The sequence below is a fragment of the Dermacentor variabilis genome, chromosome 1 (assembly GCF_050947875.1).
Source record: "Dermacentor variabilis isolate Ectoservices chromosome 1, ASM5094787v1, whole genome shotgun sequence".
NCBI lineage: Eukaryota > Metazoa > Arthropoda > Arachnida > Ixodida > Ixodidae > Dermacentor > Dermacentor variabilis.
Genome location: NC_134568.1, coordinates 3618565 through 3690653, shown reverse-complemented (window position 1 = coordinate 3690653; position 72089 = coordinate 3618565). Strand labels below are relative to the sequence as shown.

Below are 72089 nucleotides of genomic sequence, written 5' to 3'. Positions count from 1 at the left end.
TAAATCGCTCTAAGATGTTTCGATTGAGAGAAACGAAGACATTCAACGTGCGTCATTACTTTCCTTAACAATCTCATCCCACCATTTCTGGCAATTCTTTACGCGAAGTGACATCTCCTATCTATGTCGCCCTCGCAAAAAAAAAAGGAAGAAAGCTCTCTCAACAATATCGCTAGTCACATGAGAGGAAAGCTACTGGTCTTCCATCTTGCTGTCCTGTTTTGAACAAAGGTTTTCAACTCCTAACATTTTCTCAAAATATTGCTTGCCTCAGCCTTCGCGCGTTCTTGAAGGACGTTCTGCTTGGATTAATTTGAGCGGGAACACCTGTTCTTCGCATAAGTGAAACCAAGTGCCGCTGCAACGTCCCCTTCGGTAGTGCATCTGTATGTGATTCGCGGCGTTGCGCAACGGTCGGCAATTACGTTTCAAGAGTTGCCGCGAAGGCACTCCTACTACTAATGATAGTAACAACACCTAAATATTACTAATCATAGTGATTAAGGGGATAGGAAAAAGTCGCCACTAGCGCACGCAGGAACTATGCCTGTTTCTGTCGAGGGGAAAGGAAACTTGCCTCGCACCGTGGTGCAGCAGGCGTTTCAAGCGCTGACAGTGTAACGTGCAGCATGCGTCCGGCCGATGTACGGGCGGTGAGGGTGCAACTTTAACGTAGCGATGGAAGCGTACCTTATTGTTTTTTATCGCCTATGTATTGCTTTATCCCACAAGATGGTTTATTTCATGTGAATGATCAATTGTGAATGCAAATAGCTTTTAAAATGAATACCTCTGTTAGCCTCTCACCCGCACTTTCCTGGTTGTTGGTAGTGTATCTCACGCTTATGGCTTTATATATAATTTGGTGAAGAAATGGTGGAAGCTTAGGAGCCGATCTGACATGGCATGAGTTGCGATTATCGTTTACAAAAGAAAACTTCTTTGCGTAATTCTGTGCCGAAAATTTAGAAAAAATTTCAGCGCTTTCGCTGTCGGCTTGTATATATATAAAGGCTACGCTGTTGCTTCTGTGAAGATTAACGGAACTCAATGGGGGCTTCCGTTGCAATGCGATAGTTATTGGATATGACGTAGTTTAGCGCCGAAGACTTAAAGAGACGTTGATTTTGAAGCGACAGCTGCGCACTATGACGTAGCCAAGCTCGGCGGTGTAAGAGCTGGGGTAGGCATGAAATAAGTGGTAGCTCGCCCATGCCGTCGTCTGACTCACCCACGCTTGGAACGTGGTTGTAGGAAGGAACTTGTTCTCATCGAGAACGAGAACTACGGAATTTATTTACAATATTTACATTAAGGCAGGAGATACATTTCAATAGTCTAGCATGACTGCAAAATGGAGCACGAAGCACGAAGCACGAAACACCCCCCGCCCAGCACACCATGAGGAGCCGAAAACTACTGCCTAAAAACCCTCTGTCCTCCCTAGATCCCTAGGTGAGGGAAAACTGCCATCCAATCGGAGCGTCCACAGTCATCTGAGGCGTAGTCGACCCGCCTTTAAGGGGGAGGGTTCACAAACTCACATCCGCACTTAGGATTGGCAGAACACACCAAGCGGAGAGGGTCCTCGTAGAGATGGGTTGTTACGCTTGACCCCAGCTGGCGCCTCATGATTCCAGAGCTGACTCCTCAGGAAGCCGCCGCGACTGTCAGTTGACTGAGACGAATTCTGGGGCCCGTGAAAACGTACCGCAAAACAGCCGTTCGGAGGAATTCTCTTGCTCCAATTAGACCGCGAAGGCGACAGCGAACCAACTAACAATACTCGGTCCGCCAAACGGGGCTAACCTTACTGACGCCGTCGGTTCTCCGAAGGAGTCGCATGGTTGGTTAACCTTGCTGGCGTCGGTGGTTCTCCGAAGAAGGCGCATTGTTGCCTCTCTAAAGCGACTCGTCGCAGCGGGCCGGGAAGGGTACGAAGGTCGCTACCCCCGCAGGATGATCGAAGCAGCTGCAGCGGGCTGGGAAAGGTTCGCAGGTCAATACCCCTGCAGGACGATCGCAACAGCTGGTTCTAACATTGCATTACGAACGGGATTTCGGCGAAGGTTTACTCCAAAGATTGATGTGGTGGGTAGAGGCGCAATGTAGTGTTCCTCTATATGCTCCCGCAAAGAGCAGAGTTGCGCATACCTTTACCTACCGGCGCCGCTCGCACCGCTATTTGCCGAGCGCTATGATAAGGTGCAAAATGACGTCAAATGTTCAACTGCACCGCTGCGAAGCCAACTTTATGGGCGCTGCGCCGACTCGTTTCCGTCAGTGCCATCTAAATTGCAATCAACAGACCGTCGAGCGCGCGTTGCACCTATCGACTCTGGGTTGCAAGTACTGTATTCGGCGATATTAAGTTAATGACTTTGGTGACGTGATACGAAACACATCATTTTGACACTTCGGTTCCAGTATGATGGGGTGCAGTGCACCAAACTACACAAACCACACGGAAGGTGGTATAGCTTTTTACGCGGTGCCGTGCGCACAGACGAGACTGCCCGGCTCCTAAAGGTACCAGGATATGCGAGGTTCATTCGCCTTGTTTACAGAGGTGAGGTCGGCTTGTGTACACTAAAGCAGCCTTTACTCGAGTAACACTCCTGTACACGCTGAAATGCGTACGCCTGGCATGAGAGGTTGTTCACTTGTGCAATTTTGGCGTATATGTGCAGAGCGACACAGACGCGGGACAAAGAATGAATGACACGTCTGTGGGGCGCTGCACATGTACGCCAAGAATGTTAACTTACCAACTCGCCCAATTGGCTGTGTTGCATGTACGACTGGCCTGACTATGCGGCTCTAGAACAGTGTGTTCAAAACAGAGTAAATACTAGCAGATACAATTTTCCCCCTACTCCCTGTTTTTTCTCTAATGCTCTTTTTTATTTTTTTTCTCGGCGTTCTGATTTTTCCTGTAAGGTTGATTGATTTGCTGCTTTTGATTGTTTTGTAGTAAGCGAAAAGACCGTGTGCTCCCACTGATGAGACAGCTGTGGTAGCTTTAGCATTTCCCGCCTGCATATTAATATGTTGCTTGTTCGAACAGCCTTAGTCGACGTGAGGAATGTGAAATTCCTATTTGTATCTTTAATAAGCGCTGTGTTATAGTAAAATAATCTCAGTAGTATGAACAGGCAAAGAAAATGTGTTCTTATATTACAGTCTGCAATGTGTGAATAACTGATTTGCAAGTTTGCCATCTTATGCGAATAGTGCAATAAAAATAACAACAAAGTAACCGCATTCTCTTGATAACTTGTTGCCTTCCCACTGGCTTTGAATTCTGCCCGCCAAGGCTCCAAGAACCAGCACTCATCCCCTGCGGCCACCAGCCATTGCTCATCCATTTCCTTGTACGAAATAAATTTGATCTACAAGCTCGTGCATATTGAATTTTTTTCCACTGGCAGATTTGCTGCTACGAAGCGACTGTTAAGTTTGCGGTATGAATCGCAAAAGGAAGGCTTGCATAAAATGTGCGCATGTGAACATTTGAAATGCGTTTAAGTCTACATGTCTACACCGCATATATGGAAAACGTGCAGCTGCTGCGAACGACGGATAGCGATGAAGAGCGGTCACGGTTAACGGTCACTGACATAACTGCACGCACGATAGTTCTCGTGGCGACGATCAATATTCATCTGGTTTCGGCAGCCAAAATGCGCTCACATAATTGTCCACCACACGTGTATGAATGTTTGTCTAAACCCTCTTTAAAACATTTCTTGTCTTCCGGCCTCCAAAAGAAAACTTCGTAGGCATGATGAAAAACCTTGCGCCACTTCTTGTTACAAGGTAATTCGCGTTTGCACGCCAACTTTTGAGCAGTTCGAATAAGGATTTTATATCGAGAAATGGAGGGGGGTCCTACTTCTTATATGTACGTTCGTGTGTGTGTTTGTATATGTGCGTGTATATATGTACATACAAAGTACAAATTTCGAGAGGTTGGCACCCCTACGGCTACGCCAATCGTTCGAGGGTAGCCTAAATTTAACGGTGTCATCTTGCTCAGCGCTTGCGAACAATCGCCGTATGCAGCTCGTGACCAAGCAGACAGAAAACCGCAGGGAACAACGCGTGGCATTTGCCTCCTGCGCGCGCGAGGAATGGCTTCGCTGCAGAGCAGGAACATAAAGCGGACCTATGCGCAACTCTGCGCCCTGCAGAAGCACATACAAGGACACTAGCGCGATGTGTCTTAAAGCGACAGACAGACGCACCCTGGCATACGCAATCACTGCTGTAGACGACGGTCTATGCGCACGGCGCGGTGTAAACAGCTCTCCCGCTTTCATTGCGATTCACGCTGAACCGGTGCGCGGCACCCCGTCAGGCTCAGAGATGCTGCAGATGAGTTATTGCGCCGCGATGGGGGTGCACGTATATACTACGCCAGTGCGCAAGATTGAAGAGAGGCCGCTGCTCCGCGGAAGTGGTCAAAAGTGCTTAGTAAGCATGCTCTACTACTTTCGTGGTGGGACCGCGCATTTGCTGATACCGGTATAACGAGAACTGAAGCAACGGGCGTGCCTGCGTTGTTTCTGCCAGGCTGGTTTCTCTGTATCGACATGTATCGATTAGAACGATTGATATCGTTGTGCTAAGCTGCTTTGACTGCTTAGTGTTTCTTACGTTAACAGAGGTGTCTCTTCCACTCCTGGAAACAGGGCTACGTATAGAGCAATGAACGGCGTGTCTTGGCTAATTGAATAGCCATTTATTTGGATTTCACGTTGCCTAGACACTAAGGACATAAGCGTAGGCTAATTGAGTGAAACCACTTCAACGGTTCATTCTGTAATTCCCATTGTACACAGCTCGTGCTGTAGTAGTTTAGTATGCGTGTTATTAGAAAAAAAATTAAAACATGACAACTTTAAGTTCAAGCTGGTTGAACGATTTAGACCCGGTGCGACATCAGCCACACCGGTATTGAGTACCTGATCATGCTGAGCATTTCCCAGAATGTGAGTACGCTAAAGAAAAAGAACGGACATCACGAGAAACAATTCCTTGACTAGTATTGGTCTGCGTAAAATATCGGTAGTTTTCGTTGACTGATCTGAACAGCGGTGCAACATGTGGGATGCCCTAGGCCAGGGTATACAAATAATTTTCATCTAGGGTTTCTAAACGTTTATTAGAACGTAAAAATACAAGAGGCTGTAGTTTATAGTTGAAAAAAAAAACGATCGTAACAACCGGGTTTCAACCCACATCCTTAGGCAAATAAGCAGAACACTACTGCCACTCACCAAACGTGGTGTGTTTCGCCAGTTTTACATTGGTTGGGCACATTGGTCTATATTCGGTTTTATTACGGTTTCACTAATCCTTAGTTCCAAGGCAAGGGCGCGGCATAACGTGTGGTGTGAATAATGAAATAAATGATTTCGGAGAGCTAGTTTAATGCGAGCTTGCGAAAAGAACGGAACTATTCTAGGTTGTTCAACTTAACACGCCTTACTTGAAGCCCTTAGTGAAGCAGGTCTTTGAGCATTCACCAGTCGCATATGCTTTTCTTCATATGCTCTCGTCATTACCAAGCCCTCAGAAGAGGTACTGATCTTGTACACGTCTCCTATGCAAAAAAAGAAAAAAAGAAATCGAAGTGTGGGGCAGTGAACATAACGCGACCAGGCACCACCACGTAAATACGTAAATAGACTCGTAAACTGAGGCCAACCGAGATTACGGAGGTCAATACTGCGCCCGCATATCCAGAAACATACGCCCGTCATCATAATTTCGAATGTTTGCGTTATTCTTTGAAAATTAGTTATTGAGAATACGAGAACTGCAACGACAAAAGGGCGTTTTTGCTTTTATAAGACGCCCGGTGAAGCCGCACGACAGTCCGATCGGACAAAATAGTGGCTGGCAGTTTAGGTCAGGCGAAGCGGGAGCTGTTGTGCGCTAGCACCGCTAACCCCAGTTAACGTTAACTTTAGCGTCGTCGCAGTTCCGGAGTTCCGTTAACGCAAGTGTTTCTCGTGGCCTCGGCATCCGTGTCGACACGACTGTCTGAGCGCAGCTGCGCCGTCAGCATCAGGTATGCATAGACGAGGCCCTGCAACCACCATCACTTTCCTCCGAAGATAACCGCAAAAACACTGCCTTTTCCAACGAATATACCCCGGCTCACTTGCTGTCACTAAAGATTTTCGCTTCCTGTTGGTGCATGGAATTTATTTTTATATAAACGCGCGAAACTCCCAGGCACGCGGACGTGGCCCTGTATGAGGAGACTCCATGCAGACTTTCCTACAACTGCGAGAGGGAACTCTGGCGCTGCGGTTATTCAGCCACTATGGGAATGATGGGTAGCACATAGATTTCTCTGATCTTCGTGCTTGGGGCTTTAGCCGTTCATGTGGCTTCGTTTATTACGCTTTACCTGAGCCTAAATCAGACTAAATTTCTAATCGGGGCGGGGGCAGGCCGCTTTTTCGAGATCACGCAGCGGCTTCCTGGAAGCGCACCTGAGCCTATGAGCGCCTATCAATGGCAGCGAAACTGCTGATTAGCTGTGGCAGCAGCCGCAGCATTGGAGACACACGGCTTGCGCTTGAGTGTCGTATTTTGGTCCTCACAGATGCCTACACTCGGGCTGACAACAATTCTGCGCTGACCAAAGCCGCGCGACTGCGCAAATCTTCCCATCGGACATTGTGATCTACGATCGACAGCAGCTGTGACGCCCACTACGAGCAGCTCCGGATAAAAGGGGATGCTGGCAACTTGAAGCTTCACTGGCAGCGGCGGCAGCATTGGAGACACACGGCTTACGCTTGCGTGTCGTATTTTTGGTCCTTACAGGTTAGAAATCGCATCAGCACCTACTTTTTATGACTTGTGTAAATATTGCTGTTGCCGCTGCCATATCTTGACTTGTTGTTCTTGTTTTTTTCACCCTATTGTCTTATTCCAAGCATGACACCTGATCCTGAAATGTTAAAAATGTTGAAAGAAATGAAGCAGGAAATTCGTGACATGCGCGCTTCTCTGGAACGAGAATTTAGAAAGGAAAACAGAGACGTAAAAGCTAGCATGGAACTGATTAACCAATGTTTCGAAGAAATGAAAGTTAGCATGATAGCCATCCAAGAGGGAAACGCAGATATTAATGTTCAGAATGCTTCTCTTCTGTCTGAGTGCGCACTCCTTAAAGAGCAGGTGAAAGCGAATGAACTAAGAATTGTACAACTAGAACAATACTCAAGAAACGAAAACCTGGAAATCAAAGGTATTCCAGTTTCGCAAGATGAAAATCTCCCGAAAATTTTGCAAAACATTGGCCATGCTGTCGGTGAATCTTCACCGACAGCATGACCAACACAGGACGATGTTGAAGTATGCCACAGGATTCCAACAAAAGGCTCATCGCAGCCAAACATTCTTGTACAGTTTTACAGCAGATCGAAACGCGATGCAGTTGTAGAAAAGGCTAGAAAGAAAAGATATTGGTTTCGCACAGTCTGCGCTAGTATATATAAACGAGCATTTATGTTTCGAATTAGAGAAGCTGCTGGGCATGACAATCGCAAAAAAGAAAGAAAAAAATTGGCGTTTTGCATGGACAAGAGACGGCAAAGTTTTCGCAAGAAAAACTGAGTCTTCCCGAGCAACGCGTATAGCTTGCATCTCGGATCTTGATAAGATCGACTAGTAAAAGGATGTTTTCTTTCGGCGACGTCATACCTACGAACACCTCTTCTTCTACTTTTCTCTCGCCTTGCGAAGTACGTAACTTATATGCAAAAAACAAGAATTCATTATCTTTCATTCACATTATCGCACAATCAGCCAGAAATAAGGAAGACCAAATTGTTGCTCTTACTGCCTCGTTTGGTTTCACCCCAGATGTGCTCATGATCAGTGAAACCTGGTATAAAAATGAAATAGATGTGCTTAGGTTGCCCGGTTATAAATCATTCTTTGTAAATCGACCCTCTCGAAGAGGAGGAGGTGTTATGTTGATGGTACAAAACACGCTGCAGTGCGAACTGATTGAGTCGTTTTCCGTTGTTACTATTGATTATGAAGAGCTTTCAATTAAATGCAATGATAATGTATATTGTGTTGTATACAGACCTCCAGGTACAAACATATCAAGCTTTCTGTTCTTTATAGATGAGTACCTAAGCTGGATTAACGATAAAGGTTTCAAGCTCATCATGGCTGGTGATATAAACATTGACTTGTTGAAGACTTCTAAACCGCGTGATGAATTTTGTAGGACACTTGAATCTAGTGGTTTTGCAAATGTAGTAAACTCTCCCACTCATATTTCAGCTGACTCAAGTACGCTAAGAGACGTCTTCATAACGAACATTGAAGATACAAATCTCTCATCCGGTGTTGTAGGCACTCACATCAGCGATCACCTCCAAATTTTTTTGTTTTTTTAAACATAACACATCTATTGGAACCACGAACGACATTCCTTTGACTGTACGGGACATTATTGCACCTAGTTTACACAATTTTCGCAATGAAATATTGCTCATTGACTGGTCACCTCTACTGCTTATTACAGACCCCGAGACAGCTTACGAGTATTTTTATGAAAAGTTTAAATCTGCTTACGAGAAATGTTTCAGGTACAAGGTATTGAAACCTGCGCGTAAATGTAGAAAGCGATAGGTTACGAAACAGTGCTTAAAAGAAATACGCACAAAAAATATCTTATTTCATAACTTTATTTCAACGCGGTCTGAAGAAACCTTGAGTCAATTTAGGGTTCAAAAGAATAAAGCAAACACTCTTCTGCGCAGCGAGAAAAGGATGTACTTACAAAATTTATTTAATGTTGACATTATGAAAAAGACAGATATTGTTTGGAAGCGTATTAGCTCAGTGCTTGGACGAAGCAGTTGTAGTGAGACTATTGGAGAAATTACAGTTAATGGCAATGCAATATCAGAAAAGGAACTAGCCGGATCTTTCAACAAGTATTTTACCAATTTAGTGAAGAGTTCTCACGATCCAAATTGTTCGCAATATCTAACTACAAGGACCAGCCAATCTGCATTTTTGACTCCTACGACAGATAGGGAAATAATCGACACTTTCTTATCTATCAGAAATAGTAAATGTTGCGATGTCGATGGTTTTGAAATTGGGCCTGCTAAGTTCGTACTAGATGCAATCACTCCGGCGTTGACACGCATTTATAACCTTGTTTTATCTGATGGTACTTTTCCAAGACGCCTCCAAGTTGCTAAAGTTATAGTGTTACACAAGGGCGGCGATAAAAATGATTTAACTAACTATAGACCAATATCCGTCTTGCCAATTTTTTCAAAACCTCTGGAAAAATAAATTTACAGTCGCATTACATCCTTTACGACTAAGCATAAATTAATAACAAACATGCAATTTGGATTTACGAGAGGTCAATCTACTGAAACTGCCCTTCTAACACAAAAGGAAATTATACTAGATTCTTTCGAACGTCAGTTATGTACATTGCGTATTTTTGTCGACTACTCAAAGGCGTTCGACTGCATTAATCATGCTACCCTACTAAAAAAATTAATTATTATGATTTCCGAGGCGTTTTTTTTTTGAAGTTAATAAAATCATACCTCCAACACAGCATGCAACACGTAGTTATAAACAGTTACGCGTCCGATTTGAAACCACTTATCGCAGGAGTACCACAGGACAGCATTTTGGGCCCCTTGTTTTTTTTGCATATATATTAATGATCTAGTGACTATTGACAAAGACGTAAAATTTATTGCATATGAAGACGACATTACAATTCTTGTAACCGAAAAAAATGCTGAAGACCTCATAATTAAAGCCAACGAGGTGCTGTCAAAATTAACATCCTGGAGTATCGCGAACTCGCTAACAATAAATGTTAATAAAACAAAGGCTGTGCTTTTTAGGCCGAGAAATCGAAATATTGACACTAGTACCGTTTTACAGCTTAAGAACTCCATTTTGCCTATTGTTCCTTCTATTAAGTGCCTTGGAGTTATACTTGAGCAACATTTGTCGTGGAATGCCCACGTGGAAATGGTAATTGGTAAGCTCTCTCGAGTGACTGGAATACTATGCCAGTTGCGTTTTTTTCTTCCAGAAAGTATTAAACTTATTTTGTACAAATCACTGTTATTACCACATATAAACTATTGCCATCTTGTCTGGGGCACTACAACGCTGTCTAATATCCATCTACTTCATAGAATACAGAAAGAGGCTGTACGTTGTATACTGAGTAAAGGGAAAATGAGACATCCACCCGTTGTATACTCTATGTCCCTTACTTAACACATACTAGTCTTCTATTTGAAAAGCTCAATTTGCTGTCAATGCCTAACATTTATGAAAATATGTTACTACGAAATTATATGACCAGTATTAAAAGAAACAACGACACCCTAAAACGTATTTCCAACTTAATAGCAAGACATAAGGCGGTCAGTACAAGGAGTTCTGAAATATGGGATCTACCAAGGCCTAGAACAAATTATACTTATCAAATGTTACGTTTTCGACTACCCTACCATTTAAACAAGGCAAACATAAAGTAATCCTTATTTCTGTGCTACGATAAACATATATCTAGATGCGAATATGTACATGGACGTATGAATGTTCTTTGAACAGGCTAAATTCTTGTATAATCGTTTTTTTGGTATTGTGCGTATCGAATCCTTCTGTATATGTTACTGTATTAAATAATTTTATATATTGTGTCGTAATAACGATGGACATAGTGCTGCATTTGTTTTATTATCTCTTGTGTGTTTGTGATGTATTTCATGAGTAGCTGTTTTTTGTACTTTTTTGTGTTTTGTTATACTTGCTCATAGTTATCATGATTAATGTTTCGCCGTTATTAGTGTGGAAATCCTATTTTTCCAATTACTATTGTATTTAACCATGCTAATCCTTTGTTGAATTTGTTGCTGCCTGTAAAACGGGGCCATGGACCACGTCAAGCCTTGCTGGCTTTTTGTCCATGGTCCTCAGCATCAGTTGTATGTTGAAATAAACTTGATTTGATTTGATTTGGACTAGCCAGCTGCTGGTCTTATACGCGCGGCCGTCATCAGATAAGCCATTCTCGATTCGGGCGCGGGGCTGAAAGCTGTCGGCGCTGCCCTGTTATTATATTTTTTTTTTTGCGATAGCAATTATATGGGCACTCCAAGTGCATTTCTGCCGTCGCCGTCGCGCTGAGGTTCCGTACAATGCGCAAGGGCGTTAACACTGTCGCCGCTCGCTCTGCGGTGTAAGTGCGAGTGAAAGCGTGCGAGATGGGCAGAACATAACGCTTCAATCTCGCCCGCGAGAAAGGCACGAGAGCGGGGAGGAAGCGCGCCGTCTTCGGCCGAGCGTGAGGCACCGGGAGGAAGGGAGGGAGGCGGCGGCGTTCTACTCCTACTGCAATTAAATATGTGGCGGCTGCGCGCGGTCGCGCGGCCGTATCTTGAAAGCGATCTGCGTTAGGCCAGAGTCTAGGTGCATCTTTGGCTTCTAGCTTTGAGCCTGCTGTGTGTTCTCGGCGCTTAGTTTGTGTTGAAGCGATAGACCGCAAGATGGTCCCTTCGCATGCACCGCGCTTGCTCATGCCAGCGCTTCGACCGCGAGTATACGCGTTCGTCGAGTGTGATGCATTCATGCTTGATGTGCGCGCTAACACCATGCTTGTCGGTTTAGTTAGAAAGCGAATCTGCAAGTTTACACGGCCGATAAAAGTGCTATCCTTACTTCTTATGACTGTCTGCTAATTTGCTATCGCAATCCATGTTTCGCATTTGTGGCGAAACTGGAACTTTCTTTTATTATTTGCATTCTGTTTTCGTCCAGTAAACTGCGCGTGCCATTACGCGAATTTTGAATCTTGTAGGTCCGTACGCCACTTCCTGTGAGAGCTGTGAACTAAGGGAGATGTCCGGACACTCTCCGAACTGGACCTGGGAAGCCAACTGGCGACCCTCGACAAGGCCCGGCGAGCCGCGATCGCCAGTGGAGCCCTGTCAGACGAGACCACCCCGGAATAAATCGCGCAGCGATTTCTGCGATAAAGGTCTATCGTCCTCCCGACTTGCTGGGCTTGAGCTTATGGAATGTGTGGAAAACGTTGTAGCCTTGGGGCTGTAACCGTGAACTTCAGTTGTGTAGTAACCATTACTTTCATAGACATGTCATTATTGCGACAATCACCGTGTACTCCATTAGACTGGTTTAGCGGCAATCAGAAGTTAAGAAGCATACTTCACGATCGCAACAGCATGGTCGTCTTTCTGCTTCAGAATAATTTGTACCGTTTACTTTGAAGATCGATAAAACTTCTTCCCAGACACACTGTGCCACTGCTTCGTTGCTTAGGCGCGGCATTCGTCAACAAATAAAATAATTCTGGTTAGCAATAACGGCTTACCACAGAAACCGCAGGCCCATGAAAACAGTTGTTTCACCGTCTTGGTTAAGCCGCTCCCAACTACAAACACTCCCCCACCCCCCACCCCCCCCCCGTTTTCCGCAGATTGATTGTTCAGAAATGGCCATGGCATTCTTTTTATGCGGTTTCTGTGTGACATTACTGTTTTGCAGTACAAGAACTTAGTACTGAGGCGCACAGCTAGGATATTGGTTTGCAAGCCAAAGTAATCCCTTGTGTTCTGCCTCGTCATGGACTCGTACAGGAGGCTGAACGTAGACATCTCTTCGCAGATTTGAAATGCGTGAGAAGGACACCGATGACAGGACACAAATAATCCAACCATTGGTGCTTAGATGTTTCAGGATTGCATTTGGTGGGCCATACATGAACACATTTGTGTTTCACTTCCAGTGCCACGGAATCAGGCAGTGCCAACGTTTTCAATTCCACCTGGTAATTCCAGACGCCTGTTGTCTCAGTTGAATGGAAACCATTGCAGCTAAAATATTTCACGACAGAACACCACGGTCTGGTAATGTGCGTTGTATGTTTGCGCAGTCAAGATTTTCGCATTTCTATATCTCCTGATGCACTCCAAAACTACACACTGCTTCTCTGACTACCATGTGTAAGGTGACGCCGCGCAGTGATTTCGCAGAAATAGACGAAGCATCTAAAAATTGCTTTAAACCACGCGATGACGAGATATTTGAGCAGCACCACGCAGTTTCGCAAAAGTAAGAATGAAAAAATGCTCGCGGTGCGCTCGTTGCAAGCACTTTCCCTCTCGCCCGTTGAGACGGTGTATAAGAAACACAAGGTCAAGTTGATGGAATGAGCGGAAAAAATTGTCTACCAAACACGACTCTCATGCGGTCAACGTTATGTATAGCAGACTGGTCAGTGTGCCAACGAAAGGCTTAGGGAACATATGTGCAATGCAATACGAATCCTAAAAATATGGCTTTGAAGGCACCGCAATACATTCGGTTCTTCACAACTATTTTATCGACGAAAATCGAATATGTGATGGCGGAGTGGTTAGATATGTTAGACGCCCCATCCATTGCGAGGTACAATGAGCAAAGCATATGCGGCGTCATTTAAGCCCCATACGTAAAGATTAATTCTTATAGTTGTTCAAGCAGCTACAATAATGTATTCGCTCGAACATTTACCATGTGACGGTTTCTCCTTGACCTTTATAAGAGCCATCGTTAACTCTTGTTTATTGAACAGTAAAATATATGCATGCGCTTTCACTGACGTCACAATATGTGCCCGCCGCAGTAGTGTAGTAAGATTGGCATTGTGTTCCTAAGCCCGATGAAATTCCAGCTTCGGTGGCCACATTTCGATGGGGGCGAAATGAAAAAACTCGCGCGTACCATGCATTGTAAACCCCAGCGTTAACCAACCCCAGCTGGTCAAAATTAATCCGGAGTCCCACACTACAGCGTGCGTCATAACGATATCGTGGGTTTGGCGTGTGCAACTGTAGTATTTAATTTCATTTTCACAATAAATACTATAACACATGGTTTTGATCACAGTCAGGGCGATATAAATGCGCATATAGAGGAGCTGCGCAGAACACTTTTCGCCAAACACATATGCATATATCATGCATATAGCCTTGGGGTGGTAGGAACAAAAATGCTGAATTCTGCAACCGCATACCATGAATTCCGTCGAACTTTCATACTGACAATCAGGAAGGGGTATTGACGTATGCGGTCCCCGTCACGGGTGATGTATTCAGCCTCAACTAGCGCGTGCATTACACGATGGCGAGACCTGTGGAAAATAAGACGTCCATCAAACAGTGGTGAACAATCGCGTGTTTCCTAGTGCATTGAAACTCACTCTTCGACGATGCGTGCTGTATTGTCAATGTTCCTTCCCTCATCGGCTTATCTGTCATCTAGATGCTTGCCACTTGAGTTTCCTGACAATGGCGAAAAAACATATTTGTATGAGAAGTTATTCAGGCGTGGCGATAGACCGTGCTCGGTGTACCTGTATTACCACGTAGCAATAAGCCGCTTGGGTCATTCGACTCTGTGGTCCAAGCTTGTCAAGCATAGCATTTGTAAGTTGTGTTTTAACAAATCACTCAAAAACCCTGCTGGTAGAAAGTGACGAAAATTATCTAGCAGCAATCGTGGCACATCAAGGAAGCAGGCTACACGATCCATGCGTAAGTGCGGGTATCTGAAAAACTTATTGAAGTGTTTCTGCGAAGGAACATAGCAAGGCTTACACGAGCCACCTCACGAACATCGAAGGCACGCCGCCATCACCTACATGCACAACATTTCTCGTTACATGAAGAAGGTTGTGCAAAGTGGAAGGCCAAAGCTTGTTCTTTCACCATCGAGGCTGTGCGTGATGATTCAGCCAGAGTCTGCAACGAAGCACGACAGCTATAGACAGTTATTTTTCAAAAGAGCCGCATAGGATGGATGCTATCAAGCTATCATGGATAGATGCTGTGAGCGTCCCCTTTGAAAAGAAGTGGTGGGTTGCACCATGAAGGTCTTATTATTTTGACTAACGTCCAATCTAGCTTCAGAAATTAAAAAAAAAACACAAAAAATTCCCAGCATCAAACTTTCTGAACTGATGAGAACTTTGGTTTTTGAATGCCTTCGTTGTTTGTGGTCTCCACACTTTTCTGCGTCCACACTTTCCATAGACTCCTAAGCTCTACTACGGGCAAGTTTTCTTTCCCCCAGCTATCGTTGAACCCAAGGGCTTCAGGAAGGCCAAAGGAGCCTAAGACATAACGAGCCGGCAGTGGCGCCATCTGCGAGTAGGCTTGTTTCGTCGCCATTCTGGCTTGGGCGAACGCGTTGTGTTGAATGCCAGGTGTGCTCTCGGCGGTAGTTGCTGGTGGCTTTTTATGTGCTGTTGCGTTGGCTTAGTTCGGCGAGATGCCTTTCACGTTGGAAACGGTTCTTTGAGACGTTCTGTAGATATTCAACTCGATGTTGCCGCTGTTTCCGCCTCCGGTGCAAGAGGTGGATGGAGCACACAGCGCGATGCCTGCTTGTTTCTTTGAACCTACAATCAGCCCTGGACTTCAGTTGGGTAGTAAACGTTCGTTTATAAGATGTTTCCTTATTGCAACGATCGCCATTTGCTTCACTTAGGCTGCGGTTCTGAGGCGATGATCGCAACAGCGTGGGTGCCGTTCTGCTACGCACTAAATTCTGCAGTTTACTTAGATTGATCCAACGTATTCTTAGACGCACTGCGCGACTACATCGTTACTTAGACGGGGCATTAGCCAAATAATAAAATTCTGTTTTGGAATGACGTGTTAATTGACAACAGGTGTACGGTATCGCGATTAAAAGACAGGACAAACAGACAGACAGGAAAGAAGACAAACAGGGACACACACAAAGCGGTGTGTGTGTCCCTGTATGTCTTCTTTTGTTCTGTCTTTTATTCGCGCTAACGGACACCTATTCAAAATTTGTTACCAAGAAGCCCACATTGCAAATCTCGTGAATTCTATGTATAAAGCGCAATCCGGCGAAAAAAAGCTTTCTTTGTCTTGTGCGCACCGTCTCCACGACAAACTCCCCACCGTTTTCCGGAGATTGCGTCATACATGGTCATCGCATTATTTTCGTGCGATTTCTTTTGGGTATTACGGCTTTGAAGGACAAAGACTCACTACTGACGCACAAAGCTAATGTATCATGTTGGTTTACCAGCCGCACTGATCTCTGTTTAGCCTCGTCATCGGCCTCATACTGGAGGCTCAACGTAGACACCGCTGCGCGAACTTGAAATGACTGAAAACGATACTTGTGACAGACTCAAATACTCCACTGATTGGTGTATAAACCTTCGGGGTAGCATTCGTTGGGCCATACACGAAAATGTTTGTGATGCAGTTCCCGCGCCAAGCAATCAAGTAGAGCGAAAGTTTAGTCAATTCTCTCTGGTAATTCACAGACCCCGGTTGTCTTAGTTGAGTGGAAACCATGGCAGCTAAGAGCAGGTTTCTGCTCTGTAGGTGACTACTGATAAGACACAGCTGTTATACACTTTTCTTTTGAGGGATAATGGCAACCTGCTGTTCATGATGGTCACCCCAGCCTATTCTTCTTCTTCTGATTATTTTAGCCTCATGATCCGGATGCGCGGTCATTACCTGCCCTAAGTAGAGGTATTTCCTTCCCACTTCGAGTGCCTCGCTAGCTATCGTAAACTGGTGTTTTCTCCCGAGACTGCTAAACATTACTTTAGTTTGTGCAGATTAATTTTTAGACCCACCTTTCTGCTTTGCCTGTTCAGGTCAGTCAGCCTGCATTGCAATTGGTCCCCTGAGTTACTAAGCAAGGCAATATCATCAGCGAATCGCAATTATGAAGGTATTCTTCTTTAATTCTTATCCCCAATTCTTCCCAATCCAGGTCTCGGAATACCTCCTGTAAGCATGCTTTGAATAGGATTGAAGAGATCGTATCTCCCTGCCTGACGCCCTTCTTTATTGTGATTTTGTTGCTTTCCTTATGGAGGACTACGGTGGCTGTGCAGCCGCTATATATATCTTTCAGTATTTTTACATACGGCTCGTCTGCACCCTGATTCCGTAATGCCTGAGTGACTGCTGAGATTTCGACTGAATCAAATATTTTATCGTAATCAATCAAAGCTATGTAGAAGGGTTCGTTATATTCCGCATATCTATCTATCACCTGATTGATAGTGTGAATGTGGTCTATTGTTGATTAGAGTTTGCGAAATCCTGCCTGCTCCTTTTGTTGACAGAAGTCTAAGGTGTTCCTGATTCTATTTGCGATTACCTTAGTAAATACTTTGTAGACAACGTACAGTGAGCTAATCGGTCTATAATTTTTCAAGTCTTTGGCGTCGCCTTGTTTATGGATTAAGATTATGTTGCCGTTCTTCCAAGATTCCGGTACGCTCGAGGTCATGAGGCATTGCGTATACAGGGTGGCTAGTTTTTCTAGAACTATCTTCCCATCATCCTTCAACAAATCTGCTGTAACCAGATCCTCCCCTACTGCCTTGCCCCGTTGCATAGCTTCCTAGGCTTTCTTTACTTCTTCCGGCGTTACTTGTGGGATGTCAAATTCCTCTAGGCTATTAACCCTTCCAGTACCTTCGTGGGTGCCACTGGCACTTTACAAATCTCTATAGAACTCCTCAGCCACTCGAACTATCTTATCCATATTAGTAATAATAATGCCGGCTTTGTGTCTTAATACCTGCCGTGGTTGCTCAGTGGCTATGGTGTTGGGCTGCTGAGCACGAGGTCGCGGGATCGAATCCCGGCCACGGCGGCCGCATCTCGATGGGGGCGAAATGCGAAGACACCCGTGTACTTAGATTTGGGTGCACGTTAAAGAACCCCAGGTGGTCGAAATTTCCAGAGTCCTCCACTACGACACGCCTCATAATCAGAAAGCGGTTTTGGCACGTGAAAACCCATAATTTTTTTGTGTGTCTTAACGCATACATCTGATTATTTTCTATTGCTAGTTTCTTCTTCACTGCTTTTAGGCTTCCTCCGCTCCTGAGCGCATGCTCCATTCAATCCATATTATACTTCCTTTTGTGAGCTATTTTACGCTTGTTGATTAACTTGGAAGGTCTACCTGTTCTATTCTAGCTGTACGGTTAGAGGCTTTCATACATTGGCGTTTCTTAATCAGATCTTTCATCTGCGATAGCTTACCACTATCCTGTCTCACGAAGTTACCACCGACTTCTATTGCACACTGCTTACGCCCTTACACAACCATAAGATTGTCGTTCATTGCTTCAACACTAAGGTCCTCTTCCCGAGTTAAAGCCGAATACCTGTTCTGTACGTTGACCTGGAATTCCTCTATTTTCTCTCTTACCGCTAACTCTCATGTATCAGTTTCTTCCGTTCCCTCCTCAAGTCTAAAATAATTCCAGATCTAACCATCCTATGGTCACTGCAGCGCACCTTGCCGAGCACGTCTACATCTTGTATGATGCTAGGGTTAGCGCAGAGTATGAAGTCTATTTCATTTCTAGTCTCGCCATTTGGGCTTCTCCACGTCCATTTTTGGTTATCCCGTTTGCGGAAGAAGGTATTCATTATCCGCAAATTATTCCGTTCTGCAAACGCTATTAGTGACTCTCCCCTGCTATTCCTAGAACTTATGCCATATTCCCCCACTGACTTGTCTCCAGCCTGCTTCTTGCCTACCCTGGCATTGAAGTCGCCCATCAGTATAGTGTATTTTGTTTTGGACTTTACCCATCGCCGATTCCACGTCTTCATAGAAGCTTTCGTCTTCCTGGTCATCATGACTGGATGTAGGGGCGTCGACCTGTACGACTTTTTCCCAACAAGACCTGCCACCCTCTCGTTAATGCTATAGAGTTCCTGCATGTTACCACCTATATCCTTATTAATGAGGAATCGGACTCCTAGTTGTCTTTCCGCTAAGCCCCGGTAGCACAGGAGGTGCACAGGACTGCCCTCTAATTCCTCCAATAGCACTGCTAGACTCGCCTCACTAGATAACGTTCTAGCGTTAAACGTTGTCAGGTTCAGATTCCAATGGCGGCCTGTCCGAACCCAGAGATTCTTAGCACCCTCTGCTGCGTCACAGGTCTGACCACCGCCGTTGTCAGTTGGTTCGCAGATGCTGGGGACTGAAAGCCGGAGTTATATTGTTGTATTCATATAGGAGGTTGTGGCCAAGTACTGACCAGGGTGGTCAATCCTGCTCTGGTGAGGGTGTGCGTTACCGGTTCTGTTCACCGGGATCAGGCCGCACTCCAGGCCTCTTTATGCAATTTTACCAACACGCGGATTTTTTTTAATCCGGTGGAAAATTGCGCAGCACCGGGATTCGAACCAAAGTCGTCTTGCACGCGAGGCGGATGATCTACCGCTTCGCCACCAGTGCCAACGTTTTGATTGCTCACCACTATTTTGTTAAGGAAAATCGAATAATTGCTGGTGGAGTGGTTATATATGTTAGAAGCTACAGCAAAGTAAGTGAAGGAAAGCATATGCAGCATCATTTACGGCCCCAACAGTAAAGATTAATTCTTAGAATTCCTGTAACAGCTAAATTATTGTATTCACTTTATCAATTACCGGGTGACAATTTCAGCTAAACTTTCTATGAGGCACCGGATATTGGCACTACATTTATTTATTTATTTACTTACTTATTTATTGATTTATTTATTTACTTATTGAGGTACTCGCAAGGCCGTAAGGTGTTACAGAAAGAAGTTGTATATAATGTTGAAAAAATCGAAAAAAAATTCAAGAGCAGATACACTTGAATACAAATTACCTTCAGCTGCAGATCTGAAGGATGCGTGTACTGCGAGGGAAACGACGGAGGTAGGCAGGTGATTTCAGTCGATGCTGGTTTTTGGTACGACGGATCCGTAGTAACGTATAATACGGCAATTTGGCTCCCCGACTTTGAGATGATGCTCAACACGTGATGATACATAATGTGGGGCGGCGAACAGGAGCTATTTTCGGTTTTCATTGAAATAATAAATTTTGTGAGATAGGCATAGTCGGGCTTACATACTGTAGCCATCGTCACCGTACAGCCGGTCTTGCGCGGAACTACGCTTTTCTTCTCACGCTTTCGTCCCAACAACACCGAGAGCGGTCCTTTGTCGCGGGGAAATCGTGCCATCAGTGTCAGCGGCGACAACCCTAAAGGGAACGTCACGACTGCCTGTAAGTCACTGCGAGACGTAACCGTCTTATCAACTGTAGATGGCAAGTGAAATGGCGTAAGCTGTCGTTTTCGACAAACACAGGCGCGGTGGGAAGGACAACAGCTAGAGGAAGAGTGCCCCCTGTTGCCGGTTCCCCTTTGTTTTCTACGGCGCCATCCGCATATCGCGCTCAGTTTCGAGGCTATTTTCCACGCGTTCGCGTGTTCCCACTCATCTTGCTCGCGACAGTACACAGAGATTGCCACAACACCGTCTTCCAGCCAGACCATGTTAGACGCTCGCAGAATACCTTCTACTCCCAATCAGAAGAAACGCATGGGTGACAAGGGTGTTTTCAGTTGTTCAGAAGACTGAATTTGCGAGTTACAAGTCCTGGGTATTCGGGGATCTCCACGGCGTTATCTCTTGCCCGTTCTGCCGGCGCAGGCAACACACTGCCATATGTTGGCCTAACTCTTGCCCATCGCTCGTCACGTTTTCGACAAGCGTGAGTACCGAAAGAAGGTGGCGTGAGGCCGGCACCAACATGATTGTGCCACTCACGCATTTTCTTCTGCTAACGCAGGTTATCTGCTGCACCGACGCACAGCCACCTCATCGCAATAGCAGCGCAGACGCAGAGGGTTGTGCATCCACGACTACGGCATTCAGGATGGAGCACGCAAGCTACGGCGGCAGCGACTTCGATGTGTGCCCAGCTACCTTGTTTGGACAGTGCCGACTATTGGCCAACGAACCTTGGGCGGATGAAGGCCGTGTCTACCGTGTACAAAAGGTGGATTGGATCAGTGCAGCATCGGGGCGTGAGGCCGGCACCAACATGATTGTGCCACTCACGCATTTTCTTCTGCTAACGCAGGTTGGTGATTATTCGAATGAGAGTTTCACCTTTCGCGTATTCATGGTGCCGGTTACGCCCCGTGGTTTAAGTGTGGATTCAGAGTACCGTACTGGGCGTTGTCATGCCAAACGTCGTTTCTTTTTACTGCAAAGTTATGCATTCTATTTTTTGCTTTTATTCCTGTGCGGTGACGTAGAGCTAAATCCTAGCCCAACTACTGCTGAAACACTGAATCTAATTTTGGATGGCCAAAGGGAAATGAAGGCCAAATTACAGGCCATCGAAACATCGCAGAATCAAGGCCAAATAGCTATAGAAGAGCTTAAGTTACGCTTAGATTCTGTGGAAAGTGCAATAACACAGTTCGCAAACCTAAGAGGAGCTGTTACTGAATGTAGGAAGAAAACTGAAGATACTCGCAGCACGGTGAAGGCCTTATCCCGTAAAATATACGACTTGGAAAACCGCAGCAGGCGATGTAACCTGATATTTTATGGTGTCCCTGACAGTGAAAGTCGTGAACTGCCCGCTGTCTCCGAGAAAAAAGTACAAGAGATTGTATCACGTTTAGGACTAACGCCAGTGCAGATTGAAAGGGCTCACAGACTCGGCCGGTCCCAGGCCAATAAACCTCGGCCGCTCATTGCAATGTTTTCAATGTTTAAAGATAAACAGGCGATTCTAGCCAACGCCAAGAAACTAAAAGGATCCAATATTAGTATATCAGAAGATTTTTCAGAGGCAGTGCGCAGAAAACGAAACTTTCTTTGGGAATTCGGCGAAAGGAATGTCCTTGACGGTGCTTGCGCAAACCTAAAATATGATAAGCTGTTTATTAACGGGCAATCATATGTATATGATGAAGGTTGTGGCCAGGTTGTGCAAACGACATGACGCATGCGCAGCTCCGTAGCAGATGTAACTTTCCTTGCTGTCAACTGCCGTAGTATCAAGAACAAAATAGATGATTTCCACAACTTTCTGTGCATGACCAAACCAACTGTAGTGCTTGGAACGAATCATGGCTAGATAAAGAAATAACGAGCAATGAAGTCTTTCCAAGCGGCTACGCATGCTTTAGGAACGATAGAAACCGTCATGGTGGTAGGGTCTTTACACTTGTTCGCACATTGCTTTCTTGTTACGCTCTCGATATCGGCAGCCCAAATTGCGAGGATATATGGTGTAAGATTCGGTTACCAAGCGGGAAAACATTATCAGTATGTTCATTTTATAGGGCTCCTTCAAGCCCTCTTGCTGTCTTGTCTGATTTTTCAAAGACGATAGAGACAGTCAATACAGATTACCTTGTCATTGGCGGGGACTTTAACAACCCAGAGCTTTCTTGGAATAAGCACCCTTCTAGTACTAGAGCTACATCTGCAGTGGCAAAGGAATTGTTGATGATACTAAGCAGTTTTTCCTTAACCCAGGTGGTAACAGAAGGTACGAGACAAAATAACGTCTTAAACTTAATTTTAACTAATCAGTCAAATTGGATTAGGAAAGTTTTGGTGGTTCCAGGTATTAGCGACCATAAAGCTGTGGTTTGTGAAATGAAGTTGACGCACAAAAAGACGCAAAGCTCGGGAGCCCACAGGATGTATAATTGCGGCCAAGCCAACATAAATGAAATAGGACTTGCATTACAGGAATTCCTCCCAGAATTCGAAATAGTTTCTGAGACAATCGGCGTTGATGAGTTATGGGTACTTTTTAAAGCAACAATGCTTGAGATGCAAGAAAACTATGTGCCGTCATGGGTGCAGACCAAACAGCGTGCCAAATCTAAGCCATGGTTTAATGGTGAGCTGCGACGCCTCACTAGTAAAAGAAATAGGATATACAGGAAATATAAAAGAACCTCCATTTTGGAAACTTGCGATCAACTTGCGACCATAACCAGAATGCTGCAAACAAAAATCCACCAGGCAAAACAAGAATTCTTTGGTGCTTTGCCTTCTCGATTTCAAACTACAAAAAAGCTATTCTGGAATCTTGTTAGAAAAGACAAAGTATGTATTCCATCACTTCAGCAAGACAGAGTGGAAATAGAAAATAGCTTGGAAAAAGCCAACTGCTTCAACAAGTTTTTTGCTTCCATTTTCTCACCCAGTGCATCGAGCGCAATTCCGCATCCGTCTACTAATGAGGTCATCGAAAGCATGGATGATATAGTTATTGATGAAACTGGAATACGGTCTCTTCTTGAACGTGTAGACTCCCGTAAAGCAGGGGGACCTGATGGATTGACGGGCGCTTTTCTCAAATTGTGTGCGTCGTTCATCCCTACCTTTCTTAAGATACTGTACTCGAAGTCATTGAACACCGGGGTCCCACCTCATGAATGGAAGATGGCGTGCGTTGTGCCAGTGTATAAATCGGGGCCTCGCGAACTGGTCGGCAATTACAGACCGATATCTCTAACAAGTATTGTCTGCAAAGTATTAGAGCACCTCTTGTGCAGCAACATAATGACACACATTACCAATCATAACCTCCTGAATCAGAAACAGCATGGTTTTAGGCAAGGGCTTTCCTGTACAACTCAATTAACAGAATTCGTTCATGAAGTTTGTGGTGCACTGGATGCTCGTTCTTGTGTTGACTCGGTGTTTGTAGACTTTAGAAAAGCTTTTGACCTGGTGGATCACAAATTGCTTGTATGTAAACTACGCTGGTTTAATATCAATGAACAAGTAATTGCATGGATTCAGGAATACCTTTCTTTGCGGTTTCAGCATGTAGTGGTAAATGGCGCAGAATCTAGTGCGTCCCGCGTAACGTCTGGCGTCCCCCAGGGCTCGGTATTGGGCCCATTACTTTTCTTAATATTCATAAATGACCTTCCCAACACTACTGTTTCTTCCGTAAGATTGTTTGCTGATGGTCTGATAATATATAGGGAAATTACAAGCATTGCCGATACTGTTATTTTGCAAAATGATTTAGTTAAACTACAAAACTGGTGTAGAGAGTCACATATGCAAATAAACACACAGAAAACTGTCCACATGCGCTTTACTAAAAAGTGTATGCCAGAAGCCGTATATTATCTATCCGGTTCCCCATTGCAGATTGTTTCCGAGTACATGTACTTGGGTGTATTCCTCGCACCGTTCATACGTTGGCACAGGCATGTTGATTTCATTACAGCAAAGGCATGCAAAGAGTTAGGATTTCTACGGCGCAATACAAAACTCTTTCCCCAGCAGGCTCGTGATCTTCTGTACAAAAGCTATGTTAGACCCATTTTAGAATATGGAGGTACCGTATGGGACCCTCCTACGTGTACCGTCCGAGATAAACTTGAGAGAGTTCAGAATATAGCAGCACGGTACGTAATCGGCAACTATGACAGAAACCTTATTACTAGAGCAAAACAATCTATAAAATGGGACACCTTAGAAAAGAGAAGGCAGGCATTACGCTTGAAGCTTTTTCACAATATATTTTATGGCCAAATTGGAATAGACCATAATAAGTATATTCTTCAGCCACATTATATATCCAGACGAACAGATCACGAGCTCAAGGTTAGGGAATACACTTGTAGAACTAAACTTTTCAAAAGCACCTTTTTCCCGAAAACCATTTTAGAATGGAATCGACTGCCTGCTGCCGTAGTTAGTATACTTAATAATGAACATTTTGCAAATGCTCTTTGAAATTTTCTTCTTTATTTTACAATATACAGTAATTGCAGAGTTTGCTATCATTATATAGTGCTTTATTACTTAATTGTATGATGCCGTTTCCTGCGTGCTGTACATTGATATCCCGATGTACCATTTTTTGTCATGTCATTGTTGCGTTTTTTTTTCTCTTTTACTCTTTCATAGTATTGTATAGTTTAATGCTGTTTATTCGATGCCATAAGCTGTTTACATTGATGTATGTAACCCCACCACTGTAATGCCTAAATGGCGCTGTGGGTATGAGAGTAAATAAAAGGTACATGTTGTCGGGGGGGCGGGGCTTAAAAATCGTGACACTCTTGCCCCCGTAATATTAATTCAACAAGTCACTAACAAACATTACACTAATTGCGCCACAGCGGGCGACCTCTCTATCGCTAAATGCGTCACACCGCCCTGTGCGGCCAGGGTGCCCGAAAACAACCCAAGTAATTTGCAATAATATTTAAGCACATAGAAGTCATAAGCATGCGCTAGTAAGGTTCAGTACACCCCAGACTAATTGCGCCACAACGACCTAGCCGTTTTTCGCTAACTGCGTCACAACGCCCTGTGCAGCCAGCGTGCCTGAAAGGCACCCCGAAAAGTACCTAAATAAGTTACAATAATGTTAGGCCCATAGAAAGCGTCACAAACATGTCCAAGTAATATTCAGTGAACGCCAATCTAACTGCGCCAAAACGGCCGATTGGATTGGACTGGAGCAAACTTTATTTGTGCCTGCATTTGTGCGCTCGCGCGCCCCCACAAGGACGTACTTCATATACGAGGTTGCCGTTACTCGGCGCGGGTCTCCGCTTGCCGTTGCCGGCTCGCTTGGCCCCTGCCTTTCGAACGCCCCGAGGACCTGCTGGACGGCCCAGAGCTGTTTGGTCTTGGTCGTAGCTCTTCGCGCCTGCCTCGAGCCGCGGCGGGATCGTTCTTGATCTTGCTTCCTCTGGATTTTTGATGCAGTCCCACAAGATGTGCGCGTAATCTGCCGTCTCCCTCCGGCAGACCGTGCACTTATCGGTCGGGTATGTCTCGGAGTACATGCGATGCATCAGTCCCGGGCTCGGTAGCAATCCTGTCTGGAGCTGTCTCCGTAGTACCGCCTCCGCTTGACTCAGCCTCGGGTGTGGGGGTGGGAGAATCCTGCGAGCCAGGCAGTAGGCCTTGGTGATATTGTTGTAGTCCATCATGCGGTCCTTGGCTCCGAACCGCGTCGAACGCTCTGTCGCCGGGGCGTGGTTGGTTAGCGCTCGGGCCGCTGCGTGTGCCGTCTCATTGTGGTTCTGACTGCGTACCGACGCGTCGCCCGCGCGCGCCGGGAATCACTTGATTCTTACTGTTCGGTCTTGCAGTTTGGCCGCTCGCAGTACGCGCACGGCCTGTCTGCAGATTTGGCCTTTGGCGAAGTTTTGCATTGCCTGTCTCGAATCACTCAGCACCGTGTGGGAGTTTGCGTCGGTGATGGCCAGGAAAATGGCTACTTCCTCCGATTGTTTCGCTCCGGCGCTCCTCACGCTCGCTGCCGTCCTCGTGGCGCCGGTTGACGCCTCTATGACAACCGCTGCGAAGGCCTTCTGCTGGTATTCGGGCGCGTCCACGTACCGCGCGTGCTCGTAGTTGGCGTGCAGGTCGATGAGAGCCTTGGCCCTCGCCGCTCTTCCCTTGTTCAACTCGGGATTCATGTTCTTGGGTATGACGTTGACTCTGGTCTGGCGTCCGACCTCTTCGGGGATGGGGAGCGAGACCTCCGCCTCGTTCGAGCGTCCTATTCCCAGATCGTCCAGTATCTTCCTCCCGGCTTTGGTCGTGGACAGCCGCTCCACTTGAGAGGTCCGTTGCACTTCAGCTATTTCTTCGATCGTGTTGTGTATATCGAGTTGTAAGAATGGGGTCGTGCTCGTGGACACGAACAGGCCGAGCGCCATCTTGTACGCTCTTCTGATGATTACGTTGATTTTGTTACGTTCGTGTTGCAGCCATCTGTGGTAGGCTGCAACGTACGCGACGCGTGCTGATGATGAAGGATTGGACAAGCCCAATTAGGCTCTCCTCTCTCATGCCAGCCTTCCGGGAAGTGACTCGTTTGGGGAGTCGAATCGCGTTGGACACTTTTGACGTGAGACGGGCGATGGTTTCGCCGTTTCTTCCGTGCTTTTCGATGTACATGCCTAGGATCCTGATTTCGCCGACCTCGGGGATCACGTGGCCGGATTTGGTTACGATTCTCATTTTTTCGTATTCGCGTTGTCTGGTCTTGCCTCTGCCGTTGTTGGTAGGTGGGTGTATGAGAAGCTCCGATTTGCTCGGCGAACAGTTCGATGCCTTCCAGCTGGTCTTCTATCGCGTCGACGGCGGCTTGCAGCGCGCCCTCGACGTCGGCGTCGCTGCCGCTGGTCACCCACAGCGTGATATCTTCCGCGTAGATGGTGTGCCCCGCGAGCTTCTCGGCCACCCCGATAATTAGCAGGTTGAACAGCATCGGCGAAATAACCGATCCCTGCGGTGTGCCGGTGCTCCCCAGCTTCTTCTCTTGCGTCTGTAGCTCGCCAGCTCGTAACTCTGCGGTCCTGTCCGTGCAGAAGTCCTTGATGTAGTTGTAGGATCTTTCGCCCATGTTGAGCTTGGCGACTTGGGACAGAATCGCCAGAATCGCCGAGGACAGAATCGCTTGGGACAGAATCGCCGAAGGCGCTCTGCAGGAAGAGTCAAAGGATTGCCTTGTTGTTGCGGGCGCTGCCGTCATCATCGATTACTTGGTATTTGAGCTGCATCATCGCGTCCTGCGTGCTTAGGTGCTGTCTGAGCCGATCACCGTGGCAGGGTACAGCCCTCCCCGTTCCAGGGAGTCTTGCAACCTGTTGAGCAGGACGTGCCCTAGCACCTTGACCACGCAGGACGTGAGTGAGATGGGCCGGAGGTTGTCCGTGTCCGGCGGCTTTCCAGGCTTTGGGATCAGGATGGTCTTGTGTGTCTTCCACTGCTTTGGCCGCGCGCCTGCTCTCCAGCACTTGTTGAAGTATTTTGCGAGGTTCTCAATCGAGCCGTCGTCGAGGTTCTTGAGCGCATTGTTCGTGACGATGTCCGGGCCGGCGGTCGACCGGCTATTGAAGTCGCGCAGGTTCGCGCGGACCTCCTCGATGTCGATGTCATGATCGACCTTCGCGTAGGGTAGGCCGCCGTACGGTGCGTGTTTTTCGGTGGTAGTTCGGCGTGTTATTCGGTGGTAAGTCGGTGCTAATTCAGAGCTTGTTTACACTCTAAAAACTCGGAAGGGTATCGCAGGAGTGAAGCGGCCGGTTCACTCTTCAAAGCGTCGTTTTACTCTCGCAAAATGTCGAGGAGAGTGAAATGCATTGTTCACTCTGTCACCAAGGAGAGAGTGAAATGTGCTTTTCACTCTCCCCTTCAGAGAGAGAGTAGAATGCCCGTTCTACTCTTGCGGCAATAGAGAACAAAACGTAGCGTAATCTTCTGCTTCAACTGTAGGTGGCTGGCCCCGAACATGGCAATGTATCATTCATGCACGCTCAGCGAAGAACACGTCGTTTTGCTTCTAAGAGAACAGGCCGCCGCAGTTCAAAGGAACGCGTAGCGAGCGCTCTACTTTTTCACTCGGAGTTGCTCCACCGCGCGCGCGCGCGCTCAAGATCGTGGAACAACACAGCACCGGAGAAAGGTGATCCGTCCAGCGAGCAGCCGGAGCAGCTGCAAAGGCCAGCCAAGGGAGATCGTGTGTCAGCCATCTCGCGTCGCCACGAAAACACGACAGTCGTTCGTCATGCCTTGGATATAACAACAAATCCTCCACGGTAAGTGAACTCTAACTTAGGTGCACATTCTCCGTTTATGTCTTGCTATCGCCAGGAAGTCGTCGCTGCGCTTAGCCGACGCGATTGACAAAGGACTAGGCATACGCGCTGTCTCTCGATGTCAATCGAAAAAGCCAGTCGTCGCGATAACTGCATGTGATTTTATCACTTTGCCGTTGTCTGTAAGAGCTTTAAAAATCGCAAACGCTGCCAGAACTATGGTATGTTCAATAAGACGCCCGGCGAGAGGACGCTTAAAATGGTCCGCTCACCAGCCCGTGATTCCGAGCCTACGCGGAGCGTGATTAGCGTGCGTTTTGTGTGTTTGAATTTATTCAGTTTGGCAGTCTACTGTGTACGGAATGCTGTTGAACTAAGGAATTACATAACAGAAGGCGTCATTTTGCTGGCAGCATGCTTTTTTTATAAATAAACCGCGCGCTTGACGGTGCCTCGCGCAGGGGGAATCTGCGACCACTGAAGTTACGTGCAGCACCAGTGCTAGTTAGAAACTTTGCCGCAGGCATTCAGCTGCATGCTGCAAGGGGTCAGTTGGGCGCGTTATCTTGAACTTACTGAAAACGCATGAGGAATCCATGTTTTATGCTGAAAAAATTATAAACTCCATATAAGCGATCTTGCGCGCGGCAGCTACAAGCGACGCGATGGAGATGGCTGTCGCGTTCGCTCGTCGCCTACAAGTCTTACTCCATGCGAGCGACGATTTTGAGCGACGCCTCCCCGGTGTTGCCGGCATGAGGGCTGCAATCACGCGTGACGCGTACTTTAGTAATTTACGTTGATGTATTTTACTGTAAAAAGTAGCATAAAATATTTCCGGAGGCCTTGCAGTAGATTCTTATCCTTGCACGTACAAAAATTGAATCATTTGCTCGTTCCGCGAGACAATCGGTAGTATTTGAGCGATGCACATCCAGTTCAGGCTTCGCGCTATTGGCTAGTCGCTCATAGCACTTCCGGGCGACGAGCGACGATTTCTAGATTTCCAGAACCGAGCCATCTGTTCAAGCGACGGCCCGTTTTGTCGCTCGAAGCCGTCGCTCGTCGCCGTCGCGCACTAAATTGCTCTCACAGTGTTTATCCCTAAGACTGAACTGTTTTTGCTCATGTATTGAAATGGTGTGATTATAGGTCTGGTTTTGTCTCCTGTTGCGGTTTTCGTGCACGGTGCGAAACTCAAAGGATGGATGCTTATGTCTACGAACTCGGTAAATTGTCGAGCAGCTAGTTATGCATCGGCATCGAATATAACGGCTGCTGTGTGGAATTACAATTGCAGGGGCGCTTTGCATACGCTCATTGTTTTGGACATGCCTGTGCATTTGCTAATATAAGTTGGCGTGTCAGAGTTATGTCATATGAACAGCTAAATCAGCCTTCCTCTGGCGGTTACAAGCGTAATGTGTGCATTTTGCTATTGCATGGCAGATCAAAATGTCTTTATCGCTTGAATATTTTTAGTAGAGAAATAAAATATCAAAATAAAATGTTGCTTTAATTCCGTGTTACCAGTCTGTCGTACACAGAACAATAGGTTGGTGTAATAAACCATTAACTGCGGTTTAACTGCAACTTTTACATGGCTTCAAGAATCTAAAATGCTAGATTTCAAACTGCAGCAGTAGTCGGGTCTGTCAAAAATGAACTCCATTGCGCACCTCATGCATGAAAATAAGTTCATGCCTTTTAGTAAGCTTAGATGCAGGCCGCAGTGAACTTTCTTGTTAGTATTGAAATGTGGGTAAGCTTGCCATAACAAGCCTTGTTGCCCTTTTTTATAGGTACATCCATATATCCATTGAACTGAAGGACAATACTTCCATCCCTACTGAGCATCATGTTTGCAGCTATAATCCTCAAATTACGGCTTCAGCAGTGGCACAACCAGGGATGGTGCGGGGGGCACACTGGGCACGTGCTTAGGATGTGTCACAAGTGGTGTTTGCGATACACCAGACTCATAACAGACCTATGACGTCCGAAAATGGCCAATATTCTATTCATTAGCAGGAGTATTCTAACATTCGTGACAAACAAGGATGAACTCATTTGTTTTGCAACTTATGAAATGCCAGTGTATATATATTTTCAACATTTGACATAACCCTGTATGTTTTGTAGGGACAACCCAGGACGTGCATTTCCCACCAGTCAACTGCCAGAAGTGACTCAAACACAGGCCACCAGTAAGTGGACATCAGTTGCAATTTCACATTATGCAGTTGGCTGCTGCCTTGTACTGAGGCTTTCTTTTAATGAGATGGTGGTGTCGTTCTAATGTACATTTTGACCACAAAGGTGCGATCATGTCTGACAGAGGCATATATTGTTGCTATTCTCTGCGAGGGACGTGTTCTCGTGTTCGTGAAGCATTTGTGTTTGGCAGTATTGTCGCCCAATGATTCAGATATAAACACTGTAACTCGCCATTGCTGGCAAGTAGTTGCGAGAAACACAATATATTATGACGCTGTAAAGTTATTTCATTATTTCGAAGGAAACTTTTGCAGCAGGAAAAAAGGTTGCTATTCCAGGTAAACATGTCTTTTTCTCACAAGTTATTTAACCAAACTGTGAATGCGTGAAATTCGTGACTTATGAATAGATTTTAATTCATTCTTTAGTAATGCTTCTAAAAGAGACTAGAAATAGCATGTGACTACCTCTCCAATCAGCAGATCATACACTTACAGTCATAAGTGGTAGTTCCATGCAGTCTCGCACTCTATATAACCTGTCCTTTCAGCAGCATTGGAACTGGTGGCTGCGTTTTCAGCAGGAGGAGTGCACTTGGCACTGTATATGTATGTGTGAATTCGGTTTTCTTTGTATGTGTCGGCTCACTGACACAAACAGTGCAAAAATCAGTTGTACCATGAGGCTGACGTCGCCTTCTGCTGCTAGAAATGCAGCACTTCATATTTTATAGTACTGCATGACATTTAAATCAAAGCTAGCACATAAAATGATCAAGAAAATTAACCACTGTTATAGCTGTTTTCCTCAAAGAAAGCTTGTCCTTTATGGGCTGTGTTAATCTGAGCTCTCCACCGATGTTTCAGTAGTATTATCCCTTAGTGAGTGAGAGATTGGGGGCAAATAATCGTGTTAGTGTTTAAATGGTGTCCTAATTATGTGTACTTGTTCCAACAAAGTTATCTAGATTACTTTATTGTGTTGTGTAAAGCTTATGAAACCATCAGACTACTGAGTTGCTAACATGCATATGCATTTGTCACTATACAGGTGGCACTCGGCTGTACCACTGCAGTGCTGCGGAAACTGCCAGCACCAGCGGCTTTGCAACAGATGTTTCACAGCATGTCGGTATGTGCTAATTTATAGTTATGTTGGGATGGGCTAGTATTATGAACCACTGCTACTCTGTATTGTGACAGATCCAGATGATAAGTGATGTAATGGGCACAGCAAAAACCTGTGAATGTTTTACTATGGTACATAAAAAGGCTCTCCTTTTCGTCACTGGAGCAGGGGAGAAGAGCATGCAGGCACTCCTGAATGTACATATATTTCAAAACATGAGAGAGACATTATATATATATATATATATATATATATATATATATATATATATATATATATATATATATATATATATATATATATATATAATTAAACTAAAGGCAGGGACATTCCATCTTTCATCTTGAATTGACTTGCACAGTGCAAAAATACAACACAGACCGCAGAGAAGCCCGCATGTTAACAGGTTTGATACACACAATAATTCAACAGATTTGATACTTCAGGTGTGCTATTTTATGCAAGGGGGAAGGGAAAGAGGAGAAAACCAGAAAAAAGAGTGGAGTGGAAAACAAAGGAATCGTGCCAAAAAGCATGAGAAACATCGTGCAGCCAGGATCGCCAGCAGGACATCTAAAAAGCACTCTGATAAAATTACATACAGGGCAACCTTACGTATTGTTTGTTTTAATCAACTCAGATCACATGCAGCCATTACTGCAATCAAGTTGTTTCTTTATGTCATATGAGGGAATGATGTGGGCCCAAAAGACTGTTTAGAGCTGAAGGGTTATGTTCCATGCTAGCCTCATTACTTTCTTTTTATCATATTGTTATCAGCTGCTTATGTTAGGGAACAAAGTAAGAGTACGAGCTTTTTCCTGATTCGCCATTCCACACAACATGTCTTTGTGACCATATGTACATGCCGATGATCCATAGATGAAAAATATTCAGTACAGTAGAATCTCATTACAAAATACACTTGGTTGTAAGAGACATCTGAAAATGGTTTGGTTGGTTTTCCGATGTTTGACACGTTAACAACACTGTACACAAGAGACACCTTTGTTACTAATTACTTTTTAAGTATTCACTACTTCGAAGGGACGCAACCCAGACACATTCACTTCATGCACCTTGTGTGCTCCGAAGGGCGTAAAGACCACGCAATCTTCACACAAGTCAATTGCGCATGTCTCTTTAAGCATTAACTAGAAAAGGAGGGCAACGAGGACAGTGCAGGGCAGAAAGTGTCGGCAGTTGAAGCTGACGAGCGTCTAAGAGCACCTCAAAGGTCGTGCGAGCAGCAAGGCTTGCAAAGTGAAGTGTTTAACTTCCAGAAGTTAGGAAGGAAGCTAACACAATCTACAGTCACTAAAAAGCTGTGAATGTCTTCTTTAAAGGGCCCCTAAACCTCGGAGGTTGAAATTTAGTTGCGGTGTTGCAGTTGTACATGTTAAGGCAACGAACGCGTAGCCACGATAATTTTTCGGAACGGTGCAGTAATAGTGAAGCTACGTGTGTTTGATTATCGAAAGGTAGTCCCCGCTCATTTTACTCTTTCATCTGGTACACGCCATCTGGACAGTATTGTCTTTTCCTTGCCTAGTACACCTCCAAATGTTACGGAACAGGCCATCACCAACGAGCTCTGTTGCTGCCACGCAGGCCTGTCGTCCTGCGAGGGGTGGCGCTAATGACCTCGCCAATACAATGGAACTGTATGGTGACTCTAGTTGAAGAGCCTCATAGGGAGACCCTTCTGTTGGTGTTTCTGTTCTTTGCCCCCATTGGCTGCCCACAATGGCATCGCGAGCAACGCGACGAGGAAGAAGGAGTGTGTATTTGCTTGCAGGCGTTGCCGGCAGTCGTACACTTTCGTTCGACCAATCGACAGTACCGGAAACTGGTGACATCATCAGAGACAGCCTGGTGATGTCAGGACAAACTGGGGGGTGCAGGATAGGTCCAGAGAAACGCACGGGGTCGTTTTCTTCATATTGTGGTGATCCCACAGTGCTACGCACTGTGGCGTTTGGCATCGTCAGTTGTCACGGCATACTGATTTTGATGCGTGTGTTTACTTGAAATGTTCAAAAAATGTCGAGAAGTGATTTAGGGGCCCTTTGAGCCACCCTGAGCAATTATTCCTTCAGATATATCTAAACATACTTTAGTCATGATGCATAATAAAGTGATCTAGTCTGGCTCCTCAGTGTTTAAAAATTTTTGGCTTCGAGAGACATGTTTCCCGTGCCTCTTGAGTATCTCTTCTAATGAGGCTTAACTGTAATGTACACAAACAATTGTGTAACTCCTCCTGCAAGTACTATACATTAAGCCTGGTCACTGATGTGCAAAGCTTGTGGTTAAGTTTTGATGTCCGTACTTTTTAGAGCTATGTTTATTAATTTAGGCTGTTCTTATTGGTTCTTCGATGCTGGAGACAATGCCTACGAAATTATTGGCCCTGATGACGAGAGCCCTCAAGGGGCAAACGACATCTCTGTTGCAGAAGTGAGCCCGATACCAGCTGAAGTTACCATGACAGGTGACACGGCAGCAATAGATACAGAGACGGCCATGTCTACTGCAGCTGCAACAGTGTACGAGGCAAACAGCAGTGTGTCAGCATCAGCAGCAGTGTCAGAAGGAACCGCACCAGGCGTGGTAGAGCAACATGTGTGCTATCACTGTGACTTTTTTTGTAGTGCATACAACTCATTTGCTCAACATACAAAAGCCTTTCACCACGACTGTGAGCCAGTGTTCTTGTGCAGCAAGTGCAAGACTAAGGTGTGATAACACAGTACAAGCATCACTTTAAGATATGCAAACATATTACAGTTGTTGCCTCCCCAGCCAGCCCACATAGCGACAACAATGTGGAACACATGGTGGGACACACCTCTTCCCCACTAGAAGATAGTAGAGACTGTCAGTGTTGTTGCTAGATTAACTGGTCTTTGTAGGCAACTACAAGGACAACACAGGTGTCATAAGATTGTTGTTGATGTTGTTGTTGAAGAGGTAAAAAAGAAGTTTGATGCAGCTGAAGTGCCAACTGATATTGAGCAAATCAAAAACAACCACCTGAGAAAGCAACACTATCGAAAGTTGGGTATCTATGTGCCGCCAACTCTGGTAAGGATGGCATAGGACAGAAGTGTGATGAAAATCACACACACTGCTGTTCCATCACTGGTCACAGTGAGCAGTGACTTGTAGGGCAAGAGAGTCAACTGAAACGAACATTATGGCATAGTGTCATGCTCCCATGTCACCACTTTCCATGTTATTTTGCATGATACAGTTCAACCTCCAGAAACGAGACTGCAACTTTTCTGTAAAAAGCTTTCACAAAAAATTATTCATAACATTATTAACACAGCAGTATCTTCTTTTTTTGTGGGTTCGAGGTTCCCGGGTGTCCATTAATGCAAAAATTGCGGGAAAAAGAAAGAACATGTGTCGTACTTGCACCTTTTTCACAAGTACAAGGGGGACAGAACTTTTCTAGTCATGCATCTTCATCATACTATCAAGTTTTTAAATGCCTTTTATAATTATTATTACCAGTTATATCTGAGTGCATTGTATGCATTTAGCAGGTGTAAAATCAGGTAAGTTGGATCAGATGCCGTACCTGCAAGAGAGCCCTATATTCAAGAAATTTGAATTAAAATAGGTACGTTAGAGACGCAGTCTTTTAGCACTTTGTTGCGTGTGGTTTAAGGATTGCTCAATACTTTTGTGGATGGCAGTTTCAACTGGCACAGCACTGCACTTTGTCACGGTCACGTGTCTTCAAAGCGGTGTTTACCATTTGTGTTGATCTGTTTGTGTATTCATAGAGCAAGTTTTTAATTTATTTTTTTCCGAATTCTTGTGCTTGCACTAAGCTTGTATAAGGCAGTTACAAAATATGCGTCACTATAACGAACTGTTCTGTTGAGCTTACACTTGCAAATAATAGTGTTCAGATGGCCGCACTTCTATGTAGGTGCACCGATAGCTTTGTGTATGTTCTCATGTTTGTATAAAGCTTATATAAGATAGTTACAACATGTATGTCACTAAGCATTGTGATATTCTTTAAAGAACTGCTTGGTTGGTTTTACACTTGGGAATTAGTATTGAGGCGGTGGTATTTCCATGTAGGCCCACTGCTAGCTTTCTGTGTGCTCACGTGTTTGTATTAAGCTTTTACAAGGGAGTTACAGCATGTACGTCACTAAGCGCTGTGATATATTTAAAGAACTGCTTTGTTGGTTTTACACCTGTGAGTAATAGTACTCGGGGGGCACTAGTCATGTCTAGGTACACAGGGACCATTTGTATACATTATGCTCATGTAAAGCAGTTACAAAGTGTATGTCACTAATCACTGTGATATTTGTTTAAGAATTGCTGTGATGGTTTTACACATGTGAATAATAGTGGTCAGGACACAGTACTTGCGATGTATAGTTGAATTTATACAGTGCCAAGACATGGGCTGTATACGTACCAAAAGAAATGTATGTCATTTTATTGTTGTGATTATTGCTGTTTGGATTTTATTAAACTCTAATAAAATTGTTTCTTGTATCTGTTGAGGTATGGCAATTTGTCATGCAACCAAACTGAGGACCTGAACTTGTGCATACAAATAAACAGCTAATTTAAGAGTATACTGCTCATATTCTGCGAAACCAGTTTCACAAATCTTGTACTACAATGCTGGAAAAATGACAGCTGACAGGGATGTACAGAAAGAGTTCTGCACTGGCTGAAGGACTGCCCCACACTGGAGTTGGTAATGTTGCGTTTATTAGAGTAGAACAGAAAGTGCACTTCCATTAAAAATGCAACAGTCGGTGCACAAACATAAGGCAGACGAGCAGATGTGGCACATTTTTTTTAGGGCTCTCCATGCCTACTACTGCATTTCTAGTCTTCCTGTGCTCTTCGTATAAGCCCCTGTTCAGCCGAGGTTTTTACTCCATGACAGTTGTTCTTCTGGGTTTGTAGCAATATTGAAAAAAAAAATCAATGGTTTTCAAGAACTTTCGAGGCCTCGACACAGTAACTTCAAGGACCTCGTGCGATTTTTTTAGTAGTTTGGACAGGCAATAACTTGTTCAACAACATCGTTAACTTTAATGCAAACAAAAGAAAACAAAACAAATCGCATTTCACTGATTTCAAACATTTGAAAGACTGCTAATTTGCCTTTAACTGCCCATCACTAAATGCACACAAGGAAGCATTTCAAGAAAGCGCTCAAAGTTTTTCTGCAATAGCACAATTAACTACTTGGACCTGCAACATTTGCAGTTTTTGAATACTGTTTGGTTTGACAGTGTATGTGATGTCATCTGTTGCCTCAGCTTTTTTCACCATCAAATAAGCAATAGTCATTTCTAATTTCTTTTTATTGTGTCTGTCGCTCTCAATTTACTCTTCACGGCTTCTCTTCGAATGCCTCAACTGTTGAGCTTCCTGCTTCTGCTCCTCCAAGCACATTTGTCGCCGGTTCCATGTGCTTAAAACTGGTATCTGCAGCTCCTTTGTAATTTAAACTTTAAGGATGTCGCTTTCCTTCTATTACCTCCAGAGACAATTTTCTGTGACATGCGAAAGAGTGTCACAGAAGGGAAAAAAAGCGCTTGGCAATGTCTGCTAAGTCTAGCCAAGTGTACAAGTTTAAGGACTTTCCAATACTTCTAAAAATTCAAGGGTTTTCAATGCCTTGAAAAATGGCATTTTAGAAATAAAGGATTTTCAAGGATCGCTACAAACCCTGGATTCTAGCACCTAAATAATTTTACAAGCTTATTTTGGCATGGAGTTACGAAATTCATGCTTTCTAGATAACGCTGCACTATCTCTGTACAGTGAAGCCACGAGAGCGCAACTATATTGGAGTAAAGAAAAATACTGAAAGCTTTTAATACCACTCTTCTTTTTTTCTATGGAGCTTCGTAATGCCTAGTTAAGTTTACGAATGTGCCTGGTTTTGGCGGGCGTTTCTTCGACATTTTCTGCAAGAAGCAGATGTCTAGCCCCCGTATTCAGAAATGTATCTTAATACAAAGCTCATGCTTGACTTGATATAAACGACGCCTGGTGCGAACGTCCCCCAGACGCTCACTGCCTTTCTTTTGGTGCGTTCACGACTAGCGTCATTTAGATCAAGTCAAGCATGGGCTTCAAGTTATGATGCATTTCTGAATATGGGGGTAAGCGTGCACAATTCCGGGCAACGCATTGTCCCATTGACATTGAGAGGAAACGGGGAAAACAAAGTTAACGCCCTATGCTCCTAAACTTTCGCGTACCTGTGGTGTGCGTGTGTCGTGCAAGAAGAAACAGCGCAAACACCAGGACGAAAAAAAAAGCATCAACCACACCAGCGCTTCGTGGTGTGGTCCATGTTTTTGCGTAGTCCTTGTGTTGCGCTGTTTCTTCTAAAATGCTCCACCAACTAGCCGGCAAGTCCATCCTGCGCATATATATTGAACGCAAGTATGAGTGTAGATGGTCTTCGAAGCTTTTAGAACGAGCACTGCCACAGGATACGAGCAGTGCACGCGTAACAAGTGGACACATTAGTCATTTGAACATGCGTGCCAATGCATGTGACGCGGCTATCGGCATAAGCAGTCTCCAAATGCTGGAATGCATGCTCTTCTAAACGCTAACGATCCGCTGCTAATGCAGGACAACAGCTCACAGCGGACTGAACCAAACTCTAAACTAATACACTTTAAAAGAACGCCTACGCGGCAGCGTGAGGAACGTCGAAATGCCTGGTACTGGCGTCGCAGTTGACCACATACGAAGGGAACTGGCGGAAAAAATAAACAGAAATGCTCACCAGTATACGCGCGAATTAAATTCACATACGTGGATGGTTGGCACGATACTTTGTATCCGCGTATTTTCGTAGAACATATAATGCATGGACTGGAAAAGCACTCGATCGTGAGCTGAACGGCACATTTGTTATTTTCCTGGGGTGACGACAAGCCGTGAATAGTTCTCACGTTGTCGTCTACGTTGTATTCCTTCGTTAGTCGTAGCAAGGAATGGAAATGATGCAAACGCAAACTTATTCCAGTACACAACGGCACAGCACACTGCAGAGAAACTCCACCCACCGTAGCCGATTCCTCAAATACATTTGTTATATACATAACCTCTAAAAGAACGCGGCTGTGCGTGGTATCGTATGTAATGTAACTGCATTGGTTTGACAGTAACGATAATTCCATGCAATAAAGAAAAAAAAAAGTGGCTCTGTGGTGTAATGGTTAGGATGTGTGCTTTGAATTGTATAGATGCGAGTGTACGCGGGTTCGAATCCACGTGATGTATAAAGCAATGTGGTTCTCCAGAAGTATGTGATTCCCTTGACTATTGTGTTCTAATTAGATTGTGTGACACCTGATTGTAAAATAATTGCGGATTAAATGTTAATTAGCTTTTTTTTCTCCGCAGTGCCGTTCGCGACGCATACGCATAGGTCGATTCCGAGCAGTCATGCCTCATGGTAGACAGCAAATAGCCAAGAAAAATGACTTTAAAATCCTGCATAACTTTGCTCACGCCTATTCTGAAGACCGCTTGGAATTGGGCCACTGACTCTGAGGAGCCGCCTAGCGTACGGTATTCAGCGGCCCTAATTTGATCTGATTTCCTGCCTGCATGCGTGGCCAGGACTTCGCTAAGAGGGTATTGGGAAGAGTACTAGCACTCTGTTTGGGGGAGTAGAAGTACTCGGTCTGGTGGAGTGCCATTACCCCTGCGGTGAGAGTATTAGCACTCTGCGGAAGAGCACTAGCACTCCCTATAGGAAGAGTACTATCACTCTGCGGAAGAGTGCTAGGAATCCCTTGCGGTGGAGTAACAAAACTCTGTCAACAGGAGTTGACCTACTCTCTCTCAATGAAGGTCGATCTACTCTCGAAAAGAGAGTGAAATATGGGACAAGCCGCTACTCCCTCAAAGAGAGTGCCCGGAACTCTCTTTGTTTTTAGAGTGTAGCAGCAGCGGCATACGAAGCACTTCCACCAGTTGTGTCGTTCAGTGTTAAGAGAACACTGTGAGTAGGGTGGCTGGCGAAAACAACCTGTTGTCCGGCACATTGCATTGACTTGGGGACCGTTTCACACCACAAGCTGCACACAGATGTCCGATTGTGCTGCGCTTTGTTTCCATTTATGGTATCGGAGAACACGCTCGCCGCTCACCTTACCGACGAAGTCATCGGCGAACTGATCACGGCGCGCTACCCAGGCACCACCTGTTAGTCGACGCAGAGAGACTGCCACTCATGCAGCGCAGCGTTTCCTCGGTCGCTACTCTCCTCCTCCGCTTTTCTCGTCATGCTTCCGCTGTACCTTCCTCCGCTTTCCTCCTATCGCTCTTTTCGCCATCGCTGTCATTCATGCTCTACTGCACCCCGCGGTCGCTCTTTTTGATCCTCTCCTGTGCCAATAGATAGTTCCCTCGGTTACGCCGTCGCCGCTCAATGCACGAACGGGTGCTTAGTAGCTGCGTTTCTCCAACTTATTTCCGCTATACGTCATTCACAGCCCAACTCTTATGCTCAGACCACACGTACGCTTGCGGACATGCGAATGCTCGCGTCTACGCGCCTTGCGCCTGCCGCGTTTCGCGAGGAATGGCGATTCGCATTCACAAAGACGCTCGACAGCGCGCGCTCACTAGGCTCGCTCATAAACGCCTGGGAAGATGCCACTTCGCACTTTCTTATTAACAGTGTTGCAAAATGTTTCGTTATCTATACACGTAACTTTTATAATTTATAGCTGTTAGACCTGCGCAAACAGGAAAGATTAAGCACTTTCTTGCATGATTAAATAAGCTTCACTGAGAGTTGAATGTGCCGCACCGTAGCTCCGTAGCCAGTTGCCCCGACACGAGGCAGCCCAAGCGCACGATAACAGAGAGTAGCTGTTCACCGAGATCGCACCGCGTTACGACGCGTACGAGTCCTGTCACACTGTCTGCGCATGCGTGGGCACGCGGACGCACGCTTGCGGGCGTCCGCAAGCGTACCTGTGGTGCGGGCTTTAGGTGTCCGTTCCTGCGGGGAGCGTCAGCCTCTGCGTCGGTGTAACCGAGCGAACGAGAACAGCGAAAGACGAAAGCGAACGCGAAGCGCAGCAGAGCGACGAAAGACGCAAGGAGGAAAGCGCAGAGGAGGGTACTGCGCAACGAGGAGGCAGAAAGCGGAGTGCCGGCACGAGCAGGCATGGGGCGACCGCGGAAAGAAAGCGCTGGCGTGTCTTCCGGGCGCACTGCACATGCGGTACTTCACGCTGCTGCTAAGCGAGCTGCCCGAGCAGTGGCTAAGCGCCGCCGACGAAAGCACCTTGTCCTTCAAAGTCAAATTCTTTGCCATAATATACCGCGAATTCAAAACACCTAAACAGCTACGCTCAACATTCTCAATAGGGAGTATCGTCGGTGAAATTTTGCACCATTAGCCCTCGGCTGCGTCTAAAAATTTTTATAGGCATGGTGATCATGGTTTACATCGTGGTTTTGGCCCATGAAACCCCAGAATTCATTTTTTAAATTAATGTCTCTGACACAGCGTCATTCTCTTCTCCTGGCGGCCGCATGCAATATGCGACACACTCACTGTCTCCAGGATGAGACTACTTTACTGAGACAGTTGCTCGCCAGGGCCGGCCATAATCATGACGGCATGAGCACAGTGGGATGAGCACAGTGTATGGCGACGATGACGCGACGACGATAGCTTGACGAGAATCCGATGGCAATGGAAGCGGGATGGAACGACCAACGATGGAACGACCACAATGGCATTAAAAATTGATGACATAGAGTTCCCGACGAAGACTGTATGACGAAGACACTTCCATCTACTGTCATTGTTTCGAGGCAGCGAGCACGCCTTGTCCTCCACGTCAATCGGAACGCAAACGATTACACCGATGATTCAAAACTGGTCACCGTGCATGATGCGTTTCACTAACATGAACAGGATCCGCGGTGACAACAGGCCCGCGGTGATGTCGTTAGAGTCGAACGAAGTTGTCGTGATGGCGCTAGGGCGGGGAGTGTATGTACGGTACCCGCTCGAGGTACAACAATCCGTTGCTTCGAGAGATACGCGGTACCATGGCGGGAAATCCAGCACGTGTCACGCACAGGCCAAACGAACTAACGCACCTAGCGCCACCGAGCGAAGGCTATGCGGGGTGCGCGCAACCGCGCTGGTGAGTGGAGCGAGGAGGAGTCGTGCTAGTAGCCAGTAGCGGCGAGCGAACGGGCGCATGGGGGCGCGCGTTCATCGGAGACAAACTCTGCGACCTTGAGCAGCCAAGCGTTTAACCTTGACACTCACAAGGCAAAGAAACACTTCGCTTTTCGAAAACTGCTTTATATATACGTGCCACAAATCCGAATATAACGCAAAGCACGTTATGAGACCTGAATTGTTGAAAGGAACATTGGCGTAAGGTTCGTGCAAATACGATATGTAATAGATGAAGTCATGGAAACAACTTGACCGGCCGTTTTCGAGCACGCCCTACAAGTTTTTTATTCAAACGGATACCTAATTTTTTTTCCTTCAGTGAAAACCGCTAATTATTTAACAAATTAATCGTACTTTAAGAATAGTCGAGCAACTCGAGCCGACTGCGAACAGCGTGACCTTAGTGTGTTCGCCTAAGCTGTATCCCCTCCACCTCACCCCCCCCTTTTTTTTTCGTTTGAATACGTGACTCAAGCGACGTAAAACCCTCCGGTATTGCGCGGAAGGCGAAATAGAAGATTGTTGTCCGCAAGTTGCGCGGAGCTGTGGGAGGAGCGGCGCGCATGAGCAGCATGCCTTAACAAAAAAAAAAAAAAAAAAGAAACGCGCTCGATGTTCTGGCGCGACTACGCGCAAGGATAGAGTAGAAAATTGCACTCTTGGCCTCAAATCTCGAAGAAATGGGTACCCACTGCGATCGCTTAGTGTATGTGACTTTGAGCTGCTGAGGTAGCGGTCTAAACTACGGCGGTCGCCTTTCGATGACGGCAAATGCAAAAGCGCTCGTGCTTGATTAAAAAAAAATACTGCGTTTTATGTGTCAAAACCCCGATCTGATTATGAGGCACGCCGTAGTGGGGGAGTCCGGAAATTTGGACCACCTGAGGTTCGTTAACGGGCACCTAAATCTAAGTACCGGGTGTTTTCGCATTTCACCCACATTGAAACGCGGCCACCGTGGCCGGGATTCGATCGCGCGACCTCGTGCTTAGCAGCCCAACACCATACCCACTAAGCAACCACGTCGGGTCGTGCTCGATTTAGGCGCACGTTAAGGAAGCCCAGATGGTGAGACATTAATCCGGAGCCCCCTACAACAGCGCAGTTCGTAATCGGGCCGTGGTTTTGCTTTCATGAAACGCCAGAATTTTATTTATATACCATCAGCCAGAATGCCTTGCCACAGTCGCTGGGAATGTGTTCGCACAACAAACAACGGCGATATTTAGATAATTTCTCCGTTTGTTTCCTCTTTATTTTTCGCCTGATTGGTCTGGCCGCTACTCTTCTCTATTCTGCTTCATCGTCGCTTCTGGAAATCATAACACGTTGTTTTCTTTCACTGCACTCGGTGAACATTTTCAATGTGATTATCATTCCTTGTGAGTGTTAACCAGATGCGATATGTTTGTCTGTATATAACCCTTTCACAACTTCGGTCACTGGCTATGTGCCGCTCTTCAATGACCCAAAAAAATCTTTTAATATATCTCCTTTACTTGGCGGAATTGAAGCCGCGCCACATAGTATATTCAAACACTTTTTCCGCGTCGACTTCGTGACAGCGGTACCAGATGGCGCAGCATTGCTTTGATGCTAATAACTTTAACCTTGGTATATATACGAGGTGGTCGCTGCCGGAATTTAGTTTTTGTCGCAGTAGCCTATTGTAAGCGCTAAGGACACAACAGATTTTATTATTTTTATTTATTTTTATTTACATAGACGTGCACTCTTAAGACACCTTCATAATCAACATTTTCAAACCTGAAGTACGCGATGTAAAACAATTATATTTTCCCGTGGAAGCCCTGCAATGAAGGGCACTAGTTGCTGCTTTCCGCGACTTGAGAATTTCGCTTTTCGCTGCCACACTAGAAGGGCGATTGCGATTCATTTGTCCTGGCAAACCTCTGCACGTAGATCTTCACGTTCTCTTTAGGCACGCCTAAAAACGAGTACGTTGTCAGCTCAAGGTCAGGCTGGAAAAGGTGAGAAAATTCATTATTAGCATGGCAATCCTTAAGAAGAATTGGCATTAGTAATGTATTTCCACAGTAGCATATTGTTGCGTATATATGTTAATTTAAGATAAAGCTTCACGAAAGGTTCATGACTTTGCATGCACGGTCAATGTACCGGCATTGCCTTAGATCTGCTACTTCCGTTTTTGCAAATAGTATTTCTTGAGCTCGTTGGTTGCGCATAGAGGGTGGATTTTCCAGAAAGAAGCACTGAGAAAGAGATAAGGTGCGGTGACACACCACAGGACTAGCAACTCGCTTGAAATAGTCGAGCTCTGTTGGACTTGCAGAATTGCCAGTCCAGCGATGTGTCATCGCCGCATCGTCGCGTCAGTGTGCTTCCTGTTAGGCACCCTTCTTGCGTCTCTGATTATTTTACAGAGTTAATATTGCACAAACGGTATTACAATAACAAATACTGTCTTTCAATTCTACAACTACAAAACAATGACGTAGCTTTCGCAGGCATGACTAATTGTCTTCGAAATGTCTCTTTTTATGTCTCTCTCAACGTTTAATGCAGTGGATATTAGGCTGTTAAATGGCAGGCCATATCCTCAGCATAATAGCTGCTCCGTGGGAATTACAAAGAGAGAACGCTTAGGTTAGATTATTTTATGAAAGCGAAATACAAAGTCAATGAAGAATTTTAGGTGTAGGTCCGAGCGGCATCTGTGAAGATGAAGCGAAATGAGTGTTTCCGAGATTTCTTTAGCTGGCCTGCCGTTCAACATCCCCTAGAATATCTACAGGCGCCTCGGCGATCCAAATATATTCTCAGATTTCTTTCAATTGTGCGTGTGTTCTGCGCCACGGAAGAGTCATTGAGTCAGTTTTTTTTTAAGTTCACCACTGCACCCTCGTCCACACAGACATATTATTTGCTGAAACGTTCAACGGAAGAATCACCCCGTTAAATCACTCCCAAAACGCTTGAAGTCGAAAAGAAACAAGAGACGCAATTTCCTGTCACAGAACCTGACTGCAAGTCTCGTCTCGGCCAAACAGCCATTTGCGGTGTGTCCTGTGCGCCGCGGAGCTCACGGATCACTGGCATTGAAAAGAGTACAGGCAACCCTGTCGCAGCGCCAAAAGATGACAATCAAGTGCCCTATATCTGCCTTTTGAACGTCCACTATTGGAAATGACAAATAAAACTTCAACGTACTAGAAGTTGCAGCTTGAGTGATATTGTGAACAAACATTTGGAAAATCTCGGAAGCAATATTTTTTGTAACTTATTTGGGCAGTAACTAGCGTAAGCAACGCGGTCCTGTACAAAAGGTTGGGGGCCAAAGCCCGCATTTGTATCAAAGTTCATGGTTGCATGAATAATCTGGTTTTTTCTCGCAACGATGCCCACATGTTATTGTTCCATTCTCGCCTTGAGTTCCCGGATAACGGCTCAGGATTTTGCCTGAAGGTCTCTTGAAAGTCGCCGACAACGGTAGCTAATAGCATTTCGTGCTTCAAACCGCGCTGGTTTGACGCGCAAAAATTTTCGAACACAACCAAGCACTGGTATTTACGCACATTACAAGCGTTGCATCACTCCGAGACGCGACAGTATCAGCAGCTGTGCCCCTTCGACGTCGGCGTCCGGGAGACGCGGTGTATAGCAGTCTGTAATTATCCATTTCGATAGCTGGTTCTCAGTCCCCCAACTCTTCGCCATGCATACTGCTTTCGTGTTTAGCAAAGGAGTGTCAGACGAATGCACAGCTCTCATAAGCACACATTTAGAATACGTGTGATTTTCTCTCAGAAGCACAGACGTCATGCAGGAGCTGACAACCAATCACAGCAGTTCTTTAAGCAGCCTATATTGAAGGAGCTCTCACTTGATTCCTGCTAGGCATAAGATACAGCCCGCGAATTTCAGAAATTCATTAACGCGTCATCATAAGATTGCCTGCAAACGTACTCGCCTATGCATTCCCTCACCACTCAGGAAAGCTACTGCGAGATGGCAAGCAGCTTTTCGTAAAGGAGAGCTATACGTATATATCATGTGTTGACAACGTGCCGTTTTGGAGGTTCTTCCTTGTTCTACAGACACCGTTCGATGCAAAAACACTATATCTATACCTCGATGGTCTAAAATGGACTCTCAGGTTACCTTTCTTCGTCCCCAATCGCTATAGTTTTTACCTTATATTGACCGGTCGCACATGGTGAACGACAATGCTGTCTATTCGTGCGCATCACTTCTCATATTTTTACTTTTTTTTACTACCTCCTCCCCTAGTAAAGGCAGCAAATCCGATGCAACTTAACCACTTAACATCACTCCCTTTCTTTCTGTGTCTCTATGCTGCACATCAAAATAGCAGAAGAGAATGTGTGCAAAATAAATAAAAAATAGGCTTACGTTCTGGCTTGGAGCCAAAGTTATTTTGAATTGACGGAGCACTTGAGAAGTAACCGAGGCGAGCTCGAGTAGAGCCAGACGTGAGCCGACGCACATGCGTGGCCCCAGGCCGAACGGATGGTAGGCAGTTGAGTTGATCAGATGCTTGTTTTCAGGGCTAAACCTGCAATAAGAGCAACTGACATTACTAACAACACGAAAATAATAAGAGAAAGTAGAGGATTGGGAGGTAAAGTTGGCTTATTGCATTCAAATTCGCCTCCGGGGATCATGTAAACGTTGGCAGTCCGGGCTCAAACGAACGTCGGAATGCATGGTACAATGGGCTTAGAGAAAGCTCGGTTGACTCCGCTTGACCGTCCTGGCTTGGCACAGAAACGTACCGTAAAAAACTACAGCTTACAGTTTTGGTTAACAGAGCTTAGAGCAACCTTGAATCCGCACCAGATCCTGTCCTGTTTGATTGTTGTGAGCGAACCAAGCGATAATCATGATGGCTGGGAAATCTAACGTGGTAGCTTTTATATTCATAATTCGAAAGAAAATTTGCTCTTTCGTAGCGCACTGATAGGAACTTACATGATGGATTTACATGACATTAAGAGGCGCAACGTGTCACTGATGCATATAATGTTACTGGAGTCTTTCACGCGTGGGCATTTATAGTATTGAAATGTGACCGACTGTTTACCTTGTACTATCACCTAAAAGCTCGTACACCGAGAGCAGAAATCATTTCTCTTACAAGAGCAGTGAACGGGTGCCGAACTCTAAAGTAAAAATTGATGAATAGAGTTGCAGGGGAGTGCCATTCGGGCTGGTTTTCCTGTACAACTGATGCAGTTGTACATCTGTATTTATTGTTCCGCATTCATTGTTCCGTGATGTTTTCGAACAGAATTACATGAAATGGAAGAACAAGTGAAAGACAATACGGAAGTTGGCCAACTTAAAGGAACTGTCCGGGTATCCACTGTCATCACGGCAGGAAAACACAAATATACCTTGTTCTTCATCTGGAGGGGTCGGAAGACTGCTGGCTTGGCCGTGTATCTCGCGATTGAAAAAAAAAAAAAGGCTCGACTCGAGCCTAAAGTGACACAATAAAAACTCCTTGGTCGGCCTTCTGCGGGGTGGAGCAACAGCTGACTTACAACTCGGCCGCAGGCCTGTCATCCCGAGTGGATTGAAGAAAAAAGCAGGGGAGAACAAAAATAGGCGAATACCGCCGGGCGCACCACAGTAGTACGTGCACGTTAACAAGATGGGCAAGATGGCTGCCGAGGCAAAGAGCGCACACTGTATGCGCTAACTGTGTGCCTAGTCGCGAAGTATGTAACGCAAAGAGGATACGTTTCTCATATAGTACGTACCGCCATTTTGGACGCAGAGCAGGCCCACCCGCGAGACTTCGCTCCTCCCCCCTTCCCCTCTCGCCGCCACCATATCCCGCTTTCTTTAGCTTCGAGCCATGAAAACGCGACGCATGGGAACGACAGTTGTTCTCAAGGCATTTGAAGGCAACATCGCGCAAGCGAAGTTTGTACTATCACGCTCTATTGATAACTGATTGAAATTAGTTACCTTATTCGTCTGTCGCGCTGCCCTTAACTAGGTTCCTGCACTACGCCTATAATTGGTTCATTAGCCTAGCGTGGGTTCTGCCTGATCTCCACATTGAAGCGGTCTTCAGACTTCGAGGCTTGAATAAGGCTTGGTCTAAGAATGAGTTAGCGATCAAGATTGGATATAATAAATACAGGAGGATATCAGCTTGAACTGTCCAAAAGACCTCGGAAGCTTTAGTTCAAAGTAGCCAAAAAGCTCAAAAATACTTGCAGAATTCTTGAATGGCGTGACAGTGTCATCCTGACTAGGGAATGTACAGTAACTTCAAGCATGACCAAGGAAGGATGAGCTTTTTGACAGGCGCACAGTGATTGCTGCCTAGCAATATATGTTTGAAAGCATTAGGTTGCACTTTCCTTGTTAACGTGCATGACGCATCTCGATAATATCTCGTACAAACAGGTGTAGCCCATGCGCACACAGAACCTCTTCGTAGGATATTAATTAATACTTTGATTCCTATAAGACATGGTACAAGCGTAGCCAAATTGGCAGTCGTCGGTGACCGACGTCTTTCAGGTAGCCCGTTTAAATTTATATGTGTGGTTTGCAAATGGCATATTGTCTGGAACACCGCGGTGTAACTTTCTGTTGTTGCTCTCTTATCTAAGCTACCTACAACAAAGCAGTGAAAGAGAGAGGCCACCATATCCACCTAATAGATACTTAACGGATTACAAGTTGTACATACAGTGCCTCTGTACCTATAGAACACATAGTGTTTTCAATAATTAACAGTTGCTTAATGTTATATGTTTGTTTCTGCAGGCGTTTATAGTTTTGCAGTGCTTTGAATTGAAGTTGCACTAACGCAACATTCCGCGACAACTTTTCGTTCATGTGAATGAAGAGATAAATAATTGTAATGTGTTCAACATTTAAAATCCTTGGAGTGATTTAAATGTCTTACTGAATGAATTACAAATTTGTCCGTAATCTGTTGTTTGTTTAGAACACAAAAGACAAGAAAATCTTCATATATTTGCACTCTGATAGATACGTTCATATTGCTAAGATGCAGGAGCACCAAACGGGCACAACTAGGACCGAAAGGGATAACAAGGACAACACTAACGCAGGGGAGATAGTGTTGTCCTTGTCGCTCCTAGTTTGTCTCTATGTCTGCACGCTTGCATTTCAATAACGTGAATATCTACGAACTTGCTGAACTTTCAGCCGTTCTAAAGAGAGATACGTTCTCTTGCAGTACTCTAACTTTTTTGAAAGTTTTGTGTATCGCTGGCTATAGATAGCTGGTAGAGCCCACAAAAGCAGATTCAGTTTCTCGATTATGTTAAAGGTGTACCCTATAGCAAACGTCACTTACCTCTCCGGCTTAAATTTTTCAGGTTCGTCCCAGTATCTAGGATCATGATGGAGATGGTACGTGGGGATCACCACGGAAGTTCCTTTTTTGATAAGGTACTTGCCGCACCGATGGTCTTCGTCGGCACACCGTGATTGTCTGGGAAGAGGTGCAAGGAAAATAGGGTTCAAATGCATAGAAATAGTGTTAGATGCATAAATCAAAATGCCTATTGTAACTCCAAATGTAAAAGAGCGTGCTATGAGGACAATGAGAACGCACAGTAAAAGAAGAAAAGAACCAGCAAGCAACTGGAAAAATGAAAAAGCGGCAAAGATTATGTATAAAGATGCATCACTGGAGCAATTAGTTACCTCATGGGCGCTTTAAATCAAGGGAATTTTCACTTTCTTCACTGTTCAACTGCTCTACTACTATTCATTGATGAAAGAAATTATCATTGTTCATGCAGCATGTAATAACTATCTTCACAAGGGATTTTGCATCATAACACAGCCAACGATGAGTCTTACACTCGGATGCAAATTGAACATAAGCCAAGGAGTCGAAAAAAGTACATTGCCTCCTCTTTTTTTTTTAGCATTGAACAGCAGGCAAACGTGCTAGAAAACGTCTGAACGTGTTCCTTAGAAACACGCTATTATTGGGAGTCTGTATCGGATCCGCTAATGACTGAGTGTCATTGCCGCTGCGCTTATCTTAATGACGCTCAAATGATCAGTCTACCTTCCAAGCAGCGTACTACATCTTCAGCAGATCATGGGACGCTCTGCAGTGAAGACGCAGCAAGAAACAAGGTTAGGGACACAAATTAAGTTATAATGTTATTGTTCTTGTTCTTGCTTCTTCCGGGAAGATGGGCCACTGTAAGGCCGTCTATTCCATACATCAGAAAAGTAAACCTCAGCGACTGAGAAACGCAAAGAAAATTGTGCAGATCCCACGCACTGCGGCAATCATTATGTCAAGCATTTTGCAGTTACATGGCTATCCAGCATTGTTTGGGGGTCTGCAAAGCGAAACCAGATAGACCAGCGATTTGTGTAAATTAATTTGTTGTGCTTGTGGGTCGTGATCGCACGGCTCTTTAACGCCAGCAGAACGATGACCACGTTCAAGGCGATCGCGCGGTGGCAACGGCATAATTTCTTAGCGTGCCGTTCAACGCGAGCTGACGGCATGACAATTGTTGGTTTCTAGATAGGTAGTGGGACGAGCGTAAGCCAGACAAACACATATTGTGACGACATCAGCGACTAACATGTTATGCAATCGTACGTACCTATGACTATGTCACCTGCTTCACGATGGCATTCGCCCTCCAGTGAATAAATGTTAAAGGCTGATTAACCTGGGCGACCATGAAGCCGGTACAACGTCGCAAAATTTCTTCGTAGTGTTTGCAGCTATAAGGAAAATAGGCATCGGGCACGGCGTGAGTTTGGACCGGTGGCGCCTTCATGTGGCGGCGCCGCGAATGTAACGGCATATGACGGATAGGCCGGGCGCAGCCGTCGTAGCCGCCATCTGCGCTTGTTGATTGTGTTGCGTTGTTTCTTATCTGTTGCATCGTCGAACTCCCACGTGGAACCAAACCCGGATAAACATGTTGCTTTCCTAGGTGCACGAACTCAAACGTAACTGAAGCTGTTGACACCCTTCACTTCCCTCAGTTTTCATCGCGGCCTCAGACAATGAACAGCGGTAAGCCTGGGTATGCTCGGTTTGTAGGCAACGGTACGCATATTTTCTACGCTGCCTTGCCTTTGTCTAGTTGTTGTAATATACATAAATCAAGCGCACATTTGAAAGAGCTTCGTGTTGCATGCAGATGGTGCCTTCACCTCCACAGGTGTGACGGTCCGGAGCTTGGGCACCGAACGTAAACAAGCGGACTTGTCGTCCTCTCAGGGGCTCAGTCTTTCTTTTTGGATATATTTTCCTCCCTAGTGCTTCTCAGCTGTGGTGGCGTGTGGTACACGACTCTGTGTGCCAGGCATCTATGACGAACACCAACGCAATAGCGCGTTCTTACTCGCCGTCAAGGCAAGCACTACACGTGCACCGGGCATTGAAGTCGATGGTTCTCGTCGCGCCAAACTATGAAATAGACAAAGATTTAACATCGGCTACTTTGTAAGACATTAAAATCGTTGAAGCCTCGCAAAACAATGGACAGAGAATAGAACATACTGAACACATGTGCAATCGGTGAAGCAGCGCAAAAAAAGCAAGAACAAAATACACCTTTTTTTGTGTGTGTGCGGTTTTTTTTGTTGGCTGCTTCGCCAGTAGATGAATAAACACACATCAATGTTAACGTGCGCAGCAACATATCTGTAACTTAACTGCTGGAGTTGCACGTCTTAACTTGCTGCAGTGACTTTTGTTTTCGCGGTGCAGTTCCATCGCAGTTGGCACTCGTTTTCCGCTTTGTATGCTATACCTGATGTCATGAATATGACGTGCCTCGTACAAGCGGCGATATTTCTCAAGTGCACACGCACGAAACAGCATTCTCCGGTTCGCCAGGCTTTAAAAACAGCAGTCCAAAACCACTGGAAGTGCCGTGCGCGACTTCGCCCCGTCGTCTGCATCCCATGTGCTCTTACCACTGCCGTTCGCGGCGCTGTTCGCCAGCGCGCTTATGGTTCCGTATACGACGGCTGCCCAATGCCTATAATGGGGAAACTGGGCCGGTGCCCAAGAGAGTGCACTCTAACAAGGCGCCTCAGACCAGGAACTGTCACAAGGAAGTAAGAGCAAGTGGCACGGGGGGCACGCGTCTAGCCTTTGACGCAGCTGACGCCCTTGCACCGCACCAGAGGCTTGCGTCTCTGGCCCGGCGCATCGTTTATGCGTCCTTCGTTTCGGTAAGCCTTGACAATACTGTTGACGGTCTTGAAAGGACGGCTTGTCACGAGAGCAATACTGTGCTGCGTGTAACCTATTTTAGATATTTCTATGACAGCTTCACACTGTTTAAGAGACACCCGAGACATCGTTAGGCCACAGAATCACACTTGACTGTTGTGCGTTGGGCCCAGTAGTGTTTCTGAAAGAACTTAGCATATCTCGTTTGGACAAAACGAATTCAGACAAGCCACAGTTTACCCATCAATCTTTTCCTTTTGATTCTCTTCTCCCGTCGTCATTGGTTTGAACGCTACCGCACCGCTGCTCAAGATGCCACAAGACAGGAAGAAATTCAACAAGAGCGGACATTCGCGAAAACTGGCAACAGAAAATAAGTCACGCTGGTATTCACATCAGCCGTTAGCTAACGCGAGCATCAGATAAAAAATAGTGTGAAAGGAAGTTAACAGGCACTGTTCAATATATTTAATGCTTTCCTGCTAAAACTGAAGCATGTTGCGTGTAAATGAGCTATACCTTGCGACTTATTCTTTTTCAATTGCCAAGCGACAAGTCAATGACGCCCAGATGCATGCGCCATGCGCCAGCTCCCGCCACAGAAGCGAGCAAGGCCGGCTGCAAATGTGAGCGTTTGCTGTTTGGCGTGCCTTTTGTCTTTTTTTCGATGCAGCTCTGGTCTCTTGGGCTCTCGGCGTATTTTTGCGTTCCTTGTGCGCTTCGACACGACATTCCTGCGCTATTGGACTCTGGCAAGTTGAGAATACTTGTTTGACAGTCTCCGCAGCATTTGAAGCAATTGAGGCTTAAGTCACGGCACCGAGCGTGGTTGCGCAGTTAGCGAATGACAGCTAGGCCGCTGTGGCACAGTTAGCTAGGCGTGTACTGAATCATACTGGGACATGTATACCCCGCTGTCTATGGACCCTAACATTACTGCAACTATTTCGGTACTTTTTGGGCATGCTAGCTGCACAGGGCGTTGTGACACAATTAACCAAAGACAGGTCGGCCGCTGTGGCGCGGTTAGTTTGCCCTTGGTTCGTTTCGCCTTGACTGAATCTTACGGCGGCAACCTTGGGAAGGTTTTTATTTACTCCTCTCCCCCAACAACATAAACATTATTTCGGTACTCACGCTTGCCCAAAACGCGATGAGCGATTGCCAGGAGTGATAACACGGGAGTGTGTTGCTGGCGTCGTCAGAACATGCGAAACATAACGCAGAGGAGTTCAAAAACCAGGAACTCTTAACTAAAAAATTCCGTCTTCTGAGCGAATGAAAACAGGCTTTGTTTGCACCAACGCATCTGTCTTGAGTGCGAGTAGAAGGCACTCTCCGAGCGTCTAGCGTAGTCTGGCTGGCAGCCTGTGTTCTGGCCAGCTCTGTATACGCATGACATAACATGGCGTCTGCTAACGTCAAGTTGAGCCGAAGACGTGCTGTCGTGCATGTATTTGTGCTCTTAAATAAGAGGAAATAAGGCCCGGGAAGATGGAAATGCTGGTAAACCGGATATTTTCGTCATATCTTATGTGTGGTATTGTTTGGGGTGAGTGAGGCGTCTTCTACAGCATGTTTGCAAAAGGCAAATGTCTTTGTTCGTAACCTCGGGCGTTCACCGCTTTCGTACGTATCGCCTCTACAAGCAGTTTTCCCATACGGTCTCAATACAAAAATGACACATGCTTGTAATTTAATTTTTTTCAACTGATGCCAGCCAATGGAGCTTCGTACGGGAACTACTGCTACTGCATTGCCACAACATTGCCACAACATTGGATGAACGCACAAAAAGCATGGAAGGAGCATTCATATGGAAAAAAATTGTGGATCTCCCATTATCAAGAGTAGATGTGAGCACGAAATGGCTACCGGCAAATAAGGTTGGTTGGAGATGATACTAGACAGCGCCTTAGTATGGGTATAGTGCATGTTCGCAACGGCACACCCCACCACACCGTACCACACAGCAGCACATAATCCTGTTTTGAACTGAACCTTACTGCAAGTGTCGTCTCGGCCAAACAGCCATCCGCAGACAGGAGGACGCTGCCGGCTTGGTAACGCAGTGTGGCGCCATCTGTCGAGCCGCGGAAATGGCGGACCACCCGCGTTGAACAGGCAACGCTGCCTCAGCACCAAAAGATGACAATCGAGTATATGATGCCCTGTATCTGCCTTTTAAACGTCACTATTAAAATTTAGTAAAATTTCAGCGTACTAGAAGAGACAGTTTGAGTGACATTCTGAACAACCATTAGGAATAACTGGGAACCAATACTTTTTGCAACTTGTTTGGGCAATTAATAGCGTATGTAATGCGGTCCTGTACAAGGGGTAGGGGGTCAGAAACCACATTTTCTGTAGTTTTGACTGGTTGCCCAGATGACCTCGTTTGAGTTCCCGTATGAAGTAAAAGCACGGAAGGAGGTCTGGTTTCACCTCACCCGGGAGCGGCACCGCTTGGGGGACAAGTTTCTCGAAGTGTGGGCTCGTCCTGCCGTGATTTTCGATCAGTCAGGTGGAAAGCTATCCATTAAGTTATGATGCATGCTCACAAGCTCGCTCGACTCGGCCGTGTGTGCCAGTCGATCTACGGGGTTTTGTTTGGCTCAGTGGAACCCAGAGCCGGAACCGGTGGTGGCGCACCCTTGGGTGGTCGCGCTGCCCCGCGGATGGCTTTGGCGCTCTCCATGGTTGTATGCCTCGGCCTCTTTTGCGACAAGGCAGTCCGGGGGTCCGTCAGGCTTGTGTCCTGTAAGATCGACAGGCTGTTTGCGTGTTGAGTGCAGTTCCTCAGTTGTGCTGCACCACAACAGCCCCCCTGTCCGGGAAGGACCGTTGGCCCGAACCAAAACCCCCTCCCCCACCCCATTTAACCCAGGTAGAGGGGGTGTGCTGGGGTCAATGTATCGAATGATGCTGGGTTGATGAGTACATGAAAGCTCATGGACGTGGCGCCTCCGGGTGCCAAGTTCTCTTCCAATCTGACAACGGCACGGCTCTAGTCTTTGGCTCAAGGTCTCTTGAAGGTCGCCGACAACGAGGGGTAAAATCATTTCTGCTTAAAATAAACATTTCCTGACTGCACAAGACGTCTTGGGCTTATGAAATGGAAGGATCGGCTTAAAGTACGACCCGAGATATTAAAGTCCCGTCAGACAGTTGCACAAAGAAATAAATTAAAAAGGGATGACAGAAAAAAAATGACTCCCTGTAAGTCACTGCAACATATAATCGCCTTATCAGCTGTCGGTGGCTAGTGAAATGGCTTAAGCTACCGTTTTCGACTAACGCACCCGGGGTGGTCCAGGAAGTGTCAACAGTTGGCTAAAGGAAATCCGCCTTTCCCCTTTGTTTTCAGCAGTGGCATCCGCGTATCGCTCCAGCTATGTTTCAAGGCTATTTGCCAGGCGTTCGCGTGGTGCGGTTCATATTGCTCATCATAGCACATCAGGCCACCTGCCAATACGATCGCTATAGAGGCTCTCAAGCCTGGCCTCCTGAAGACTTGCGAGAACCCAATTGAGGCCATACAGTAGTTGAAATGCACTTCAAGCTGTCAGTGTCTGCAGCTTGTGCAGTGGTACGGGAAGAGCATACACCAGTGAGATAAGCAATGACGTGATTTGCTGATATTATCTGTCGCCTTACGAGGAGCAGACATTGTGCCTAATACAGTCCAAGCGCGCTGTCATTCAGTTGGAAAATGAAGCCTCGAGATCTCAAGCCAAGTGTCAGCTGTCGTTGTTCACATCTTTGTCATTAGACTCGAATTCCTGGGCGACAGAAGCGTTGTGCTGTTGGTCATTGGTCGCGTTGCGCGGAGGCTTTGGATGTTTTTGAAGGGAGGTGGAGAGGGTATCGTCGTGGCTTAACAGACTTGGAGTACTATTGTAGCGCATATAGAGGAGGACTCAAGAAGGCACGCCAAGGACACAGACACGGCGCTAACTTTGCGTACAATGGGGAGAAGTTCTGGCTTTGTTCGCGTAAATTCCGTGGCGAATTTATCTTCCAGTTCCAAGACATGTCTTCGCTATCCGTTGGTTGATGCCCTCAGGAACGTGAAGACTTCCGGTCGCAGTTTGGCGGTCCTTATTTGTATGATGTCGTAGCTGCCGTAGCTGAAGTTGATATAGGTGCTCAGTTCTCTGATCGACTAGGCGCAAATATCTGCGCTCTTGACACTTGGCCAACGATGGCTCGAAGGTGCATTGCCATTGTGCACCCAGATAAGCCCTGTAATGTCGACACTATCACAGCCAGTGCTCGCAGGATCTTGAGAACCCTTCCTCCATGTCTAATTGTAGGAATAAATCCACCAAACACAATCCTGACATCATCCGGTAGAAATTTCGTGCATAAACAGAACCTTATAGAACGTGTTCTGCATGCTGCTGCGGCGATGAGGGCAACGGCATCACATGTATCCGGAAGTACGTGTAGGATAGGGCTCGTTGAACTAGAAATAAAGCACATTCTATAAGCTTCTTTTTACGCACGAATATTCTACCAGAGGATGTCAGGATGCTGCTTGTGGGATTCATTCCTTCAATTGGAAATGGAAGAAAGGTGCCAAAGATTCAGCAAGGAGAGTGGCTGAGACAAGCTCGACCTTACAGAGCTTATCTGGACGCACAATTACAACACACCCGAGATCTATTCGCGGGCAAGCTTCAAATGCGCAAGTATTTGTTGCACAAATAAACTTAATTCCTACCCTATCCTTAAGATAGATTACCAGAGAACTAAGAACATGTGGCAGCTTCAGCTGCGGCAGCTACGAGCTTATAGAAATAATAACCGCCAAACTGTGAGCTGAAGACTTCATGCTCCTGAAGGCATGAGCCTAACGGGTGGCGTACGATATGAATTGGTACTTGGAACAAAAAATTCACCATGGAAACTACGCAGAGCAAGCCAGAACTTATCTCCATTGTACGCCAAGTAAGCGCCGTGTCTCTCTTTCGGGTCCCTTCTTGCCTCCTCGTCCATATGCGCTACAATCGTACTCCAAGATACCACACCAACAAGTCCACATTGGAGCACTAATAAATAGACATGGCCGTTTCTATGTAAGAGAAATGGTTTCTGACCATTTTCATCAATATTGCCAATTCCTTTCGATTCAAATGGCAGCCATTCGAAGATTCATCGAAGGGCCCGCTGAATTTTGTACATTTCAATACAGTGGCCTGGCAGCTCTTTGTGCTGTGGGGCCTAGCGCACCGAGAGCAGGTAGGATAAACGTGACATACTAGTGGGAAAGCAGTACTAATTATAAGCACCAAACCGAACTATTTAAAAAATACTTACGTTAATATTGGCGGATACATTCGCATCGTCTCAGAAATTACTTGGTTTGTGTACGGAAGTTCTTTAAGAGTGTACACAGACAGGTGTTCGCCCTAAAGAAATAAAGAAAACAGTTCAAATATATATAAGACTTCTTTTGAAAGTAAATGGCGCTAGCGCGCGAGCTAAATGAGCATTATGCAATGCAGTGCCTTGTACTTCCTTCTTTAAGAAATATAAATCCGGATATGTCCACGATGTCCTGATTTTAATTAACTGCAAAGTCACTACATGACACTAAACATCATCCAAGCAACCAAGCCGCCGTGCAGGCAGCCGTGCGACAAATTTTCTAAAACGAGCAAATAAAAGCAACTGTGGATCGAAGAAGCTGAATTATCACCTCACTACCACATGGCGCACCCAAAGGAAGTTTTGTTTCAACTTGATTTGGAGCGTGCACCCGTTATTGGCAGTCTAATATAGGAGGGGTGCAATAGAATGACCAGGTCAAGGAAAGGCGGAGGTGTAGGCATGCTAATTAGGCGAGGTACGAAGAGCGAAAAGGGAAAATAGGCATGTAAGGAGCATTTATACATCATCAGCACATGGGAAAACAATAAGACGTGGGTTGCGTAGCTTACCTACAGACAGGTAGTGAAAGCAGAAATAAAAATGAGGGATCGATTGAAAACAATAAAAGCGATATTAATGAGTTCACGGGCCATGTGGTTTTAGCGGTTGATATGGAGGCGTACATGAAGGATTTAGACGGACATACGGATTACAACGGTTAGGTAGTGCTGGATCTATGCGATGAACAGATGCTTATATCAATTAAAAGGGAGAATAAGTGTCGTAGACAGGTACAATGGCAGCGTGGAAACAGGCAGTCATGTTTGGACTACGTCTTAGTCTCCGAAATGGTCTACGAACGAATAGACTCAATAATGCTAAACGAACATGAAAAAATAACCTGGGTAGAAATCACGACCGTGTAACTTTAACGTTTGTGACATACTAACGCAAAACATGAACCAACAGCATCAAAATTTCTAAATATGAATGAAATGCAAATAACAGAAATCGCAAATAAACATGGAGAAAAAAGTAGAGGCATTTGATCTGGACCAAGCCCAGCAAGCCGGTCGTGCCAGTGGGGCCCTGGAATGGGCGCCCCAACCATCGTTCCTTATTTTATTTATATTCAATGAAGTTTTTACTCACTCAATCACTGGTACAACGGTCTAGGAATAGAAGGAACTGACAGACTTTATTCGGCAGCACATCAGACAGACACGGCAAAAAAAAAAGTTGTTGCATGGGAAAGAAGAAACCACGTAAGAGGTGGAACAGGCAAATAAGGCAAGCTCCAGAATAGTTTAAGCAGGCGTCTAGGGATCATCGCGAAGCCAAAAAGTTCGCGACTAAACGAAGAAGAGGTGCTCCTCAGATGGAACATACGCTGGGAAAAGAAAACGGTGGCGAGTGAGCTCGTGTAACAGAAAATTTTATGCACACGTGAACTTCGCGTGCATAACATTCGTGAAAAAGGCAAAGTCGCAGCCAAAAGATTCTGGAACTACGCAAGAGCAATCGGATGTTCCAAGAAAAATTTGCAAAAAGCTATAAGGGAAGAAGACAGTAATATCTTCGATGGAGACGATGGGCTGCAGTAAATCAGAGGTGTCATTACGGATAACTTCGGCACGAAAGAAAGCGTAGTTCAGACAAATATAGGTTCAGCTACAACAGAGAAGCCTCAGAGATCCAAATTTAGCACAGAACGCTTTTGCTGAAAAAAAAAGCAGAATAAAGTGTCCCGTGTAACACGGCCACAGGACCCAATGAAATCCCAGTACAGTTAATCGAAATGTCGGTCCAAAGCAAGACTAACCTAATCTACAAAGGCAACGGTCATAAGAATAAAACGAACTCGTACAGGCCAGTTACGGTAACGTCGGAGATATATAGAATGGCAATGCAAGGCATGCAATTACAACTGTTGAAGTGGGTGGAACAAAAAATGACGTACTGGGTGGATTACAGAATGGGCTCAGACCAGGCAGACGCTTAGCGGATAGTATGTTTCTACTAACTCAGTAGATAAAAATTTCAGTATCTCAGAATAGAACTTTAGGGGTAGCGTTTATATATGTATATATTAAAGGAGCCTACGACAAGGTATACAGGGAATCGTTATGGGATATTCTAAGACACTATGGCACAAATGACGAGTTCGGCGAGTTACTGAGCGATATACTGGCTGTCGCAACAATCATGCACCAAGATTTAAAGATAGGCAAATGCCACGTAGCTGGATAGAACTAAGGTAATGTTCATTGCTGTCGCTTGGAGATACTCAAGAGTATCGTCTTTTATTCTGCCTAACTGCGTAATTAGTCGAAATTCATTAGTCCACATCTAAAATACTACACTTAGATACAAAGTGTAAAGAAAATTGTAAAGCAGCACGAAAAACTCCCGATCCAGCTTTCTGTTGCTCAGTACGTGCTACATAAAAGTGTTTTCCCGAACGTGAAAAAGGCCAAAGCATACACGCAACATTAACGCGCGTCCGGCCGCTCAAGGCTCTTTCTGTAGCTCACATAATTGAGGTTGACGGCATAACTACTGCACCGGTGGAACTTGTCTGAGTGGAAAACAATCAGCGGATATGTGACTGCTGCGAAAGTAAGACCGGTGTACACACTCCAAAGTTGCTTGTTTCAAAGTCAATCGTAGTCCTCTTTCGTATCCCTGCACCGGAAAGGCGCACTTCAGGGGACGTATTCTGAAACGTTCGCCGCCGCGAAAGTTTCGCCCTTTGCCACGCCTCCGCCGTTGCGGCGCGCGCTGAATGGCTGCTTTGACAAAACCGGAAATTCACTTGCGCCACCTGAATTTCCGGTTTTGTCAAAGCAGCCATTCAGAGCGCGCCGCAACGGCGGAGGCGTGGCCAGGGCGAAACTTTCGCGGCGGCGAACGTTTCAGAACACGTCCCCAGGCTACCGTAGACGTCCACAAAGATGACAATAAACGTGCTGAGGGTGTGAACTCTTATAGCAGGTAGGCACGGCGAGCGTTAAAGATGGTGAAGTGCGGCTGTGGCCATGGCTCTGGCAGACAAGCAAATGGTTTGATTGCATCCTTGAAATGTAAATGTACCCACTCAGCGTATCAGTAGCCAAGCACTTCGGTATTGCACGGTCTCAAGTTTCGATAGAAATTCTAGCTAGTGAACCTCACTGCGGAAGGCCGAGGCAAAGACAGAGCGGCTGTGCTGCGCGCGTGTTCGGAGAGAATGACTGGCAGTTTTTCGGCAGCACAGGTTACCTATAGCGCAAGAATGCGACGAAAAGGGCTGTGTGCAACTCTGGCGCGGAGCCCATTAATGATCTCCGCGTTTTACCGGTTAGTCATGTGAAAATATGTGATTCTTCATCGAATGTGGAACCTGAATGCTCCAGGAGAGCTCCCGGTCAACAATGACACTAAAATACCGACGCGTTCTCTTGTACGAAACCGGTTATTCATTGATGCGAATGGGCTAACAAGTCATCAGTTGTCGCTTGAAAGCAACGAAGGTTGAATTTTCCCGTCGATTTGCTTAAACGTAGCTTGCGAAAATAGCCAGATTCCTGCGGTGCTGCCCTCTGTGGCCTTGCACGAACCTGCTAGCAAGTCAATGCGGAAGCTCAGACGCTAATGTCATCGTCGCTTATACACTGTTCCCGCTAGAGATTCGGCAAAACCGAAAGTGAGAAGCTGAAAGCAGTAGTGTTTAAAATACAAACTTGAAGCGCACCACGGCAGGTGTTATGATCGGTATTTGGACCATCCTCATTAATTACAAACAAGGACTTCCATGCAAGGTAGCTTCAGAGTCATCGATATACACATCCTTCTAGTTCAATTGCTATAAGCGCCTCTAGAATGTCTTCATGAGAAATGTAGCAGTAGGCACCCTTCGTATAATGAAAAAGCTCTACGCTAACCAGATTTTCGCTACATTACCGAGCGCATTAGATGGATGACATTGTCCGTCGATGTGCGACCACGTCGGAAGCCCGCCATGGAGTCAGGGTAACTTTTGAATTCCATTCGTTCCATTCTTTCTTAAATGGCCGCGTGCGGCAGCTCCGCCTGTATTCGCGGGCTTCTTTCCCGCTCGGAAAAATACTCCTATGTAGCACGCATTGAGCAACAGAAAGCTGTATCAGGAATTTTTCATGTGGCTCCACAATTTTCTCATTGACCCTTTTCATTTAATTTTAATAGTTGAGAAGTGGAATAATTAATTGGGACTAATTATGTAATGAGGCGGAATGCAACAAAAATATTCTCAGTACCTTCAAGCGACGGCAAACAACATTACCTTAGTTCTGTCCAGCGACGTGGCATTGGCATATTTTTCAATCTTGGCGCATAATAGCTGGAACACCCTGTACACAGAGACAACCGCATACAAATTGTATGGGAAGGCTTAAACTGTAATGAAGTCCATTGAAACAAGCATGACCTCCGTGTCCATTCTTGTTCACGATTTATGTTAAGGGCATAGAAAGATGACTGGAAAACAGTGAATTATAGTTTGATTTATCCTACATGCTCAATGAACAAAGCGTGCAAGAGATGGTCCCCGGACTGATTTATGGGGACGACCTAGTGTCACTAAAAGACAATGCATGATGTTTACATACACTTGCAAGTATCTGCAGCAACGCAGCGACTAACCTAGGCCTTAAGTTTAGCACAGCGAAATGGAGAATTATGACCTATAATGAAGAAACGAGGAATTACATGGTGTCAGTTCAACAGCAAGCCATACCTATAGCCAAGCAATATATGTGCCTCGGCATATACATCAGCGAAGGAAAGACTTAGTCAAGCACCCACCAAGGTAATCTGAAGATAAAGAGAAGCGGAATGCAGCCAATAATTGTGAGGTGGTGCGTGGAGTCTGGAAAGGAGTAATGATGCAAGCGCTAGTGTGCGCAAATGCCATTCCGTGCTTCAAATCCTGTATCTTGTCAGGGTTGGAGATTAACTAAAATTCGGCAGGTGGGTTAGCTTAGGGAGCCCACCGTAAAACTACAAATGAGGAAGTGCGGGGGGGACATGGCTTGAGCCTCTGTGGAAGTCAGAGAAGCGCAGAGCAAAATTAGTTTTTAAGAAAGACTCAGAAACATGGACAAAACCTAATGGCCGGCTTTAGTGCAGAAAAGTCTGTACCTGATAAGCATGGACCCAAATGCAGAGAGAGATCCAGAAAGTTGGCAACTAAGTGCAAGGTGATTGAAAGTGTAAATAGACGAGCAGGAGTCATCAGAAAGGAAGTGTAAGAAACAGAGATAGCGAATTGGATCCAAGGAATGGAAACAAACAAAAATTACGGCAGAACTCATGTCACGATGACTGTTCGTGGTAATGTCAATAGCATTCCTGCAGCGTAGCAAGAAACCCTATTCCTGAAGTCGCATTTATTTAATATGTGTAGCGGCAATTCTGACACTTTCGTTGCTTCGGCTATATGCCACATCCTTGGATATCGTCCCTCTTTGGTCACCCAATAATCACAAGGTCACCCAATAATAAATTAAATTATGGACTCTTACGTGCCAAAACCACGATCTGATTATGAGGCACGCCGTAGTGGGGGACTCCGGAAATTTGTACCCCCTGGGGTTCTGTAAAGGGACCCTGAAACGATTTTGACGATTTTGTACAAACGTATACTGAGTCGTTAGAGTAGGTCCTTCTGATCATTGATTGACGCATCTAAGTGCTCCGCGTAAAGCGTGCACTTTATTATAAGGTTTTAAAAATGTACATCGTTGCCGGTTGCAGCGCACTGCTCGGCTAAATTTTCAGCCGCCCCTCTCCATTTAGCGTAAGTTGCCCTAATGACGTCAGTAGGGCGAGCTATCTGATTGGCTGCCCAGGGCGTGTCGTCGATAATTTTTCCAACTTTATGGTGAACAAATGTTGTTTGTAATAGTTGGAATTTTAGTTAATTTGTTCCTGTAAAAAAGAAAGCAACAGAAAGAGAATGCACAAGAACAATCTTTCACTACACTTAAAATACTTCCGGCACATAGCAAGTATCATCTGCTTATGTTACAACGTGCTCCGTCTTGAAGAGACCTCCGCGGTGAGCGTCGGTCCGTCTTTTCGCGAGCACCACGATTCGCCTTTGTTCTGTTGTAGGCTGCAAACGTAGTGACTTGCAATATGTCAAACTGCGACATCGTGTCCCTCTGCAGGGTAGCAGATGAGCGGAGTGACTGTAACGCATCGGGCTGTCGTTATGCGATCGGCGCCAGGATTTGCGCGTTTGCGGGCGCCACTTTACACCGGAGAATGCCGGTCCGGTATTCGAGTAAACACAAGCGAGGGGACAGGGCCTGGCCGCTTGACCGTGCCGTTTCACCTGATGATCAGAAGCGCAAACGTGAATGATCTGCACGGTGCAGGCAACTGGTAGCACAGAGCTCAACCAAACACAGCAGTAGTAACGAAGTGTATTCTTTGCTGCTGGTGCAAATTTTTCGCTGGAGCGCAATTGTTAACATGCTGCTTTTGTATTTTTTAAAAATGTTTTACAGTTGGTTAGAGCAATATTAGCGCTTTGTTTGGCTGGTTAAGCTCTGCGCCAACAGTTGGATGGACAGTGCAGACCGATCAGGCCACTCACCTACGTCTAGGCTAATATAATTGCTTCATCAGCTTGAGTTTATCCCTCCACCCATCCGTGGAAACACCCAGCTCCCCTGTGGTTACCGAAATACCAGAAACGTTCGGCTCTGAGACAGAATGCTCACAACACACGCTGCTTCTATTGCTCTTGCTTGAGGTCGATTGCCAAGCAGCTGCCGTAGAAGTCGGAGAGGCTTCGATCGCTCGCTCCCAGAGAACCGGAAGCAGACGACACGACGTGCCATCAAGACGCAGAGCCAGTGAAGGCGGAGCTTAGCCCCCATCCCTGGGCGAACGAGTTGAGGAGAAAATGCATGGCTATGGAGGGGGTAACTTGAAATCGTCCATAGCTCTCTTAATATGAGACGCTTCACACAAATTTTAGTGCGAATGATGAGCGGTGGCTGTTCCCTGCGCGTCTACAAAATTTGTCCGATATGTTTCAGGAGCCCTCCCCCCCCCACCCCAACGTACACCTAAATCTAAATACACGGGTGTTTTTCCGCACTTCGCCCCCATCGAAATGCTGCCGCCGTGGCCGGGATTCGATCCCGCGACCTCGTGCTTAGCAGCCGAACACCTTTGCCACTAAGCAACCATGGTGGGTAAGGTCACCCATGACCATGGTGGCGCGATGACGACTCTATGACACTGGCGCAGTGAAGATGGAATGTCGAGCAAGGAATGGGATCGATAGAACGAGAAAGGGGGGTATAAGGAGTGCAGCATAGCGACAGTGACATTCCAATGTATAAAATATGCAATGATGTAACGACAGCAGCTTGACGACGACGACATTAGGAGAATGAGATTACGACGACGTTATCGCGACGATGGCGGGTCGATGACGGTATAACGGCAACAGGATGAAGAAGCTGATATGACTACGACGGCACGATCACGGTGGCATGATGACGTTACGAAAAGATAAGCTTGATAGCGTCTGTCGGATGTTAACGTAGTGACTGATGGTATAAAAAGGGCGGCATAATCACGATTAAATGACGACAGCATGACTACAATAGAATGATGAACAAGGAAGGAAATGGATGGATTGACGAAGGTGCTATGATGACGAAGTGTTGACGACAATGGAACGACGTTACTGAAGCGATGACGATGGTGAAACGACAGCCTGATGACGATGGCATGATGACGGTTGTGTGACGACGATGGCACTAGGAAAACCATATGTTGAAGTTAGAACGGTGACGATTTAACGAACGCGATGGCATCACGATGATGGTATGACAACAAATGCATGACGACTACGATATGACGACGACACAATGACGACGTGGCATGACAACGGCATGAAGACAATGGGACGACGACGAATGTATGACGACAAGGGCGTGATGACGACGGCATGACGAAAATCAGATGATAAAGTTAAAATCGGGATGATGCAATGACCACGACGGCATTACGACCTTGAGCCAATACCTAGTGGCCCCACTGGGTCAGTGTAGAAGGCGTGACTACGGCAGCGTGATGAGAGTGAGATCGCGAAGCTAGAATTACGACGATGTAACTACCACAACGGCATCGCGACCAGGAGTATATACCTAGTGACCCAAGCAAGTACCCAATTTAGGCCACTCGGTCAGCGTAGGAAGAAGGATGGACGGACGGACGAACGGACGGACAGATGGATGGATGGAGGAATGGAAGGGTGGGTATATGGATGGGTGGGTGGATTGATGGATGGGTTGTTGGAAGGGTAGATGGACGGGTGGATGGATGGATGGATGTATGGATGGATGGATGGATGGATGGATGGATGGATGGATGGATGGATGGATGGATGGATGGATGTATGGATGGATGGATGGATGGATGGATGTATCGGTAGGTGGGTGGGTGGACGGATGCGAGGGCAAATCAGGAAGTCTTTGCCTCTATATTTTATTAGCCAAAATAAGGTACATACAGGTGATAACAAACATACGTACTATACTACGCAACTTGCGCTATTTTTACAGAGTCTCCGCAACGGTTCAGACATTCGTCCCATCGCGGCACTAAATTTGAGATGCCCCTGTGCTATGTTGTCGTCAGAAAGCGCCGCAAGCGGCCTCCCCGAGAGCTCTTTGTCATGCAAATCTCCATACGGTCTTTTGCGAACTTACAACACCAGCAGCTCACACTTCTCAAAGCGAGACACCTTTTCCCATATGTGGGCTGCATTTCCTGTGAATTTCGAGACACGCTCGTCCCTTGCTCCGTACAAAACGAATAACACTTCGTTGTTCATACGCCGTGGGAAGCACAACCGGCATCTTGAACAACTGACAGCATCGCAGTGCCGCGGAGCTGCGGACAGATCAGACCGGATCGGTCTTCTGGCAAAGAAAAAAAAAATAGGGCAAAGATTTTCTGATTCACCTTCTGACTCATAGATAGGGTCAAAACGGCTGAAGCAGGCAAAGAATGCCATTGTCTTTAAAACTCCTGGAGATTTACAATAATTTGACGAAAAAAATTAGAAGGGAAAACCTTTGCGGTGATGCCAAGGGCAGTGCCTTGCTACTTGAGGCTCGAGCTGGTAGCCTAAGGACAGAGACATTTCGGAGCAAATATTCGCAACAAGGTGAGGCATGTGTATGCTGCAGCAAAAATCCGGAGACCACTCTGCCCATCCTAATTAAATTCGAAGGAAACCACCCAGTGAGACCCGTAGGTAATGAGCACCTTCCAGAAGCGCTTCGATTTAAAGCGGACAGAAGCATCAACCGGTCAACAGTCGAGATAAGCAAGATATAGTTAGAATATTGATGGGAAAAAACAGGGAAGAGATTGGTACAACGAGATCCGTTACAAGCATATGTAGCGATACAAGGTAGAGAAGTTTTGAGGAAAATGGGGAAAAAATATTACGGAGGTGTATACAAAAATGCTAGAATGAAAAACACGTACAGCATACGTGATTAAATCAAGCAAGCTAGGTCACTATTTGCCACTGCCACGTTTCAAAGGGGATGCCATTAAATAATGAGGATCATCATCATCGTCATTATTATTGCGGTCATTTGTCAAGATTGCACTTAGGCTTATTTTCAATAGTGAGTGAAGTTGTATAAAATAGTTTGATTCATAAAAACATTCTTCGTTATATAGTGCAATGCGATTAAACATCTACACGCTCCATGCGGCTCCCTATTTCCGATATAAACTAGTGACGGCGAAAATTTGGGCAATAATTCTGCTATACTCCTAGATATATAATACAAACGGTGCCATAGTTGTAGTTTAATGACACCATAAAAACAGCATATTTATGCAATACAAGATTACAACAATGAAAGCTGTCGAGTTGCACTCATTTCGTATTACATCTCAACCTATAATGCAGGCACTGAAGGGCGGCTCATCATTTGCAATTTTATGTTGCTGCGTGGTGTACCATGACACCTTGTGAATATGTGTGTGCACATAATTACTTAATGAGGCGAATTGGCTTATTCTGAATTCCGGCTTCTTCCCGAAGCTGTGGCCGCTGGTAGTAGCATATATGGCTTGGAACGCTTGGCCTCAAACCTATGACAGTTGGTTCGACTCCTTTTCCTACGGTTACGTCGTGCTGTGCAATGGCCAAGGCGTGACAAAGGAATGAACACGATGGGCATATTTCTTAGGCACTTTTATGATTTACGCTGCCAATATTTGGTTATTAGACAAAATATAACTACGAGTGACTTGGTCTAAAATGTAAGATATGGAATCGTAACAAACACTGTAATAGCTGTGGGAAGTGCTGATACATATGTAAAATCGTCAGCTCCTCTTCGGCGGCTCAAATAACAAATTTTAGATCAAGAACAAAGAATATCAAGGTACAAGGTTAAGCAAAGTGAGTGTGGATAGTGAAAACTTTTTTCGCGCAAGTGTGTCGCTTAGGCTTTCGTACGTGGCAATCAAATGTGTATATTTTAATTCAAATGGTGCAACAGAAACCCACCTCTTTTTCGAAAGCTTGAAGAACCTCATGGCGCATTTTTTCTTGGATATCTGGATGTCTTCCCATAACGTAAAACCAGTAGGTCAACACCAGTCGTGTCGTGTCATATCTGCGCTCAAAATAAGCACAATAGAATGTGTGCGTTAATTTTTTTCTTCGGTCTCATTTGGCACGTATTGAAACTCACCCGCCAACGAATATTGTCATGCAGTTTGTGGACAGCTCGTTCAGAGTTTCGCGAGGCAGAGGAGCTACGGAGAGAAAGTAAATACTAAGGTTACAGAAGAAGCAAACGTTATCTTTAGGGGTGTTCGAATCGACAAATTGTCGAATAGAATCGAACAAGAATATTCCAGACAAATGGTCTTGGAACATCGAATCGAATATCGAGTGTTTTTTCATCCTTGTGAAATACAAAGTTTGTGTGGAGTCTGTTCTCTAAATGAAACAGACTATTTGGCATGTCCGGTTAATTGAAGACTTTGTAATTGAGAAACAATTGCTTTCAGTTAACGGGCACACAATGAAAAATAACAGTAATGAAACAAGGGAGCTGTACTTCACCAGATGCATGTAGATTGTTGAGTTTGTTCAAGGAGAGAAGTCTGATACTAAAGAAGTGCACAGTGATTTAAAGGAGTTAAACAGGGTGAGACATGTCCAATAATAAACTACTCCGGACAAATGGGCGGAAAAATTCGTATTGAAGCTGCAAAAGAAACTAAACATTCCTAATTAAGGACTGCAAAACACTGAGCAGAAGTTATCAGTGGTGTGCGTTCGCTAAGGTTTGCTCTTGCACAACAACAATAATCTCATGCCCCACAATTATTTCCAGCTTTCACTTGCATCAGTCTGCCTCCATTGCGACTCCAGTAAGGGTTGTTATCACTTTTATTCGAACAGTAACGAATATGCGAGAAGCTTGAATACATTTTTGTCCGAATTGAATGTTATTCAAATAGCAAGCCTTATTCCATTGTTTCAGAAAATTATGAATATTCGCACGCCTCTAGTTATTTTACACAGGCTCAAGTCACTGGAATCGCAATGAGATCGCAACTTTCAAGAGACGACGGCTTTTCAAACGTACTCGTATCAGCCTTTTGTATACTTAAAGGGCACTTCGAAACAGTAACCGCTCCAGATATGCACTGAGTAGCTCGTGTTGTGGACATTATTTCGGACGTTTAGAGTTAGTTTTTTGCCGCAGCGCCAGTTAGGAGTATACAGCCCGTGCAACCTGGTTTCCAGGCTTGATGGACTCTCACTTTGACCAGCCGACTTCAAAACTTTTCAAAGTGTTACAGCAAAATATTCGTCGACAATTACTGTTTTGTGTAGGGTTCTCTGATAGAAGTTTATTATATTCAGACTCATTGCCCCTGCGAAGTTTATTATCATTTTTGATTTCTTAGACATTCATGGAGATATTTCCACAGTAAAATATTCACAGGGACAGGAGCCTTTGGGGCCACTTTCGAAATTAAAGATTGGTACCTTCCACTTGCTGCCAACTAGAAGCGAGAAAGGCTGTTTTTGGCACGACAGTTTGCGCCACCGTCGCCACTTACTCACATAGCTTACAAACAAATCTTCACCGAAAATACAGACTACTGACACTCGTTTTCCCCAGAGGATGCAGTTAGCTCTAGTTTCTGAAGAGTGCGATTTCCGAATGTTTTTCAGGGCTGGAGGGGGAATCCTTCAAGCCAGTTCGTAACTGACCATTCCTGTAACTGCTTTCGGAAAGATAAAATAATTACCAAGCGGGATACGCCGCAAAGAACGCGGTGTTTAGAAAATGAAAACTTCTATAGAAAATATGTGAGTACGCGGCTCATTTATGAGCTCACGCTTGAACATATTTTCGAAGTTTTTGGCAGACACAAGTAATATTATACAAAAGAACTCTATTCTGCCGTATTTATTTACTGAATGAGAGCATATCTTTTTTTGTATTTAAGATCGACGGATGCTGTTATCCGTCTTTACTAATTCAGCAACTTCGGAAAAAAATCCCATTAATTCTATACTATACCTGTACTCTCTGCTTTGGCCAAGCATTTTTCCGCATCCGAACGTTCTGCGCGCAGAAGACCATCAAGAAGCATCTGAGCCATGTCCGGTACTTTCACCTGGAAAATAAATATGTAACCAGCAGACAAATGAGGAGACCGCAAGGTCTAAAGCTTCTGTTAGACCTCCAGGAATAATTTTACCAACCGTGTACATTTCTCCAATGAAATGTAATTTCTCTTTTATTATACAACTGGACAGAAATAGGCACATAAATGAGCTTCCTGTTTGTAGCAATGATATATTAGCCAGTATAATATTTCGGGCTTACTCTCACTGTAACTTGACAATTAGCAAGTAAATGCTACCGCATGCTGAGTTATTTGGAGACATGGACTGTCAACTTTGCAGAGCGAGTTGTGCAGGTGGCAGGTAAAGGTGTGAAAACATGAGTGAACGCGCGGGGATTAATACCTGAGCGAAAATCAAATGAAGCGAATCAATGAGGCAAGCTTTTAGAATACCTTAACCCGTTAAATTTTACCTTTTCATTTGGCTTCCGATGAATGTCCAAGAATTACCAATCGGTTACATGCATGTATCTTATGGTTAGCTGCAAACTTACGTTCTAGTCACACGGTCTTGTCCAACATGCAGAAATGGAGTGAAAGTTCCTGCAAATGAAACCATTTGGTACCGCATTTTCTGCTCTTTTAAAGCGTAGCATTATTTTGGCTAGTTGCCCGGGTTCATTTTCTTCTCCATTCCATTGGCCCTTCAGTTTGGTGTCTCGAAAAACCAGTAGCGCCATCTAGGTTTGAATAGGTGACTTTCTGTGAATAAAGGAGCTTTTCAACGCCTACCGCCATCTGCTTGTGGGCGCATGAGCCTCCAGCGCAATATTTTGTGAGAAAGCAGCCAAGTGACGATACGCATGCACCCGAAGCTCAAACCATAAAATTTCCTACCATAGGAAACCCTGGCGCTGGTGTCTACGAGACCTGCAAACGGCGTGGTTCAGTCAGCAGGGGAATGATGGTTAATACATGGATTTGCCTAAACTTCACCCTTCTGGTTTCAAACGACTTCGTGACTTTGTACGCTCATTATTTTAAACAAGATACTTTGGTTTAAATACTTATAAATAAATTACCGCCATCAATATTGTCCGATAGAAGGATTCGAACGCAAGACATCCAGTGCCGAGACCCGATATTGAAACCACTACGCCACGGACGCATGCATCGGCAAGTTGCAGAGAACTCCCTTACAATATTCTTGCGGGCTAGCGAGTCCATTGAGGCGCTAAGCGCGTTTCGATTTAGTCACCTCACAGGCTGAACTACTGCAATTAGTAGCGATTATGCGTGTTCATAGAGTTCTTTTTTCTTTTATACATCTATAGATTGCTTAGAAATTTAAGACAATGAAGGCAGATGAAGCTAAATAACCAAATCCACAAGAACGTCTGAAGCCACAAGCACGAATATCGGACAAATCTATGAGTGTACTAACCATCATTCCCATGGCGGCTGAACGATCGCAGCACCAGTCGAGTTCTCTCTAATAATTATTGTAGGAAGCTCTACGGCCTCGAGAAATGACAGTGTTTGTGAATCAAAACCAGCACTGCAACTCATCAGCAATTATATGAATCACAGAACCGCATATAGTCGTCTGGTTTATGATATCATGTCTCTGCTTTCTGAGGCGCCCCAATCCGGGCATACCATCGTGCTGTAGTGGATTCCTAGCCATTGTGGAATAACTGGAATTGAACAGGG

General features: G+C 45.4%; 1 protein-coding gene across 1 annotated transcript; it reads right to left on the bottom strand.

Annotated features, from left to right (window-relative positions):
- Window positions 1-43811: 43811 nt before the first annotated feature.
- LOC142569843 (cytochrome P450 3A11-like) lies at window positions 43812-68371 on the bottom strand. Its single transcript, XM_075678630.1, has 5 exons — window positions 68287-68371; window positions 57648-57739; window positions 49452-49589; window positions 46496-46658; window positions 43812-44082 (listed from the first exon to the last, which is right to left on the bottom strand). The coding sequence occupies exons 1-5, from the start codon at window positions 68350-68352 to the stop codon at window positions 43975-43977; spliced, it is 567 nt and encodes a 188-aa protein (XP_075534745.1). The 5' UTR covers window positions 68353-68371; the 3' UTR covers window positions 43812-43974.
- Between the last annotated feature and the right edge of the window lie 3718 nt (window positions 68372-72089).

Bases quoted from the DNA above. Each gene is read 5' to 3' on its own strand.
- LOC142569843 (XM_075678630.1), bottom strand. From the start codon at position 68,352: ATGGGAAGACATCCAGATATCCAAGAAAAAATGCGCCATGAGGTTCTT. The intron at 49,590-57,647 runs GTAAGTATTTTT...ACCTCTTCCCAG, and splicing joins ATGTATCCGCCAATATTAAC to ACAATCACGGTGTGCCGACG. The intron at 44,083-46,495 runs GTAAGCCTATTT...CACCTTTTCCAG, and splicing joins CTTTGGCTCCAAGCCAGAAC to CCTGACCTTGAGCTGACAAC.